This window comes from Megascapheus bottae, chromosome X, assembly GCF_031878675.1.
Source record: "Megascapheus bottae isolate mThoBot1 chromosome X, mThoBot2.hap1, whole genome shotgun sequence".
In the NCBI taxonomy this organism is placed as follows: domain Eukaryota; kingdom Metazoa; phylum Chordata; class Mammalia; order Rodentia; family Geomyidae; genus Megascapheus; species Megascapheus bottae.
The window spans coordinates 55,662,307-55,734,395 of record NC_143547.1 but is presented as its reverse complement, the minus strand read 5'-3'; the positions used below and the strand labels follow the sequence as shown (position 1 = coordinate 55,734,395).

General features: G+C 37.3%; 2 pseudogenes; one reads left to right on the top strand and one right to left on the bottom strand.

The window, feature by feature from the left end:
- The first annotated feature begins 49,540 nt into the window (after positions 1-49,540).
- On the top strand, positions 49,541-50,365 carry LOC150041125 (nucleophosmin pseudogene; annotated as a pseudogene).
- A 12,337-nt stretch (positions 50,366-62,702) lies between these two features.
- LOC150041124 (GTP-binding nuclear protein Ran-like) lies at positions 62,703-63,251 on the bottom strand (annotated as a pseudogene).
- Positions 63,252-72,089: the final 8,838 nt, after the last annotated feature.

Sequence of the window (72,089 nt, the reverse complement as noted above, 5' to 3'; positions counted from 1 at the left end):
TTTTTCCCTATTTTGATCCCCTTTATGCTATGTGCAAACAATATTAAATACACCTTGAAATCATAACAGAAAGTTTTTAATCTTAAGACATGTAAGATACCAACACAAGTGTTTTAAAAGTAAGAAAGCATTAAGGTGAAAACACTCAGGGTTTTTAACACTAATTTGCTTCTTTGTGAGTTGAAATCTAAACAACTAGAAGGAACAGCACCCATTGAGGCAATGAAGAAATTCTTCGCACTTGTTAAGTAATGTTCATGTTATTTTAACATTCAGTCATCTGCAGAAAGTTTTATCTGAACTTACTGTTTTATTCAAAGAAAGTCTGTGTACTTTTATGTCCCCAGAAATCTGCAATAAATATTACTAAAAATATAAATGAACATCTACAATGCATCCAGTTTGGCCCTGGAAAATAGCTCTGAAATAATCCTGCTAAAAGTCTATGCAATAAAAACATAGTTATTTGATACAAGAGTGTGGTCCCTTCTTTCACCGTAAGGCCTTTGCCTTAGGTGCCCATTTGAACATGTCTGGGAAATTAGTAGATACTCATGATTACAAATGGAACCTGAGTGTCAGAAACTAAGTGTTTTTGTTGGTAGACTGTTCTGGCCTTGATTCATCTCCATTGGGGCAGCTACTTAACCTGACCAGCAGGGATTGAGATTTACAAAGGGTGCCAGACACCCTTTTAAGAGACCCAAATAGGCCAACCCTGGGAGTACATGAAGAAACAACTTCAAAGTGAACTTCTGACAGATAAACATTGTTCTTATTTCTACAAATGACAAAACAGCTGAGACATATCACAACTGACTTCAGTTCCAAACCACTCCTCCTGATCACCAGATGTGTTAGTTATCTTTCCATCGCTGTAACAAAATAAGAAAACAGTTTAAAAGAAGAAAGCATTTTAGAGTTTTCTGTCTCTACTCAGCCCTATTGTTTAAGGATTGCAGTAAGACAGAATATCAGGGTGAGGATTTTGTGTTTAATGCATCTGGGAAACGAAGACTCACAGAGAAGGATCCAGTAATAAGATGTACCAATTCAGAATACATTCCAGTTACTCCTTTCCTTCAACTAGGCATCATCTTTGACTTTCCATCATCTCCTAAAATGCCATTATATTTTCAATATATCAGTGAATTGATCCAGTGAATCAGACATCTTTTTATCCAATCACTAATAAAAAGTCTATCAACCAGTAAGTAATTTTTTTAAAAAAAAATATGAGCCTTTAAAGGACATTTATTATCCAAACTGACAAGCTTAGTTATCAATACAAAAGTGAAAATCAAAACTCAATAGAATTTTGATTGCTCTCTCGAAGGGAAACATAAACTACAACATTGCAAAAAAGAAGTGCTGATTGTCATAGGTATTCAAAAACAGTCTTTCCTGCATGTCTCACTATCTCAGTGGAGACATTATTTTCATTTTTTTATAATGACGTTTTTTTTCTGTTTCAGTTGAGTCAAATATACATATATACATACATTTATACCTATCACTTGAACTTATTCATTTTCCTCTTTCTAATAGTCAAATTTTATTCTCTCTTTTCCCCTTCTGTCCTTTTTAAACTATTGCTTACACTTCAACAATCAGACTTATTAATCATGTTTTGAGTTTTCTAATATTTTTTTGTTTTTTGTTTCTTCTCTTTCTCAGATTTTATCATTGATTTAACTTTCTGGTTCATTGTATATGGGAACAGAACTCATTATTCCTGTCACTGTTATTGTAATGGTTTCTCTTCTTATTGGGTCTTTACATCATCTCTATGTATGACAATTTCTTTGTTGTTATTGTAAGTAGTAATAGTAGTAGTAGTAGTAGTAATAGTAGTAATAGTTTTCTTCCTGGTTACATTGCTATCAAATTGAATTGACTGTTAGTATATATAAAAGCCCATTAATTTTCTTTGTGGCTCCTGGGGCTTAAACTCTGGGCCTGGGCATTGTCCTTGAGCTCTTTGGCTCAAGGACACTGCCCAATCCCTTGAGCCACAGCTCCACTTCCAGTTTTCTGGTGGTTTATTGGAGATAAGAGTTTCAGGAATTTTAGTGCCCAGGCTGGCTTTGCACCACAATCCTGAAATCTTAGTCTCCTGAGTAGCTAGGTTTAGAGGCATGAGCCACCACACCCACCTATAGCTTGTTAATTTTTTTAAAAAAATTGTTGTCAGGGTGATGTGCAGAGGGGTTACAGTTATATATGTAAGGTAGTGAGTACATTTCTTCTCAAACATTGTTACCCACTTCCACATTTTTCTCAAACTTTTGCTCCACCCCTCCAGCCTATTAATTTTTAAAATTTTTAGTTTATTATTGGGATGATGTATAGAGGGGTTGCAGTTACATTCATCAGGTAATTTGTACATTACTTCTTGAAAATTGATACACCTTCTGATGCTTTTCTCCCCCTTCCACTCCCCCTAACTCCCCCTTCCATTCCCTATTTCAAATAAATACATAAGCATATATGCAATGTATAAGGTATCAAAGTCCAACAGGGTAACAACAGGGGATAAACTTTAAGGGAAAAAAAGAGAAAAGAAATAAATTCACATAGTACATTAAAAACAACAACCACAAATATAGCCCTTTTGTTTCCATTTCTTTGAGTTCATTTTGCTTAGCCTCATCCTATATGGCCATATGCACATAATTTTTCAGTCATTGCGATACTCTGCTAGGAAAATCCTAGATGTATACTAATTATTAAAAGTGATGGAAACCATAGAGCCTATGTTTCTTTGGGTCTGGCCTACTTCACTCCATATGATTTTTTTTCCATGTCTTTCCATTTCCTTACAAATGGGGCAATGTCATTCTTTCTGATGCAGCATAGAATACCACATTTTCTTGATCCATTCCTCTACTGAGGGGCATCTGGGTTGGTTACAAATCTCATATAAGTTAAATAATGATAACCACAGATTTATCAGCAGAAACTCTATGGATCAGAAAGGCATGAGATTGTGTATTTCAATCTGTGAAAGGAAATAAGAGACAGCTAATGTTAACTCACTCCTCTTTGATATGTTGAGAATGAAAACGTTACAGTTTGAGGTCATCCTAGACAGAAATATTTGTGAAACTCTAATCTCTGTGTAAAATGGTAGATGTTTGTTGTACTCCAAACTAAGTATAGGACTGAGATTGGACAGATTATAGTAGGAAGGAAACTGGTCACTGGTGGCATGTGATGACAGGAAGCTCAAGAATGTGCCTAACCTAGAAATGAGGACTGATCCTAAAAATAACTACCAAAAAGAGTCAAGAGGTGTGAATCAACAGGTTCCTGCAGCTTAGTAAGTACAAGGCCCTAGATTTAAACCTAAGTATGATGTAATTTTTTTAAGATGAAAAGGAAACAGAAAAGAAATGCTAACCTACATTACTATAGTATCCACCCACATAGAAATTTCAACTAAAAGGAGAAATAAAGACTAATAAAGAGTGGCATAAGCTGAAGGAATTCATGATCACTGCACTAACATTACAGAAAATAATTAAAGGAGTCCTATACCCATAAAGGAAAGCTTGTTAAACATTATGAGTTTACAGTAAAATTAAAAAAAAACTCTCATTGGAAGAACAGACAAGCAAGTTATTAAGGGAGAGTTAAAATGATTATTTAGATATAGTGGTATACTATGATAGATACAGTAGAAACAAATGATCATGTATTATTTAAAATAAGCAGAAACAAGACAACAAAATGAAGTACATATGTTCTAATTATAACCCTGACTTCAAATTGTTTTAATTCTTTATTTAAGGAGTCAGACAAAATAAGTGTATTTTTTTTAGTAAAAAATGTTTTACAAGAAACCCACATCACCAGGTAAGGAATATGGACATACAAAGAGAAAGTATGAGTCAGGTGCTGGTGGCTCATTCCTGGCAGTGCAGGAAAAGTCCATGAAACTCTTATCTCCAATTAACCACTGGAAAATCAGTAGGTCAAGTGGTAGAGAGCTATTCTTGAGCTGAAGAACTCAGAGACAAAGCCTAGGCCCAGAGTTCAAGTCACCCGACCAACAAAAAAAAGGTATGAACAATGGTATTCTAAGCAAATGGATTCAGAAAACAAGAATAACCGAATACCATAGTTTTATTCAACCAAATAGACAGCCCAATTAGTCAAAGGAACAAAAAAAGACATATAAGTAAATTTAAAAATTCACCAAGAAGTTATAATATTTTAAGTATACAAGAACCAAACTTTGAAATATAATTTTAAAGCACAAACAGAAAAATTTAAGAGACATTTAAAGAATGTTCCAATAGCTGCAGAATGCAGATTCTTTTACTCAGTCCATAGAACATTAGAAAAAATAGGACAGATTTTCCATAATTCATATCAAGTATAAAAATGTTTAAATATTTCCTTTCATCTTCTTAGTTCATATACAATAAAACTGTGAGAGAAATTGTTGGCATTATAAAATATGTGACATTTGTAAAGCACACATTGGAACAAAGTGAATCATTGAACTAATTTTGAGAAATTAAAATTTCTAAAATAAAATGACAACAAAACATACCAAAATGTGTATGATATAGTAAAAGTACTACTACAAAGAAGGTCATGAGTGTCCCCATTAAAAAAATGCCAAAATCTCAGTTAACTTAATGATCTCAAAGCCTTTAAAAAATATCAAATCAATAGAATAAAAGTAATAAATGATGTAGAGACTAAAAGCACAGTATGGAGAATCAACAAAGAAAGAGCTTGTTCAAGCCAGGTGCCCATTGCTCACACTTGTAATCCAAGCTACTCTGGAATCTGAGATCTGAGGATCACAGTTAGAAATATCCATGATATCTTTATGTCCAATTAATTGTCAAAAAAATGGAAGTGGGACACCGGGAGTTTGCCTAGCATGCACGAAGACCCGGGTTCGATTCCTCGGTACCACATACATAGAAAAAGCCAGAAATGGTGCTGTGGCTCAAGTGGCACAGTGCCAGCCTTGAGGAAAAAACCCAAGGACAGTGCTCAAGCCCTGAGTTCAAGCATCAGAATTGGCAAAAAAATGGAAGTGGAGCTTTGGCTCAAGTGGTCGAACAGTATCTAACTTTGAGCAGGAAAGATCAGAGACAGTGCCTACTACATAACTTCAAACCCCAGGATCATCACAGAAACAAAACAAAGAAAAAAACGAGTTGGTTCAATAAAACATATAAACAATATGGTCACCAGAGGCTCGCAACTCTAATCCTACTTATTCAAGAGGCTATGATCTGAGGAACATGGTTCAAAACCAGCCAGGGCAGAAAAGTCCCCAAGACTCTTATCTCCAATTAACCACTAGAAACCTGAAAGAGGAGCTATGATTTGGGGACAGTGCCCTGGACCAGAATCTATGACTGACAAAATATCAAAACAACAAAACAAAAATCCAACCCGACACAGAAATAGACAGACAGACCCTAGATAATATATAAAGTCAGAGGTGAAAAAGGAGAAAATACAACAGAGGATCACTAGAGATATCTTGAAACTTACCTTGTGATAAGTAGTAAAATCTAGAGAAATAGAGAAGAGTCTATATACATGTGATGTAAAATTCAGTCAAGAGGATATGAAAAAATTCTATGTAGGGTGATTAAAAAGCAATAAAATTGGATGGGGAGTTTAACCTAGTGGTATAAAGCTTGCCCACCATGCAAAGGCTCGATTCCTCAGTACCACATACACAGAAAAAAGAAGCCAGAAGTGGTGCTGTTGCTCAAATGGTAGAGCTCTAAGACTTGAGAAAGCCCAAGCACAGGGCCCTGTGTACAAGCCCCAGGACTGGCACAAAAAAAGCAAGAAAAGCAATAAAAATCAAATCACTGATATCAAATTCCATGCCAAAGACAAACCTAGAACTAGACTGATTATCTGCTAATTTTTACATAACTTATAAAAAGCAATATCTATGCCTTGCAAACTAATCCAAAAAATCAGTAGGAATGCCTCCAAATTTATTGAACAAATTTAAAGTTAATGTATAGCCAAATCTAATTCAGGGATTAACAAAAAAGAAATATAGACATAATTTATGACACAAGTTTAAGAATCCTCAATTTTAAAAAAATGGAAAATCAAGCTTAATGCTATATTTCATTTGATTGTATTTTATTATGTTTATTTATACATAGGGATTTCAATTCAACATGCCAATTTATGAGCACAATGTAGCTTGATCAATATCATCCTTTTTCAGTAAGATATTTTAAAGAAAATACTACTATGATCAAATTGGTTTAATTCTAGCAATATAGGGATGATTCAACATTTCCAAATCCATAAAAATAACCTAGCACATAAATAGAATCAAGGAGAAAATCTTTTGGCAAAATATAATATTTGTGAATGATGAAAGCTATAAAGTTACTAGAGTAGGATTATATTCAACATCATTAAGTTTATCTAGGACAAACTGCTAGTCAATATCATACTGAATAGGGAAATACTGAAGACATATAATTTCAAATCACAAAACAAATGAGTGCCTAGTCTCATTACTTCTCTTTTTGTAATTTTACACAGAGAAATAAAGGAAGAGAAATAAATAAAATGGACAAAAAGAAGGAGGAAAGAAGTCAAATTATCCCTATTTGCTGGTGAAATGATTGTATAATTAGGGTGCCCTTAAAATATTACCAAAATACTCTTAGAAATAATAAATCAGCAAACTTGTAGGTTAAAATAGAAATATATAAAAATCAGTAGTTGAATTCACTTAGAAAAAAATCAACAATGTAAGTCCTTTCACAATAGCCTCAAATAGGCAAAACCTCAGAATAAACTTAGCCAAGAAAGTGAGTATTCTCTATAATGAGAAGTATTTAGCACTGGAAAAATAAATTATAGGAGATTTCTAGGCATTCACAGAGAGTGAGACCAAAAGAGAATATTTTTAGGAGAGGAACACAAAGTTGACATGGGTATGTTCATCTGATCATATAAAATAATACTTATCAAATTTAACTTCAGGAAATGGAAACAGAAGGCTTTTTTTCACCTCCATTACTGTTTTTTTTTGTTTTCCATTTGTCTTATTTGTTCATTTACCTGTCTTTGGGAGGGTAAAGGTCAGCAAAGAAAAGAGGGATGAAGTGTGATCAAATGCAGCAGGGTTTCATTAGACACTATGCTGAAAATGAACTATACAACTTATGGATGGAGATTTGAGGGAAAAATTGGGGGAGATGGAGGGAAGAAGTTACATTTTACAAAAAGAAATGCATCCTCTAACTCATGTAACTGTAACCCCTCTATATATCACCTTTACGATAACACTGAAAAATGCATTAAAAAAATATAGTGTAGGGCCAGGATTTTGGCCTAGTGTTAGCATTCACAAAGACCCAGGTTCAATGCTTCACTACCACATAAATAGAAAAAGCCAGAAGTGGTCCTGTGAAACAAGTGATAGAGCTCTAGCCTTGAAAAAGCCCGAAGGACAGTGCTCAGGCCCTTGTTTCAAGTCCCAAGAGTGGCAAAAAATTAAAAATAAACATATAGTGTAGGAGATATTTAAAGATGAAATAACCTCCCATGGTCATAGATAAGCAGAATTAATACTGTTGACATGGTCACATTGCCAAAAACAATTTATAGATATAATGTGATCTGACCAACATTCCAATGACATTTGCAAAAATACGAAAAGTAATCCTAAAATTTGTATAAATGAAAAAAAATCTGAATAGTCAAAGGAACAATAATGAAGTCATCACAATATCTGATTTCAAAATATACTACAGAGGCGTAGTACCAAAATTACGTTATTGGCATAGACATGTTGATAAATGGACTAGAACAGAGGACCCAAACATAAACCTTCTCAGATCACACAGTTTGCTTATTGCCAAAGTGCCAAAGACATATATTTGACATGAAAAAGCCAATTGAACTAATGGTGCTAGCAAAACTGGAAAACCACATACAGAAAATTGAAGGCAAGTTTCTGTGTCTTTCCCTACTTAAAACGTAACTATAACTGCATACAAATTTAATATAAAAATGAAGATTTAAACTCCTGGAGGGAAACAGTGAAAACACTTTAAGATATTGACACAGGCAATTAATTTCCTGAGCAGGACTCAAAGTAACTCTAACTGGATACAAATTTAACAGAAAACACGAAGATTTAAACTCCTAGACGAAAACGGGGAAAACATTTTAAGATATTGACACAGGCAATTAATTTCCTGAGTAAGACTCAAATAGATCAAGAAATAAAAGTAAGAAAATATGATATGAACATCAAAATTAAGAGTCTGTACAGGAAAACACAATCAATAGAGCTCGGAGACAACACAGAATGTCAGAAAATCTTAGTCAACCCTTCTTCTGGCAAAATACTAATATACAAAATATATACTGAACTTTAAAAGGTTCACAAAATATATAGTCTCATAAAGAAATGAAAAAATAACCTCAAAACTTCCTTTATGTACCTTATCACCCCAATCAGAATGGCTATTACCAAAAGAAAGAAATTTTTAAAAAGGAAAGAAAGGAGAAAAAAATAAATTCGGTTGAGGATGTGAGAAAAAAATCTTGATGGGACTGTCAAATAGTCCACATACTTTGGATTTCAGTATAAGGATGGTTCATTGTCGGGAGCAAGAGTGGAATCAAACTGTACTTTGATTTGCATCAGATAATTGCTTGATTGTCTTATTGCTTTTTGGCCTTCTCCTGTTCAATTGATCTGAGATTTACCATATGAATGTAACCCCCAACAGTTCCCTGATTAACCATCTGGATGTAACATCTGGGAGTGCCCTGGTCTCAAGGAGGGATAAAAACTTTGAGTTAAGAATAAACGAGGCGGCAGTTTTTGCTTGGGCTGCAGACCTCCTGCACCCGATGTGTTTGTCTCTCTTCTAATTTTTCCAGTCCCTGCCCCTTATTTCAGGAACCCCAATTTGCTGCCGGGAGGCCCCGGCATCTGGCGCCCGAACAGGGACCTGAAAATCTGGGACGAAGGTGAAGGACCCCTCCCTGTGGTGAGTAACACATCGTAGGACTATTAAGAGAGTATAGTCAGGAGTAAAAATTATGGGTCAAGCTAATAGCCATGGGTTGTTTCTACCGATCTTAACAGGCCTATTTGAAGCCCACGGAACGTGGGTGGAAAAAGGGGTGCTTCAGAGCTTCCTACAGTTTGTCGAGGAGGCATGCCCGAGGTCTATAGAGGAGGAATTCCAAAAAGCCTGGCAGCGGATAGGAAAAAGAATTCTAGATTATTATGATGTATATGGCCCCGAAAAGACCCCAGTAGAGGCTGCTACTGTATGGAATTTAGTAAGTGAATACATAGATCCTCTACATGAAAATGCTGAACTTAATCTTGAATTAAGGGAACTTTATGAGTTAAAGGACCCTTCTGAAGAACCTGAGGCTGAGCCATATGCCGCAGCCCAAGAGAGTCAAAGTGAGATCTTGAAAAGGGAACATCAACCAGTAGATATTGAGTATCAGAATTCAGGTTTGAATACCAAGGAGGAAAGTTATGATGAGTCATTGGAGGGCCGGGTGGCTACGATAGAGAAGAAGTTAGAAGAAATGCTACATCTTCTATCGAAAATGGGGACAGAGCAGAGAGCCCCCCCAGAAGTAGGAAAGAAATATGACCCTCAGGCCACTATGGTGTCTGATTTTAAACCTTACCCCTCACACCCACCGCCTCCAGCTGCAGCCTTACGGCCTCAATCCCTTTCTCAACCTTTAGGCAAGCCTAAAGGCCCTAGCAACAAGTCCCTTTTAACAGGCACTACAACCAGGCACAGTGCATCGCAATTAAACCTGACTCAGGCTGCTAGAGAGAGGGAAGATATTTCAGGGCCTCGATGCTTCCCTAGTTTAGTTGATCATGATGAACAAGTATACCATCAACCTGTTCCTGTTAAACTATTACAGGACTTAAAAAATGCCTGCTCCCAATATGGGCCAACTGCCCCTTTTACTCAAGTAATATTGGAGGCTGCGTGTGCTGGTATTGCATGCCCGAATGACTGGAAGCGGCTTGCCAGAGCATGCCTTAGTGCAGGAGAGTACTTATTATGGGAGACAGAGTTCACTGCACAGTGTCGGGCTAAAATTGAAACAAATAGGTCTAAGAACCTGCCTTACACTGTTGATCAGTTGTTAGGAGAGGGAACCTATAAAAACACCGAAGATCAATTGGGTTATGCAAAGGAGGCCTATTTACAAATAAATGCTGCGGCGAGAGAGGCTTGGAAAAAGTTACGCAATTCCAATCGTACAAAAAATCTAGTAGAAGTTAAACAGGGACCGAATGAACCTTATCTAGAATTTTTGTCTCGATTAATGGAGACTGCAGACTGCCTAGTACAAGATGAGAATGCAAGGAAGAGTATAGTTAGACACATAGCCTATGAAAATGCCAACGCCGCCTGTCAGGCGGCTATCAGACCCCATAGGAATAAGGGAGGAATCACGGACTTTATTTCACTGTGTGCTGATATTGGACCCTCCCATGTACAAGGCCTTACTTTACCCGCTGCTCCTCAAGGAAAGACTGTTACTGAGTCTCTAAAATATAGAGATCAGCGGCATTCTCGGGATGCTAGACCCCCAGGGCGTTGCTTTTCTTGTGGACAAATAGGACATTGGATGACGCAATGCCCACGCCAGGCCAGGCAAAAGAGAGAAAAATCACCTGGCATATGTCCACGCTGTGGTAAAGGGAAGCACTGGGCTAAAGATTGCAGGTCAAGAACAGATCGCAATGGCCGCCCGTTTTCGGGAAACTGGAGAAGGGGCCAGCCCCTGGCCCCGCAAAACCATAGGGCAGTCCCTCCCTCTTCTCGGCCACAAGTGCATCTTCTAACAACCCCCCAAGATCAGTCTCCAGCCTCCTCCGTGCCACCCCAGGCAGTGCAGGACTGGACCTCTGTTCCTCCACCTGCTCAGTATTGACCCCAGAGATGGGGACACAAGCTCTCCCCACGGGGGTCTTCGGCCCCCTTCCCCCGGGAGTGGCTGGATTGCTGTTAGGGCGAAGTAGCTCAGCCCTTAAAGGGATACAGATTACACCTGGCAAAATTGACCAGGATTTTACTGGAGAAATCGAAGTTATGGCCTCTGCCCCGAAACACGTGGTATCGATCCCAGCCGGTCAAAAATTGGCACAACTAATACTCGTCCCTTTACCTCCCGGGGAGACTACTAATTCCCCATGTGGACAGAGAGGATCTAGATCTTCTGATATCTATTGGGTACAAGGCATAAAACAAGAGAGGCCTGAGATGACTATATTTATACAAGAAAAGCCCTTTAAGGGAATATTAGACACTGGAGCAGATGTGTCTGTGATATCTAAGAAACATTGGCCAGCCCAATGGCCCCTGACAACCTCTATGACTTCCCTACAGGGGGTTGGGCAAGCAACTGACCCACAGCAGAGCAGTGCGATCCTTGTTTGGAGAGATGAGGAAGGGCACTCTGGTCATTTTCAGCCATTTGTCCTGGATCATCTGCCAATTAATTTATGGGGTCGTGACATCATGGAAAAAATGGGAGTGTATATGTTTAGTCCTAGTGCTGCGGTCACTAAGCAGTTACTTGATCAAGGCCTCCTCCCCTTTAGGGGACTAGGCCGAGCAGCACAGGGGGAGCTAGAGCCGCTCCAACCCCAGTCTTGCCCTATGAGACAAGGATTAGGGTATTCCTTAATGGGAGCTGTCGTTTGTCCTGCCCCTCATGCTGATCCCATAAATTGGCTCTCTGAAGAACCGGTATGGGTCGAACAGTGGCCTCTTTCACTAGAAAAGATCATTGCAGTACAGCAGCTGGTACAGGAACAGCTGGACTTGGGACATGTGGCCCCTTCTAACTCTCCATGGAATTCTCCAATTTTTGTTATAAAGAAAAAGTCAGGTAAATGGAGGCTGTTACAGGATTTGAGAAAAATAAATGCCACAATGGAACTGATGGGGGCCCTACAGCCTGGCATGCCTTCACCCATGGCAATCCCAAAGGATACTTATAAGATTATTATAGATTTGAAGGATTGTTTCTATACTATACCCCTGGCGCCTCAAGACTGTAAGCGCTTTGCCTTCAGCGTCCCCTCTGTTAATTTTAAAGAACCCATGAAGCGATATCACTGGCTTGTGCTTCCACAGGGCATGGCAAATAGCCCAACTTTATGTCAAAGTTTTGTAGCTAGAGCCATTTCTTCCACTCGTGAAAAATTTTCTTCTGTTTATATTGTTCATTATATGGATGACATCTTGTTGGCTTGTTCTGACCCTATCATCGTACGACAAGCCTTTGGACAACTAAAGCAAGATCTGAGCCTCTTTGGCCTTATAATAGCAGCTGAAAAGGTTCAGGAACACCCCCCTTTTACATATCTAGGCCATATATTAGGCCCACACTATTTTAAAAGCCAAAAAATACAATTAAAAACTTCACACTTAAGAACTCTTCATGATTTTCAGCAATTCTTAGGAGATATAAATTGGCTTCGGCCTTATCTAAAGCTCTCCACAGGAGAGTTAAAACCCCTCTTTGATCTCTTAAAAGGAGATACCAACCCTACATCCTTGCGCGAATTAAATCCTGACGCCAGGAGGGCCATCCAAATTGTAGAAAAGGCAATTTCCCAGCAACAAATGACCTATTGTGACTATTCTAAACCCTGGGGAGTTTACATTTTAGCTACTTCTCACTCCCCAACTGCTGTATTGTGGCAGGATGGCCCACTTTTATGGCTTTATCTACCATCAACACCCGGCAAAGTGCTGACCCCCTACTACGAATTGGTAGCTAATCTGATACACATGTGCCGAGTGGATTCCCGTAAATATTTAGGTCAGGAACCTCATTTTATCTGTGTCCCATATAATTTACAACAACAAGATTGGCTATTCGCCCATTGCGATCCTTGGGCCATTGCTTGGGCCAATTATACGGGAAAAATTTTGCATCACTACCCGTCTAACAAACTTCTCCAATTTGCTGCGTGTCATACGTTTCTATTTCCTTCCATAGTACAGGCCTCGCCTTTATCTTCTGCCGCTTTGGTATTTACAGATGGATCCTCAAATGGAACGGCTGCTTTGACCATTAATGGGAAAACTCAATCCTGGGTTACAGGTTTTTTCCTCCGCCCAAGAGGTGGAATTAGAGGCTGTTTTACAAGCACTCGTCCTGTTACAAGACGAGCCCTTTAACTTATACTCAGACAGTCAGTATGTAATTCGTGCTCTTCAAGTCATAGAAACTGTTCCCTTTATTGGAACTACTAACTCCAATATTCAGACCCAATTTCGCCAAATACAAACTTTGCTTTGTTCTCGCAACCACCCCTGTTTTTTTGGCTTTGTTCGAGCTCACACTAATCTTCCTGGCCCTTTAAGTGAGGGCAATGCGGTCACTGACTCTGCCACCAGAGTTTACTTAACTCAGGTTGAACTTGCTAAGCAGTCACATGCCATCCACCATCAAAACAGTCGAGCCTTGCGCCGACAGTTCAAATTATCTAGAGAAGCGGCACGTCAAATAGTTAAAACTTGCTCCAACTGTGTCCCTTTTTCACCAGCCCCCCATTTAGGTATAAATCCACGAGGACTGCTTTCTAATCACATTTGGCAGATGGATGTCACGCATGTTCCATCATTTGGCCGATTAAAATATGTTCATGTTACTGTAGATACTTATTCTAATTTTATCTTGGCCACCCCCCTTGCTGGGGAAGCCACTAAGCATTGTATTTCTCACTGCATTCGATGCTTTGCTGTGATGGGGATTCCTTCGCAAATAAAAACAGATAATGGCCCTGGCTATGCAAGCCGAGCATTTCAATCCTTCTGCCGTTCCTATAATATCACTCATATTACAGGCATTCCTTACAATCCTCAAGGTCAAGGCATCGTGGAGAGAGCTAATGGATTATTAAAACATCAAATTGCTAAAATACAGAAAGGAGAGTCGTATCCCGCTACCCCTGTGAATATACTTAATCATGCTTTATTTGTTTTAAATTTTTTGAATCTGGATTCAAATAATTTATCTGCTGCTCAGCGATTCTGGGAAAAAAGAGAGCAGCGTGCTTTTGCCTTAGTAAAGTGGAAGGATCCCCTAACTGGTGCTTGGCATGGACCCGATCCTGTTCTAACCTGGGGTCGAGGGCATGTATGTGTTTTTTCACAAGGAGAAAATGACGCCCGCTGGCTGCCTGAACGCTGCGTTCGGATCGTGGAGAGTGACAGTGGCCATCCAAGCAGCGACTCACTGGACCTACACCCCCAACCCTCCAGTGGTGCATCCTGCGACGTGGAAAGGACCTGAGTTATTTGTGCATGTCAATTGGGACTGCTACTGATCCACTTGTTCCACACATTCATATGAGCTGTGTTTCTCCTCCTTTTACTATTATGTAGGGACCTTTTAACATATTCATTGACTCTACACAATTTAATATGTGACATTATTTTGTCTTTACCATCCCTCTTCTTAATAACCTTTTTTGTAAAAGATGCCCAGGTGAAAAGCAAAGGCCTCCAGAGGTAAGTAGAAGTCGGCCGACCCCCTGTATGTCGGTGTTTTGTTTTATTTTTTTTATTTTATTTTATTTTATTTAAAAAAAAAAAGGGGTGCACTGTGGGCCTAAAATAGAGGCCTGGGTGGTCAAGGGACGCCTTGACCCCCCTTCCCCTTCTGAGTTTCTTGTCAATATCAAGGCATACCTGAGAGTCCCACCAGCAAGACATGTCTAAATCTAAAAACAGCTGAGCTCATGTTTTTGTGTTAAGTGTATCTGATTGAGTCCAATTTTCTTGTTATATGTCAATGTCTGATTCTGTTTAAAAGTCTCCGCTTCTCTGTTTTGTTTGTGTTATAGTTTTCCTTGGGTATTTTCTGTTGTTGTTGTTTTGTCCAGTTTTTTCTTTAAAATTGGTACCAGTTCTAAATATGGATCCTTATGGTTTTTCTGTGCGTACTCAAGCACATCCTTGTTATCTATTTGAATATTTCTGGGAAGTAAAAAGTTTTGACTCCACTGCGGCCTAGTATGGCCCCTCCCAATCGGCTGCAGCTGAGGTGAGCAGAGGCCAGACAAAGCATCTGCAGTCTTCCTTCTAGTTTCCTTTTTCCTACTACCTGCCGAAGTGACAGTCTGGAGACAGTTGGTGGTAGGACACAAACTTCAGTCTTAAATTTTAGATAGTCGCTTTGTTAAAAAGCTTTGTTTTAAAACTTGGTTGTCACCCACAAGAATAAGATTAGCAAAAAACCCTCATGATACTAAAATTTCTGGAAAATGAACGGCCGATATTAATTTTGCGCGCTTTAAGATCTTTGAGTATGAATGTGTGTGCGAATGGGTGTGAGTGAACATGTTCAAGGTTAAATTGTCAGCATGCTGTATAAAACAATGGTTGAGCTCATTTGAAACACAAAAGCAATTGGGTAAATCTGAGTCTAAACTTCAAGAAAAATATTAGGTTTGGATGTTTTACAATGTCTCAAAGAATTATTGTGTTGTCTTAAAGAAAAACTGGTAAATATTTTTCTAGATCCTGAAATCTGCATTTTATTGCAGGGCATACAACTGTTTACATTGTAAACATTGTATCCTGTTCAGCACAGAGGTGTTAGGGAATTTGGGATTTATTACTTTAAGTTAAAGTTTGGAAACATGTATTAGAGATTTAAATGTAAAATTGTTCATTAACGTCAGAAACTTTGCCTGTCCTTTCTTGCAAACTGACACTAGAAATCTGATGGTAAAATGTGGATAATGTGATTAGTATTTTAAAGGAATGTTTAAAAAAAAAGGGGGGGAAGGAAACTAAGTCCAGACTTAGACTTTTGGTGCACTGATGTCTATAGTTCTTGCATTAGGGAAAAACTGTTATTTGAGTTTAAGCTGTTGTTGGAGTTTTAGACAGTAATCTAAACTGCATAGGAGCCCCTTTTTTCTAAAAGGCAAGAGGAGTGCCTTGGGCCCTAGGGGGCCTGAGGGCAGGAGTTCTTTGTGCCCTTAAAGGTTTTTCAATTGCAAATAAAGGCTAAGGTGTTAATTGTTTAAGCCAGTATCAGTAAAAGTTATTAAGAACATTGGAAATGGGTTTCTAAACAATATTTGAAAGTGAAGTTGTCTTAAATGTTTAAAGAAAGAGAGAAAAGGAAAATCAGGACTACCAAAGTAATTGCTTAATTGCTATTTCAGCTTGCTCTTGTAACTTCCAGCTAGCCCATTGGAGAAGAACAGCAATCCTTATTCAGATGTAACTTTGGCCTTTTCCAGGTTCTAGGTAAGCTCATGCTTAGAGACTATTTCTGTGTCGACCACCTTGTTGCTCTAATTGGAGAAACGTGGCCTTTTGTAGGACTCACTGATCTGAAAACTGCAGTTTTGAGCCAACCCCGGGCAAAGCAAAGTCCCTGTGTGATTGTGGTGTCTAATCTGGCAGCAGAGTGCTATTAAGGCAGAGTTGCTTGGGAGCTCGAAGCCGCAGAGTGCTAGCTCTGAGCTGAACAGCTGGGGGACAGCACTCAAGCACCAAGCTCAGGACTCACAGTGGCAGGGTGCTAGCCTTGAGCTGGAGAGCTGAGGGACAGTGCCCAGGCCCTGAGTTCAAGTCCAGCAACTAAGCAAGTGAATTGCCAATGGGACATTTATCCCTGTGTGGAGAAACTCTACTGGGACACGATGCAGAAAGCCTCTGCTTGGACGGCAGAGATGGTGTCAGATCTTAGTCACTTGTGCTTGGCCGATCAAATTAATCAGAGCCGGGAGGTCATAGAATAGTTTGTAAGCATGCCTTACTAATGCCCGTGCCTTTCATAACTGGGCAGGAACTTGTCAATCTTCTGTGATAGTGGGTAGTTTAAAGCCCTAATTGAGCGAAATTTTTATTTATTTATTTATTTATTTATTTATTTATTTATTTATTTATTTTTGACACCAGCCACAAATTCAGGAAAAGTTTGTGGATCTGAGACTTGTGTCTCTATTAATCTGTTTAGATCTGACAACTGAAGCATTGTTAAGGTTGCAGAAATTTAGTTCCCCAGACAATCAAGAAAAGGCCTTTGCAAATGGGTGCTATGTAACTACACTATTGTAGCCAAAGATGGTTCGTGCAGTTGTTAAATGTTAAATATGATCTCCAGTTTGGAGCAAATTATTATTCCTGATATCTAATCCTTGCAATCCCTAATAAAACAGGCTAGGCTTCTTAAGGTCCCTGGTCAAGCACAGAGACAACGCCCCTGAGTCAGCTTGAAGAAGTCACAGAAGCCGAATCTCCGCCCATCTATCCCCTTTAGATGAAGGGACCAGTCATTTTTGGAAAGCGAGACAGGATAATGAGATAATTAGAGATAGTGAAAAGAATAGAAATTGCACTTGTGCTTCTTTTAAAATAAAGATGGGGGATATGTCGGGAGCAAGAGTGGAATCAAACTGTACTTTGATTTGCATCAGATAATTGCTTGATTGTCTTATTGCTTTTTGGCCTTCTCCTGTTCAATTGATCTGAGATTTACCATATGAATGTAACCCCCAACAGTTCCCTGATTAACCATCTGGATGTAACACCTGGGAGTGCCCTGGTCTCAAGGAGGGATAAAAACTTTGAGTTAAGAATAAACGAGGCGGCAGTTTTTGCTTGGGCTGCAGACCTCCTGGACCCGATGTGTTTGTCTCTCTTCTAATTTTTCCAGTCCCTGCCCCTTATTTCAGGAACCCCAATTTGCTGCCGGGAGGCCCCGGCAGTTCATAAAGCTAAAAATAGGTCTACAACAATGTCTATATCACTCCTGGGTATAAACTCAAAGGAAATTGAGAATGTGAACAGACCAACAAAAATAATCACATTCATTACAGGACTATAGATAGTGAAACTATGAACTAAGACTAGATGCTGAGAAAAGATGAATAAATAAAAATATTGGGGCTGGGAGTTTGGCCTAGAGGTAGAGTGCTTACCTAGCATGCATGAAAACCCAGGTTTGATTCCTCAGTACCACATACATAGAAAAAGCTGGAAGTTGTGCTATGGCTCAAGTGATAGAGCTCTAGCCTTGAGAAAACCCAGGAACAGTGCTCAGGCCCTGAGTTCAAGCCACAGGACTGGCAACAAAAAAAGAATGACCAATAGACACATGAAGAAATGCTCAACTTCTCTTGCCTTAAAACAAATGCATATAAAAAACAACTTTGAGGGGCGGGGAGGGGGGAGGGAAATGGGGACCAAGACATGAGAAAGGGTATTAATGTACATGAATTAATGTACCTTCTATCTGGCAAATATAATGTAACCTTTCTATTAATTACAATAAAAAATATATGAAAAAAACAACAGCTTTGAGATTCCACCTCACTCTAGTTAGAATGGCCATCATCAAGAGATGTAATAAAAACAGATGCTGGTGGGGATGTGGCAAGAAGGGAATGCTGCTTCAACGTTGGTGGGAGTGTAAACTTGCTCAACCACTGGGGAGAGCACCATGGAGTTTCCTCAAAAGACTAAACCTAGAGCTCCACCATGACCCAGCAATCCCGCTCCTTGGCATTTACCTAAATGTCCATAAACGAGGACAAACTAAAGCTACTAGCACAATGATGTTTGTTGCAGCATTATTAACCATAGCTATGATATGGAGCCAACCCAGATGCCCCTCAATAGATGAACAGATCAAGTAGGTGTGGTGTTTATATACAATGGAATTTTATGCTGCCATCAGAAAGAATGACATTGCCTCATCTGTAAGGAAATGGCAAGACTTGGAAAATATTAAGTGAAATAAGCCAAACTCAAAAGAAAAATAGGCTCTATAGTTTCTCCCATTTATAATCACTAGTACATGTCTAAGATTCTCCTAGCAGAGGATCACAATAGCTCAAAAGCTACATACATATTGTCAGATAATATGAGGCTAAGTGAAATGAACTCCAAGATATAGAAACAAGAGGTTTAAAAAGAGGTTTAGCTTTGTGATTGTTTTTCTTAAGGCAATATCTGAAGTTATTTCCTTTCTCTTTTATTCCCCTTATGGTTTATCTCATTTGTTACTGTATCTGATTTTGGAACCTGGTGTTGTATATACATTAATTTGTTTATTTGAAATATAGAAAGGAAGGGGAAAAAACAAGATAATTGGGAGGGGGAGGGAGAGAAAGTGGGTGAAAAACATGAAAAGGAGTATCAATATTCAAGAAGTAATGTACTCACTACCTGATGAATGTAACTGTAACCCCTCTGCACATCACACTGACAATAAAATAAATAAATAAACTAATACCTACTAAGGAATGGACAAAACTGTGGTAGAGAGATGGGGCATATATCAGAGCACAATAGAGGCATGTCTTGAAGAGTCAAAGTGAAAGAAAATATTTTTATAATTAATAGGACTGAACAGTTATGAATAATATTGTGGTGATATCAAACTAGATAAAGGCTCTTGTAGAAAAAAATTAGCTATTGCTATTTTAAAGTTCATTTCCCTAGGTTTACAAATAACTTAAATTTTCCTTTAACAAATTATTTCCATTATTTTAATTGTGTGACCTTTGAGTGGAATGATGTCCCTTAGATGCTTTCTCATTTATTATTTCCTTCAACATCCTTGAAGTATATTTGATTATTGATAATTGTATTATGATGACCACTTAATGTTCTTTCCATGAAAATACACCTTTGTTTTTATAACTAATGTTTATAAAATACTGCTAAATTTGCTATATTTTTACTGGTCCTGGGGCTTGAACTCTGAACCTGGGTGATGTCTCTTAGCTTCTTTTGCTCAAGAATAGTGCTCTACTACTTGAGCCACAGCATCATTTCCTACATTTTCTGAGTAGTTTTTGGAGGAAAGAGTCATAGATTTCCTGCCAGGGATGACTTCGAACCATGATTTTCAGATCTTAGCCTCCCGAGTAGTTGAGTCACATGATCTGGATTCACCTGTTTTATCCTGGTCTACTAGAATTCATCTACTCTGTTACATCAGAGCTGTCTATATATAATATGTGAAAGCAACTACTTATTGAGTCATTTTAACCCAACTATGTTTCACCTGGCTACCACTAAGTGGCAGGATAGCAACATTCTTACCCAGTTCATATTGGTTTCCATGAAAAAAATATAAAGTGATTTATCAATTCTAGTTTTAAATGTATGAGATAGTAATATTGTTAATTATTTGTCCCTTGTTTTAACTTTTAATTTAAACTGCAAAAGAAAACCTGGCAATTTCTATAATTTGCACATCTAAAGTAATACATTTTACAATAATAGAACCTAAGTCATCAAGATTACCAATGCTTGTCAACATGAGCAAGAGAGTGTCCTGATTATTTTAAATCTGGTTTTAAACTAATTAATTGGGTTAATTAAATTAGGACTACTTTAAAATCATAATCACAGTTATTGTTCTAGTTAGTAGAATGCATCTGTGCAGTAACTAAAAGGAAGATTAGGTTCAATATTTTGTCCATTAGATGACACTACCTTCTGGAAAAGCTAGCTGGTACATTTAACTAATTGATATTTCCATGCTAACAATCAGCAAATCTTCTTTGTGACACACTCAGCATGTAGAAGTCATGGTATAGGTTGCCCAATAATCCAATACCTTCATTTTACAGATGTCATTCTCAAAACATATAAATTATTGCTCATGTTTATTAGCCAATTTATGAGAAAGCTATAAATAGGGATCAGATGCTTTTTAAAATTTTTCTTAGTTGATTTAATAGCTTTGGAATTCAGGCTATCATTATGTAGTTCCAAATAACTAACAAATATGACTAACCCTTTGAATTTGCGGAAATGTTCATATATTCGACATAAACTAAGACTTTAATATTTTGCCTATTATATTGGCAGAAGAATCTAATTTGACATCCAACTTTTACATAATTCCTTCATTGTAAAAGTGATCGTTAGGTTTCAAATGGCATGACTATAAAATGTTTAAGTCTTCTAATTAATGTAGAAGAAACTACAAATAAATTGAACACTTAAATATAGTCACTACAGTGGTGCTCTTATTACACTGAAAATAATGTCTTCTTCAATACACAGTGGTTGGATGTTCTCACTCATAGAGAGTAGTTCAGTAAGATTTTCATTCTACTCTACTGCTGCAGTGTTCAGATCCTCCTGATTTAAATTCAGAAAAAATATTAATGAATGGTGTTTTCAATTTTCAGTTCTTCAACTCAGGAAAACACAACTGAATTTTAAGTTTTAATTACAGCTTATCATGAAAATCTAGAGGATTCCTCCTGGCCTGCATTCGTAGGTGTTAAAGAAAAAGTCACCAAAAATATTTCATTATTCATTACAAGGTACAAAGTCCAACCAAGAGTGAGGAGCATGATTGCTTTCATGGATGACTACAGCGGAGCAATCGCAAATAAATATCAAGAGGCTAAAATGTTACATTGGGGGGGATATCACAGTTTAATATTTATTAACTAGCTATGCTCACGGTAATTAAGTTAACTTATCCAAATTTGTAGTATCATTTTTGTTGATGGACTTCCTTGAATCCAATTTCTTGACTCTATTAGATTCTTTTTCTCTAACTTGAACTAAAACTACCAATATGCAAAAGCACCTAAAAGACATTACAAATTATCACTAACGTAATAATCCAGTAACAATTACTATTTTTTTGCCAGTTCTGGGCTTTAGCTCAGGGTCTGATCATTGTCCTTGGACTTTCCCTAGGCTAGAGCTCTACCATTTGAGCCTCAGCACCACTTGCAGCTTTTTTCTAGGTATGTGGTACTGAGGAATTGAACCTGGGTCTTCATGCATGCTAGGCAAGCACTCTACAAGTAAGCCAAACTACTAGTAGTAGTAACAATTATTTTGAGATGATGCACAGTGTATTTTGTTGACATTGTGGTTCCGTTTTTAAAGGCCTTTAGTGCATTTTCTAAGAATTATTCTGTGATTAAGAATAGCTTCTTAACTCAGGACCTGAGCACTCTCCTTGAACTTATTCCCTCAAGACTAGTGCTCTAACCACTTGAGCCATACCACCACCACTTTGAGCTTTTGTATGTGTGTGGTATGGAGGAATCAAACCTGGGTCTCCATGAATGCTAGGCAAGCACTCTAACCACTAGGCCAAGTTCAAGACCCATGACCCACAAAAAAAGAAAGAAAAAGAAAAGTAAAGAAAAGCAAAGCAAAAGAAAAAAGAAAATGATTGGGGGAGGGGAGAAATGGGAACAAAAACATGAGAAGGGGTATCAATGTGGGAGAAGGAATGTAACTGATGAAAGTAACTATAACCCCTCTATACATTATCCCAACAATTAAAAAACAGATTCTAAAAAAGAAAGAAGTCAAGATATCTCATACTCTGAGAAGGGGAAACAGAAATGTCATGTTTTCCAGCCAGGGGGAGCCATCCACTCTGTTGTTTATAAGAATGATACCTGAGAAATTATGAAGTGAACTCCGATGACCTTTCACAGAAACCTGATTCTGAAAACAGAGTATTAAAAGAGAAGTGCAACATAGAAAAAAAAAAGAATAGCTTGTTAGCTGGGCACTGGTGCGGGGCTCACGTCTGTAATCCTAGCTACTCAAGAGGCTGAAATCTGAGGATCAAAGTTCAAAGCCAGCCGGGCTTTGAGTACATGAGACTCTTATCTCTGATTAACTTCTAGAATATGGGAAGTGGGGATTGGTTCAGTGATAGGACCATAGCCTTGAGCTTAAGAGCTCAGGGACAAAGCCCAGGACCATGGGTTGGGTCATAGCCTTCAATTAAAGAGCTCAGGGACAGCACCCAGGCCAACCCACGCACACAAAAAAAGAACAGCATCATGTACACAGAAGCATAGCAAATGAATACAATAGTGAATATTATGAAATAGTACACAGAAGAAAAAGTCACTTTATGCTGATATAGTGAAAAATACTATTCAAATTCTAATTTTATCTCTACTATCCTCCAAATTCCAAGTGGGTGATCTTTTTTCTTTGTCTCCAGGCCCTATCCAAAAAATAGCCCACTATCAGCCTACATAAATGTAATTATTTTTGCCAGTCCTGGGGCTTGAACTCAGAGCCTGAGTGCTGTCCTTGGGTTTCTCAAGACTAGTACTCTAGCAATTTAGCCACAGCAGCACTTCTGGCTTTTTCTGTATATGTGGTACCAAGGAAATGAACCCAGAGCTTGGTGCATGCTAGTCAAGCACTCTACCACTAGTCCACACTCCCCACCCTGTAAATTTAATTTTTAGTAATTATAAAGAAATAAAATCAAATGTTCAATTCAACAGTAGTCCCATTTGAAGTGCTTAGTAACCCAATTTTAATACTAACTTCTCTATGGCACCTTTTCAATTATGAGACATTTTCAACATTGCAGAGAATTAGAGAAGTACTATTAGGCAGCTCTTGAACGTATCCACTTAACATACACAATATACACAATGGCATTTACCCCCAAAGCGCCTGACCATTAATAGCTCTCAAATGTCCATCTCTATGCCAAAATTCCTCCATTTAGGAAATTAGGAATAATTAGTTAGTGATAATATCTACCACATGGAATGCTTGGCAAGATTCTTCAAACTAATAAAATAATATAAAAGTGAGAGATCTACAGTAGTCCCTTGATGATTTTAAACAAATAAGAAATAATTTTTTATCATAATTAAAGACAAAACTGTCTGAACTATGTAACTATGTATTTAACAATCTATTGAATATCTACATTTGAATTTCAAACAAGAACTTCAAATTCAGCATAATCAAAGTTAAATAATATAGAACAAAGCTATATTTTTATAATAATCATTGAAATATTTGAAAACATCCTTGGTAACCTTGGATTACTCTTGGTCAAAGTTATTCATCAAGTAAAATAAATAAAAATTTTTGCATGACATTCACTAAATTCTTATACAAAAATTTTGTAAAGTTATACCTGTTCCTCATAACCTATAAAATATCATTCAATCATTGTATTATTTATGCTATATGGAGATTTTGCTTTGTTCTTTATTTCTGTCATTAGAATGCAAGATATTTGAATATAATATGTACTTTCAATTGCATTCTGAAGTAAGAACAAAATTCCTGGTGCAAAAACTAGCCAATTTCTGTTTATTAAAAAATGTATCATGTCAGAAAAGTTTTGAATCACAGGTTAAAGAGCAAATATTTCTACAACGGTGGGAGATTAGTTAGGTTATCCACGCATAGAATAACAAGTTATTTTGTGCAGGAGTTATTGGTTATGCTAATTTTATTTTAAAACAAAATTTAATGGGATAAATTGTAAAATAAGTATGCAAATGTTTTCTGATTTTCAAATATACTCTACATCATAACATAAGCATTGAGAAATCACCGGTGAAATGTGAGAGGGGAAAATTATATCATGAAAAGGATTCTGCAAAGATAATCTGGATATAGCCCATGAGACAGAATGGATTAGCGGAGACACGACATGATGAGGTTAGATAGCTATTTGCAGTAAATGAAATGTGAGGTTACCAGTTTTATGAATGTGATAAAAAATCACATGATTGAGAAAGGTAGAATAAGGCACAGAAGAAAAACAGTCCAATAGAATAAAAATATTTCTACCATAGAGAAAACAGTTGCTAAAGGAAATTTTATACATACTTTGAATTGAAAGTATTGATGTGGCTCAACAAGGCAGAGCACTAGCCTTGAGCTGTAAATCTTCAGAGACAGTACTCAAGTGTTGAGTTCAAGCCCCACAACTAATAGAACTACTATGAATTGAGAGTTCATATGTACATTATACATATGTATCATTAAAGCCTAGAAAGCAACATAGACCTAGACATATGAATTTAGAAATAAATTAGCTATGTTGTGAATGATTATTGAAGTAGCAAACTATAGGAGAGATATTAAGGTAAATGATCACAGCCAGGTGCTGGTGCTTCATGCCTGTAATCATAGCAATTCAGGAGGCAGAGATCTGAGGATCATGGTTTGAAGCCAGGTTGGGCAGAAAAGTCTATGAGAAACTATCTGCAATTAACCACTCAACATCTACAAGTGGAACTGTGACTCAAAGTGGTAGAGCACTGGTCTTAAGCACAAAGGGCTTAGAGACAAAATCTTGCCTCTGAGTTCAATCCCCATGAACAACAAAAAGAAAAAAGAGTTCATGTAAGAAGATGAGCCACTAGAAAATGAGAATGGATAAGGGGGGGCACTTGATGCTATATATATGAGATAAATATTCTAGTCTCCTGGAGCAATATTCCTTATTCTAATGTGGTTAGTGAAACTTCTATATTATTGTCTCAAATATTTCAATTGTAAAACCATTCTTCTCAAAGAAAAGGCTGATATGTATGCATTTATCTTTCTTTTTCCCTCAACCATTATCCAACCTATTATTTTTCCTTCTGAGTAATTTTCATATGAAAGGTAACTATCATTTTCTAAAAATGAAATTCATACAGCTCTGGTTCATTTGTGCCAGTTATCAGATAAATAAAATGCCATTATTTCAAAAGCATAAGATCGATTTATCTTTCTTCTCCTCCTCCACTCCTCTCTCTCCTCTCATTTTTGTCCTAGGTCTTGAACTCTGGGCCTGGCCTGGGGAAGGACCCTGAGCTCTACTTTACTCATGGTTAACACACTACCACTTGAGCCAGTTTCCTTTCTGGCTTTTTTGGATTACTAACCATGAATAAGATTCTCATGGATTTGTTTTTTTATCCGGATGACTTTGAACTATGATCCTCAGCTCTTAGTCTCCTGAGTAACTCATATTATAGAGAGGTGAACCACTGGTGGCCAGCTAGATTTTTCATTGGTTTAAAGAACTCAGAAAGCTTTGCAGACTAAAATGAGACGCTCATTTTAGTCATTATTTACTCAATATATATTCTAGGAAACACTGGTTTATTTGGATGTTAAGCAGGATACTGTAAGAAAATATTTCCATGGGGTGATAAGATAAGCAAATTTCATTAGGTAGTCTTTGCAGCACTTCACAGAGCCTGTAATATGTTAATGTGTATTGAAAATCTAAGTAGAACATGTCCCATAAAGCAAAAATGCATAAATTGACCCAGTGGATCAGTAATCGATGGACACATTTTGGAAAATATTTAAAGTAAATCATCTTTCCTCATTTTCTAAATATGTTTATGATATGGGCATATGAGTAATACTTTACCTACATTCTTTACTAATTTCAATCATATTTATCTCTCTACAGATCTACTTTGTATACAATTTGTATAGATTTTGATCATTACACATTGTATATACTTACTGAATTACCAAACTGCACTCCATAAAGACAACTGTTATGTCAATTTAAAATAGGTTAAATTGATACATTGAATATGTCTTTTTATTTTATTTCATTTTATTTTTTTGTCAGCTGTGGGGCTTAAATTTGTGGTCTAAGAGCTGTCACTGAGGTTGTACTCAGGGATAGTGCTCTACCACTTGGAGCAATAGTGCCATTTATGTTTTTTTCAGTGGTTAATAAGCCTCAAGGGAACTTTTCTGCCTGGGAAATCTTTGAACATGATCCTCAGTCCTCAGCCTACATTATAGCTAGAATTATAGGCATGAACTACCAACACTCAACTGAATTAATACTTCTTTGTAAAACTGCTTAAAGATATAAAACTAGTTTTGTATTCTTATTTCCAAGTATGCCTAAAATATTTTACAAATAAAAGCTTTGAACAAAATGAAGCTCCATGCTTTATTTTCCTTCTGCAATTCTTCTAGAATTGTGAATGCCTGGAGAAAATTCAACTTATTCATTTAAAAATTTTTGAACAGGAAAAAATCTATAGCTATCTCTAGATAAATTCTTTACTATTCAATAACTACATATATCCCAGTGGGAAATACACTACAACACTGTTGTGTATGGATTTTTAACTGCTTTGATTAGGGACTGGCTGCTTTACTCCCTAAAGAACTACAGATCTTAGAAAGTATGATGAAACTCATCATTTGAAAGAGTAGCAACAATGCCACAAAGTGTTAACTTTGATGGTTGTATCAGTTTATTTTCTACACATTCTTTTTTGTAACCCTCCTAGAACTACCTTTATGAAAAGTAAATTGCATGTGTTAAAAGTATATTTGTTTTGATATTGTAAGAAAATGATATTAATTTTCCTTTGGAAATGTATAGTATCCTCAGAACATAATGAATGGTTCCTTGACAATATGGAAATTGGAACAGTATCACCAAGAGAATTACTGTTATTGCTGTTTTTCCCTCTGGTTCTTTTCTTTAAAATGATTAGGTCAACAAAATAAATAAATAATCGTAGTTAATCCTGTATTAATATTTATGGTGAGTTGTCATGGGGACAGATGAATCACTTTGTACCCCATGACCCAAAGTAATAAAAAAAAATACAATTAATGAAAGATACAGGAAGGAGGAGTTCAGTTAGTTCAGTATAGAGAAGAGTTTTTTAAGAATCTGGGCTGTTCATGGACTGGCAATTTACCAATCATTTCAAGTGGTCATTTTAAGGCTGAGTGCCACTCACCAAAGATATTGTAGAGAGATTTAAGCACCAAATAACCTCTGAAACTATACTATTTCTCAAACATTAGAGTTCAAACTTCTTTGATTTCTCAATTGATATTGTAACTTACTGTATTGGCTATATTCATTTAAGTATATTTTTCATATTTCAACAAAGAAAGCAATACATACAAAATAGAAATATTAATATTACAAAGGGCTGGGATGTAGATGAATGGTAGTTTGCTTACTATGTAAAATGCCCTAGTTTTCCTTTTTCAGCAAAGAAACTATATTTTTGCAGAATATACCACTGCACATTCAAATTTCCCTAATCTTTAAGTTTTTTTTTTTTGCCAGTCATGGGCTTGAGCTCAGGGCCTGAGCACTGTCCTTGGACTTTCTCAAGGCTAGAGCTCTACCACTTGAGCCACAGCACCACTTCCGGCTTTTTTCTATGTATGTGGTACCGAGGAATCGAACCCGGGTCTTCATGCATGCTAGGCAAGCACTTTAACCACTAGGCCAAACTCCTGGCCCAATCTTTCAGTTTTTAATGGCAACATATGTAACTTCCGGTGACCAATAATACTCTATGAATGTATGTTGTATATTGTTTTCCTAACTTCTCAAAAATTAGAACGTATTGAAATTACCTTGAATTAATATATTTTCTTATGATATTAATTAGTTTATCATACCAATATGCACATATAAATATTTTCTATATGTAAATAATGACACTTCCTCAGAACAACCAGTCATATTCAACTTTAATCAATTATTTTCTGAGACCTAGTGGAAACTTTGAGGTGAACTTAGCATGAAGTTTTCCATTCATTAGTAGTACAAACTTTAATAACATAATGGGATATCAGTGTTTGTCTCTCTTTTTCCCTTCTACCTCAAAAATAAACAGATTTGCCTCACCCTGTGCTTATTCTGTTATGTGCTGCCTCACCACAGTCTCAAAGCAATGAAAAAAAAAAGAAAAAAAAAAAACGAAACACAGTATGGGGGTCGGGAGCAATAGCCTAGTGGTAGAGTGCCTGCCTAGCATGCACCTGGGTTCGATTCCTCGGTACCACGGGCACACACACACACACACACACACACACACACACACACACACACACACACACACTGGAAAAAACATAGTATAGATAGTAATGTCCTAATTGTAAGTCAACATCAACCAACTTTTTTTGTGTGGGGGGGTCATGTGGCTTGAACTCGGCCTGGGCTCTGTTCCTGAGCTCTTCAGCTCAAGGATACCACCATACCTTTTAGCTAAGCCCCACTTCCTCTTTTCTCGAGGTTAATTGGATATGAGAGTCTCAGGTCTTTTTGTGCCATGGCTGACTTTGAACCTTGGTCCTCAGATCTCAGCGTCCTGAGTAGCTACAATTACAGGCATGAGCCATGCCAAGCTACATCAGCCACATTTTAAGTTGAATATTCTAAGTGTTTTGTTACAGCAACAGAAAACCTACTAATGATGTCTCATCCAAAAATATTTGTCTCTATTATCACCATTTCCAGTTAGGATAACATTTTAGATATTATTCAAAAACTAGTTACCAGATTTGCTTTTAGTTAGACATGCTGTAGAAAAGTTAGCCTTTTCATTTTTGCTTTTCATTGTTTATTTTTCAATTAATTAAAAAATAGGCCCAATATTGTGGAATAACTAGCGATAATACTATGCTAGCTAGCAGACAAGGTATGGTATTCAAATCATGGTAAGTATATTTTCAAGCATTTATCATTTCTCTGTGGTGAAGTATTCAGATGCTATCTGTAAAGGGTCTGGTAAAGATGCTATGGAGCAAAGAAAAACTTGTCTACTGATGATGATCATATAAATTAACCCTCATGGAAAAAATATAGCTTTTTTTTTTCAAAAAGAAAAATGGGGCTGGGAATGTGGCTTGGTGGTAGAGTGTTTGCCTATCATGCATGAATCCATGGGTTCCATTCCTCAATACCACATAAACAGAAATCCAGAAGTGGTGCTGTGGCTCAAGTGCTAGAGTGCTATGCTTGAGCAAAAGAAGCCCAGAGACAGTGCCTAGTCCCTGAGTTTAAGACCCAGGACTGGCAAAAAAATTGTAATCAGAACAGCACCATGATCAAATAATGCCACTACTGAGTATATATGCAATGAAAATGAAATCATTACTTAACTTCCACATTTATTGTAGCATTAGAAACAGTAGCCAAGGAATGGAAACAATCAAGTATTCAGGACTAATGCATAAAGAAAATAAAGTATATACAAAATGGAATGATGTTTCAAATTCAAAGGAAAGACTCCTGTCATTTGTAGCAACATGTATAGAAATGGAGTTCATTAGGTCAAATGAGACAGAAATAGACAAAATCATATTTCATTCTAATGAAGTTTAAAATTAAATTCTTCATAGCATAAACCAGTCTAGGTGTGCTTACTCTGTATTTAATTTATTAATCATTATCTAGTTCTGATACCATAGTAAAATAAAAAAATATTTTTCTTCGATTATATTGGTATTTGAACTCAGATAATCTTCCTTACTATCATATGCTCCTGGTTTCCAGCAACTTTTTGCTTCAAATAACTTAAAGACTATTCTTTTGTCCTGAACTTGACTCAGATCACAATGTTCTTCCTAGACTATTCTATAAATTGGATGACAAGTATGAACTATCAAACCCAGGTTATTGATTGAGATGGAGTCTCATTAACATTTTGCCTCAGCTGGCTTTGAACTGTAACTCTTTTTTCCAAGCAGCTGGAACTACAGACATAGTGTACCATGTTTGGCCTATAAAGAAGTATCTTGATGAACTGAGTCAGGTAGAAGAATTTGAATTCATTCATATACTTTTCAATACGGTTGATCATTTATATCCCATTTCATCATCATCATCATCATCATCATCATCATCATCATCACCGTCATTGTTATCTACAGCAGCAGCAGCACCAGCATGATCATCATGTTAAAGCTATACTACATCAATGGGCAAGAACCTGTGACATATGGCGTTCTGAAATGAGCTTATCTTGTTCAATATTATTATCTCTAGTACTATCCAATTCAGGGAACTTGCCTTGGAGGGATTAGTGGGAGGGAGGAGTAGGAGAAGAGAGGATATTACATATATATATATATAAAACTTATATATACATAGGTATACATATATATACATATATTTGAAAAGTTAGGAGGAGAAATAGGAATATGCTTGAGAACATGGATTTGTTTCAAGTTCATTGTGTGCATGTGTGGAAAAATCACAATAAAATCCCTCAATATTCAAAAGTAAATAAAACTAATTTTTTGAAGTTTGAGTCATTTCAGGTATTGCAAAACTGTTTTAATGATGTTTTTCTTCTGTTGTCAGCATTGAGATTAAGAAAAATAAACACCAAGAATAAATCTCAGTGAATCACTAAAATCAATGATTGGGAGAAAATATTTAATAATTCTCTGACCTATTACATTAATTGCACCCTACCTACTAAGATAACTCTCTCTTCATTAATCATCTGGGGACGTGTCCAACTCCTAATAACACTGATATTTCTTTAATCATTTAATAATTTGAACAGATTTTATATCTAGAATTCTTGGCTGGTATAATTAGTTTGCTTACAACAATATAGACCCAACCTAGTGCTTTAAAATTTGTGATAGCTAGATTAGGAAATATTCACCGTTCGATTAAATGATGTTATTTTATTTCCTATTCTTTCATTATTTTTGGAAAAACAAAATTCATGTGGGTTTAACCAATATCCTCTTCTTAATGTTGTGGGTTTTCCAATTATACAATGGATATTTTTCTTTCAGAACACCATGAAACATGTAATTTATTAATTCTTTTTCTATTCTGCAAAATACAATTTCAAATATTAATATAGTATAAATTTGATTGCTATATGGTACTTGCAGGAATTCATATATCTTGTGATTGATTTTGATCAATGAACAATAACCCACATATAAATAAGATTCATAGATTTTAATATTTTGTAGTTTTTAATATTATGTAGTTATACAAAGGGATATGAATTCAGTAAGTCAGAATATGAATAGATCAATATCACCCCTCTTCCTCATTTTCTCCACTTTCCCAGTCTTATTTGTAGTCTCAAAATACATAGTACCATTCTTTTTTTCATATATGTTCATTGTAATTAATAGAATTGTTACATTATATTCACCAGATAAAAGGTAAATTACTTCACATGTATTGATACACTTTCTCATGTATTGGTCCCCATTCCCTCCCCCCACCCCCAACCCTCATTTTGTTTTTCTCCCTTCCATATTCAACTTCAAATAACCAAATGTGCATATATACAACATATCAGATAACAAGGTGAAATACTGAAAAAATATGAGATAACCAAGAGACAGCAAAAGAGATGAGAAATAACATAGCACATTAAGGACAACCATCACTCATTATATGGTTTTTGTTTCAATATCCAGGATGTCCTTTCAGTTAGTGTCATACTATATGGCCTTATATAACTAGGTTTTGTTCTATTGTAAATCTCTGCTAGGTGAGCTCAAGATTTCTACTGATTATGACAAATGAGTCTGGCTTACTTCACCTAATATGATTTTTTCTAAGTCTTTCCATTTCCTTACAAATGGGGCAATGTCATTCTTTCAAACAGCAGCAGAGAATTTCATTGTGTATAAATACCACATCTTGTTGATCCACTCATCAATTGAGGGACATCTGGGTTGGTTCCATATCTTTGCTATGGTAAATAGTGTTACAATGAACATCGTTGTGCTAGTGGATTTAGTGTGTCCTTGTTTCTGGACAATTGGGTAAATGCCAAGTAGTGGAATTGCTGGGTCATAGGGGAGCTCTATGTTTAGTCTATTGAGGAAGCCCCATACTGCTTTCCATAGTGGTTGAATGAGTTTGCAATCCCACCAACAGTGTAGTATGATCCCTCCTGGCCACATCCCCTCCAGCATCTGTTGTTATTAGATTTCTTCATCATGGCCATGCTAACTGGTGTGAGGTGGAATCTTAGAGTTGTTTCGACTTGCATTTCTTTTATAGACAGAGATGTCGAGCATGTATTCATGTGTCTATAGGCCAATCTTATTTCTTCTTCAGAGAAGACTCTCTTTAAGTCTTTGGCCCATCTTTTAATCAAAAGATATGAGGATGGCAACTCCAACCTTTTTATGGGGGCCATTAGCTTGATAAACTTTATTCCAACCTCTCACTTTCAAAAAATATTTGTTTTGGGGGGCAAGATGTGTCTCTTAAGACAGCAGAACGATGGATCTTGCTTTTAGTTCCAACTTCATAGGTTATGTCCTTTAATTGGAGAGTTAATTTCATTGATATTGAGTGTTAGGATCAAAAAATATTTACTAGTTGCTGCCATTTTTAAAAGCTTTCATTAGGGCCTGTGTCTTGGCAGTTCTTGTGGTACTTAGCTGGTATGATTTTTAGGTGCCATTTCTGTGTCAGTATTATGTTTGTATTGGTTTTCAATGTGTAGAATATCTTTGAAATTTTTCTGTAATGCTGGTTTGGTTGGTAGGTAATGTTGCAACTTTTCCTTGGAATGGAAGATTTTTATTGCTCCTTCAGTTATGAATGAGAGCTTAGCTGGGTACTCTATTTTTGCCATTGACTGTTCCATTGCCCCTTTATATTGGTTGGAAGATGCTATTCCTTTATTTGCCATCTTTCTTGAGTTTCTTGTTCTGCCCATTTGAAAATGGGCAAGATTAATACTGCACAAGATGACAATTCTTAAGATATAACCAACCTATACTCTTTAGCTAGCCAGACAGTAGATTTTCACAATTTTAGATTAGTATTATCACTCTCTCTGTCTTTTTGTGAACTTACAGACAAATCTAATACCAGTACCAGTTACTGTTTTATCACCAAAAAAAATAAACCCCTCAATCCAATCTCTATTGTATTTAAGTCCCTCTGGACCTACAGTATAATTGAACACTGAGATATACAGTATTGCTCAATAACCATCAACTGTATATCCATACATTATAAAACTTGAAGGATGAACAGAAGACCAGAGATAGAAAAACAGTATGAAAGACAAGAGGGGAGGTAAGAAAAGAGTAATGTAGGAGTATAAGATTAATATAGCAATGAAAGAAAGGGATAGCATAAGGAAAACTGACCTAAGGTGATAGAAAGGTGAAATAATTAAGTAAAAAATTTAAAAAAATGAGATAAAATTTATGAAAATAAGAAGAGTAATAAGAATATATAGATAAAAGAGGAAAGTATATATATGTATATAAATAAATATATATAGGAGAGTTCAATGATAAAAATTTAAAAAAGTAAAAATAAACAAAACAAGAAGAAGAAAAAGAAGAAAAAAGTGGGGGGGAGATCCCACACAATTGTGGGTTCTTAGACAAGAAATACTAGGGTTAAGAAACAACAAATTAAAAAGCAGGTGACTGTATCAATATAAATATTTGTATTCAGTCTGTACCCAGTGCTGTCACTGTGTTTCTAGGAACAACCAGAATGACAGATGGAAGACGGAAAAAAATAGGAAAGAATCATAACATTAAAAAAAGAAGGTGAAGGTAAAATGGTAAAAAAATGAGAACACATAAAAATGCAAATAAAAAAGGGTGGAAAAAAGGAAATAAAAAAGAAAGACAAAAAGGGTATTCACTTTGTTTTTTTTTTCGGGGGGGTACAGGATAGGAAACTTGTGTCTCCACTAAATTCGAGATACAAACCCTTCAAAAAGTCTTTTTCTTTTCTGATTTGGCATTGTGGGTTTTTTAAATATATTTTTTATTGTAATTAATAGAAAGGTTACATGATATTTGCTAGATGATATTTGCTAGATAAATGGTGCCTTAATTCCCATACATTGATACCCTTTCACATGTCATAGTCCCCATTTCCCTCCTGCCTTCCCCCACCCCTCATCTTGTTTTCCCCCATTCCCTATCCAATTTCAGATAACCAAATACAATTCTATCCGATATATCAGGTAACAAAGTGAGATACTGTAACAATATGAGATAACCAAGGGACAGTAGAAGTGATGAGAGATAACATAGTACCTTAAAAACAGCAATCATTAATTATATGGCTTATGCTTACATCATATTTTAAAGGACAAGTTTAACAAACAATTGTTCAAGGAGGAAATCTCTAACTACAGTCTCTGGGACTTAGTCTTTAGAACTTAATCAAAATTAGGCTAACAGTTTGTATGTCATAGAAATATATCAGTTTATGAAATAAAACATTATGATTATAGATTCATAGGTTTTTTGTCTATATAGTTATGTTTGTATTTCCATTACCATGTCCATAGCTTTGGGTATGCAGTTATTGAGTCCTCGCTCTTCTACACTTTGGATTTAATAACCGCATATTAAGTATACCATGCGCCTTTTGCTCCTTAGGTCTTGACTTGTCTCACTCAGCATGATTCGCTCTGGATTCATCCACTTCCCTGCGAATGCCATTATTTTATCTTGTCTGTTGGCTATGCAGAATTCCATTGTGTATCTATACCACATTTTCTGTATCCATTCATCTGCAGTAGGGCATCTGGGTTGTTTCCATTGCCTGGATATTGTGAATAGTGCAGAGATGAACATAGCTGAGCAGGTGTCTTTATAATATCCTGGGTCATGCTGTTCAGGATAGATGCCCAGAAGTGGTATGGCGGGATCATAGGGAAGGTCTATTTTCAGTTCTTTAAGGAACCTCCACACTGCTTTCCAGAGTGGATGAACTAGTCTACATTCCCACCAGCAGTGCAGTAGGGTTCCTTTTTCTCCACAACTCTGCCAGCAACTGTCATTGTCTGAGTTCAAAATCTTGGCCATTCTTGTTGGGGTAAGGTGGTATCTTAGGGTTGTTTTTATTTGCATTTCCTTTATGACCATAGATGATGAACATTTTCTCATATGTTTTTCTGCCATTTTAATCTCTTCTTCTGATAGGTCTCTCTTTAGTTCCCTTGCCCATTTAGTGAATGGTTTATTGGGTTTTCAGGGGATTAGTTTCTTGAGTTCCCTGTAGATACTGGATATTAAGCATTTGTCAGATGTATTGTTGGTGAATATCTTTTCCCAGTTGGTTGGCTGTCTCTCTACTTTTGCAACTATGTTTTTATCTGTACAGAAACTTTTTATTTTTAGGTAGTCCCATTTATCGAGTCTCTCTCCAATCTGTTGTGACCCTGGGATTCTGTACAGGAATCTGTTGCCTGTGCCTATGAGTTCCAGTGTCTCTCCTACATTATCATGTAGCAATTTCACGGTTTCCGGTCTGACGTTGAGGTCTTTGATCCACTTTGAGTTAATGCTTGTGCATGGTGAAAGGCTAGGGTCAATTTTTAGTTTTCTACATGTGGCTGCCCAGTTTTGCCAGCACCAATAAGTGAATAGACTGTGTTTGTTCTACAGTATATCTTTGGCTCCTTTGTCAAATACAAGTTGCCTATAGGTATGAGGTTCTATTTCTGGGTCTTCTATTCTGTTCCACTGATCTTCTGGTCTGTTTTTGTGCCAGTACCAAGCAGTTTTTGTTACTATGGCTCTATAGTAGAGTTTGAAATCTGGTATTGTAATACCACCAGCATTGCTCTTTTTGCCTAGAATTGTTTTGGCTATTCTAGGTCTTTTCTTGTTCCATATGAATCTTTGGATTATATCTTCAATTTCCATAAAGAATGTCTTCGGGATTTTGATGGGGATTTCATTGAAATTGTATATCAGTTTTGGCATTATAGCCATTTTCACTATGTTGATTCTCCCTAGCCATGAGCATGGGATGTCTTTCCATTTCCTAGTGTCCACTTTAATTTCTTTCATTAGGCTTTTATAATTTTCATTGAATAATTCCTTTACTTCTTTGGTTAAGTATATTCCTAAGTATTTTATTCTTTTGGGGGTATTGCGAATGGGATCATTTTCTTGATTTGGCCTTCTGTTTGTGTATTGTTGGTGTACAAGAAGGCTACTGACTTCTGAAGGTTGATTTTGTATCTTGCCACTTTGCTAATTCTAGTAGTTATTAATTCTAGTAGTTTGGGAGTGGATATTTGTTGGGTCACTCAAGTAGAGGATCATGTCGTCTGAGAATAAGGATAGTTTAATTTCTTCTTTCCCTATGTGGATCCCTTTGATGTCCTTTTCTTGCCTTATTGCTCTGGCTAAGGGTTCCAGCACTATATTGAACAGAAGTGGACAGAGTGGGCATCCCTGTCTAGTTCCTGATTTTAAGGTGAATGGTTCTAGTCTTTCACCATTTAGTATAATACTGGCTATAGGTTTTTCATATATGGCTTTCACTATTTTGAGGAATGTACCTCTTTTTTTTTTGCGAGTCCTGGGCTTGAGCTCAGGGCCTGAGCGCTGTCCTTGGACTTTCTCAAGGCTAGCACTCTACCACTTGAGCCTCAGCACCATTTCCGGCTTTTGTCTATGTATGTGGTACCAAGGAATCGAACTCAGGTCTTCGTGCATGCTAGGCCAGCACTTTAACCACTAGGCCAAACTCCCGGCCCCAGGAATGTACCTCTTATTCCTATTTTTTCTAGTGCTTTCAACATGAATGGATGTTGTATTTTGTCAAATGCCTTCTCCGCGTCCAGAGAAATTAGCATATGATTCTTATCTTTAGCTCTATTGATATGATGTATTACATTGATTGATTTGCGAATGTTAAACCAGCCTTGCATTTGTGGGATGAAGCCCACTTGATCATAGTGTATGATTTTTTAAATTTGTTTCTGGATTCTGTTGGCTAATATTTTATTGAGGAGTTTTGCATCTGTGCTCATTAGAGAGATAGGTCTGTAGTTTTCTTTTTTTGTTGGGTCTTTCCCTGGTTTGGGGATGAGAGTAATATTAGCTTCATAAAATGAGTTTGGTATTGCTCCTTCTATTTCTATTTCTTGGAAGAGTTTCAAGAGTATAGGTGTTATTTCATCTTTAAATGTCGTGTAGAATTCCCCAGTGAAACCATCTGGACCTGGGCTTTTTTTGGTTGGCATTTCCCTGATTGCTTCCACAATTTCGTTGTAAGAAATTGGTCTGTTCAATTTGTTTACCTCATCGTTGTTCAGTGTGGGTAGCCTATATTTATTTAAGAAATCATCCATTTCTACTAGATTTTTTTGTTTCTTTGAATATAGGCCCTGGTAGTACCCATTCATTATGGACTGGATTTTTTGGGAATCAGTTGTGACTGTTCCCGTGGGGTCTTGTTTATTTGAGTCTCCCCTTTCCTTTTTTTGATTAATCTTTCCAAGGGTCTGTCAATTTTGTTGACTCTTTCAAAGAACTAACTTTTTGATTTATCAATTTTGTGTATAGTAGATCTTATTTCAATCTCTGAAATTTCTGATTTTATTTTTGTTATTTCTGTCCTTCTAGCTGTTTTAGAATTAACTTTTTCTTGCTCCTCTAGGTGTTTCAGGTTTTTTTAAGGTTATTTACGTGCTCTTCTTCTGTCTTTTTAATATGCGCTCGTAGTGCGATAAATTTGCCTCTTAGAACTGCCTTTGCTGTGTCCCATAAGTTTCTTTGTGATGTTTCTTGGTTGTCATTACATTCAAGGAAGTTTTTAATTTCATTTCTGATCTGATCTGTTACCCAGGGGTTATTCAGAAGTGTGTTGTTCAGTTTTCATGTGATTGAATGTTTTTTGACTTTGACTGCATTGTTCAGAATTAGTCTGACTCCACTGTGGTCTGATAGGATGCATGGGATTATATCAGACTTCTTGTATCTGCTAAAGTTTTCTGTATGAACTATTATATGATCTATTTTGAAGTGTGTTCCATGTGCTGCTGAGAAAAATGTAAAAAGTTTCACCGTTGGGAGGAAGACTCTGTGTATATCTGTTAAGCCCAGCTGGGCTATGGTGTCATTTAAGTCAATGGTGTCTTTGCTTAACTTTTGTTGAGTTGACCTATCATTTGTTGAGAGTGGAGTATTGAGGTTACTGACAATGATTGTGTTTGAGTCTATCTTGTTTTGTAGTTCTAAAAGAGTTTGTTTGACGAATTTGGGTGCTCCCGTGTTGGGGGAGTAGATGTTTATAACTGTAATATTATGGTCATGGATTGTACACTTTACTAATATATAATGGCCATCTCTATCTTTGTGTACTGATTTTACTGAGAAGTTAATTTTATCGGAGATTAAGATTGCTACTCCTGCTTTTTTGCATGGTGCATTGGAGTGGAAAATTCGTTTCCATCCTTTCACTTGGAATTTGTTTCTGTCTTTGGCAGTGAGGTGTGTCTCTTGGAGGCAACATATGGATCGGTGGTGTTTCTTAATCCAATCTGCTGCTCTGTGTCTTTTGATTGGCTTGTTCAGCCCGTTCACGTTTAGGGAGATTATGGAGAAGTGGTCAGTGTCTATTGTTGTTATTTATTTTTACTTCTAAGTTTCTTTCTCTTTTTTCTCCTTTTATGTTTAGTGAATTATAGATGTTTGGTTCTTGATGGGGGTTCTTGATGTTCTACAATTTGTTAATTAGTATTCCTTGTAACGCTGGTTTAGTGTGCACGTATTCATAAAGCTTCTCTTTGGAGTGAAATATTCTTGTTTCTCCCTCAAATGTAAATGCTAGTTTTGCTGGCTATATCAGTCTGGGTTGGCAGTTGTTGGTCTTCAGGACATCAATGATGTTTTTCCAAGCTTTTCTTGCATTTAGGTTTTGCGTGGAGAGATCTTCTGTAATTCGAATGTTCTTCCCATTATAATATAGCTCCTTCTTTGTTTTTGCAGCATTTAAGATCAGTTCCTTGGTATTCAGGTCTAATGTCTTTACTATGCTATGTCTAGTTGAGTTCCTTCTAGGATCTTGCCTGCTTGGGGTCCTGAAACCTTCAATAATGTGAGTATTTTCCCTTTTGAAGTTGGGGAAGTTCTCTGCTATGATTTTGGTGAATAAAGGTTGCATACCTTTGTCCTGGAATTCGGCCCCCTCCTCAATCCCTATTATACGAAGATTAGACTTCTTTGCTGCATCTGCCAGTTCCTGGAGCTCTCTCTGGTAGTTTCTGACTGATTTTTCCAAGGTGGCGATTCTCTGTTCCAGCTCTTGTGTTTTGTCTTCTGTTTCTGATGTTCTATTCTCCATCTCCATCAATCTGCTGCTTAATGCCTCCATTTATGCTTGAAGTGTGGACGCTGAGCTGAGCATGTCTGCTCTGAGGGTATTACATCTTTTCTTCCATTTCTCTTTTGAATTCAAGGAGCTCTTTGGAGATTTCCTGCTTATGTTCCTGGAATTGTTTTTGGAATTCTGTTTTAGTCTCTTTAGTCATGTTCACAATCATCTCCTTGAATAGGGTCATGTTTCGTGTCTCTTCAGGTGTCATTTCTTGGGATGGTGACATCTCTCTCGTCCCTTCGCTCTTGTTGCCTTTTGGGCTTTGCGTGGGACTTTGGTTATTTATGTATGTCGTGATTCTTCTTTGAGCTCTTCTCGGTATCGAGAACAGTTGTTGTAGTTTGCTCTGTGGTCAGTAGGTAGCGGTCTTTGCTTGGATTGGGACCGTGGTTCTGGGAGTATGTGAATATCTGTGGTTCTCAGCCAAATTGATTCCTCTGCTGACTATGTCAGAGCTTGCCATTTTTGTAGGTGTTTGGTCAATTCCCAGAGGCTGTGTGCTGCTGTACAACTAGCTCTCAGCCCAGCTAGTGGCCTCACAGTGGGCCGTGGGATGGATCTTCGATCTTCGGTCTCAGGGTGCTGGGCAGACGGTTGGTTTTCCTGTGCTGCTTCTTGGGGCGGACCCCCAGCCAAGGGTCTGGGGTTTGGGAGTTTCCAGGGGTTCTCAGCAGGACCTGCAGCTGTCAGCTCTGTTCCCAGGGGCGGGGCCCAGCTGAGGAAGTGTGCTCCAAGGTCATAGCCGAGCCTTTCTGATTCTCAGAAGGCTAGCTTGGCTGCTGGTTGGCCCTTCAGTTCCCTGCTGCTTTGTCAGAGAGTCTGTGACTGTGGGGGGCCCCTCGGTGCTGTCTTGCTCAGGATTCCCAGCTGGAGAATGCCCGGCTCAAGATTTGAGGGGGACAGATGCTGGCTCCTATTGTCCCGTACACCCCACCCACTGTTGTAAGGCAGGGACACAGTGCTCCCCACTCCCCAGACCCAGTGGCCTGGGAGAGGAACCAGGTGGGCGGGTGGGAGCTGGGACACCTCTGCCTCCCTTGGTTGGGTGTTGGGTCTTAGCGCCTCCCACCTGTCAATCTCCAGTCATTGGCCTGGGGGAGGGGGCTGTTGAGGGAAGGGACAGGATTCTAAATTCCTTGCCCCCCTGCTCCTGCTCCTCTCAGGCGGGGTGGAGGGGTCTGAGTTAAGTTCTATGGCTTGGCACTCGCTCTGTGTTTGGGGGCCCGCTGCAGTACTCTCGCCTCTACATTAATCTGTGGGTGCTGCAGGGTGTTGGAGAATCCTTCACTCCCCTTGGATCTCGGCCGCCGCTTGTGGTCCGCATCTGGGTTCCGGTTCCGTTGCTTGCTGTTCTGGTTCTGCATCTGGGTTCCGCTGCTTCTATGGCTCACTGACCCGGTTGCCCGGCCCGGCGCTGCCCTGCCCGGCTCCCTCCACCGCCCCCTCCGCCACTGCTTTTCTTGGCTCAGAGCTGGTGCGGTGAGGGAGGGGTCCTCGCATTCCGAATTCTTTGAGAAAGTTGGATGTGAGCTTTATCTGGATTTCTTTTCCAGTTTGGGTCCTTTTCCATTGCTCCTTGAGTTTGTTGTTGTGGATTTCTTAAGGTAATTGATTCGTGGGACTCCCTGGTTCTTTTTGTGAGAGAGAGCTAGGCAGCGTCCCTATTGTCTTGGTGCCATCTTCCTCCTCTGCTTTGTGTTTTTTTTTGCTCTGTTTGCTTAATTGGGAAGAAAAAAAATGATGGAGTCATAGGAGCGGCTTTGTTTACCAGGACTGCGGCCACACCCTGGGGGAGGAACTTCCGCTAGTGCCAGGTGCGCATGTCTGGCCAAGCTGCCACTGGGAAATTCTTTGACCTTTTGAATGATGGCGCTGGCAGCACCACTTCTCAGGCTCCAGTTGGTTTGGCTGGGTGTTAGCCAGCAGTCAAGATGGTGCTGCTCTTGGCTGGTGTGGGAGGTGTTGCCTTCCCAATGCTGCTCTGTGAGCAGAAGTGGAAACTTCTCCAGGGAGGTAGTCAAGAATTGCTGGATTTTCTGGTTCCTTGAAGCTGGCAGGTCTGCGCCATGACCGGGTGACTGCTCTGGGCTTGCACAGGCTCTGTGTGGCTCTGTCTGGAGCTGGCAGGTGTGCACTGCTGAGAAGCACTGTCTGCTCAGGCTTAGGAGGGAGGGTTTGTCTCTGCAGCGGCTCGCCGCTCCACGCTGTCTCCTTGTGCTGGTTTTCTGCCTTTTTCCTATCTGACTGAGATCTCTGTGGTGCTAAAGCTTACTTAGGATGGATCTTTAGGTATGAGCTTTCCTCTACCATGCTAGAACTGGTATCTTGACGAGAGCTCAGAAAGACACTGCCGCCATCTTCCACCGATCTCCTGTACATTGTACCATTCTTGCATGTGTATGTTGAATATGCATATTAACTCCATTTGCCTGTCATCCCCTCTGTATTCTTTTGCCTCGGTTCCAAACAACAAATTTTTCAAATGTTAATATCTATTTGTTATACTGTTCAATAGTTTTTCAGAGTAGTTGGAATCTTCCATAAAGATCACCACCCTTTAATCTATTTATGAAGATATGCCTGTAACCCTATATGTGCTGGCAAGTAAGTTTATAATTTAGTTTAAACTTCCATATATGAGAGAAAACATGAACCAATTATCTGCGTCTGAGTTACTTTAATTAACATAGCCATATGTGTTACTTGTGATTATTCTTTTATAACATTCACATGTTTTTATTTTTCAACAAATATTGTTATATAATAAGCTCTTGTCAAACTAAGCTAGCAGGCTGTGCATATGGCTTACTTTATTAATTTTGTACTCAGCTTACTTAACATAATTTAAAATCTGGGATAAAATGTAAAAATAGTATAATGGAAAGCAGTATGGCAGTGCCTCAACGGACTAAACATAGAACTCTCCTATTACCCAGCAATTCCACTACTTGATATTTACCCAATGCTCCAGAAACAGGGACATACTAAATTCACAAGCACAACGATGTTCATTGCAGCACTATTTACCATAGCAAAGATATGGAACCAACCCACATGTCCCTCAGTTGATGAGTGAATCAACAAGATGTGGTATTTATACACAATGGAATTCTATGCTGCTGTCAGAAAGAACGACATCACCCCATTTGTAAAGAAATGGCAAGACATATACATAGAAAAAGCCAGAAATGGTGCTATGACTCAAGTGGTAATGCTGTAGCCTTGAGAAACCCAATGACAGTGCTTAGGCCCTGAGTTCAAGGCCCAGGACTGGCAAAAAAAAAGCTGAAAAAATTATCATCTTCACTTATACAAAGGAGTTTCCATTTAATGTGCTCATTTATGTGTAAAATGCACCTTGTTTTGTGCTGGTCCTAGGGCTTGAACTAAGGGCATGCGTGCCCTTATTCAAGGGAATCACAGCTCCATTTCTACCTTTTAATTGTTTATTTGGGGGCAAGAGTCTCATGAACTTTCTGGCACAGGCCATTTTACAAACTGTGATCTTTAGATGTCAGCATCCCGAGTAGCTGGGATTACAGGCCTCAGCCACTCCTGACCAGCCCATTCACAAGAATCTAACACTTCCTTGTTTCATTGTTACATATGTAAATTCAATGTTATTACTGTATTCATTCCATCCAACAGTCCACCTCTCCTTTACCCTAATCCCTCTCAGAAACGTGTTTCTGCCTTCCTTTTATTTTTGTTAACTCTCAAAAGGATTTTCACTCCTGCATATAACATACTTAAGGTAGTTTTAGTTGTATAGGAATATAAATATAACTTTGTATGTGTTTGCATATATGTTTATATTTTAGGCCAACTTCGATATATGAGGAAAACATGAACCCTTTTTTGTCCCTCTAACTGATGTACTTCTCTCATTATGATTTTTTCAAGAATATCCCTTTTCCTGGAAATAACACCCTTAAGAACAAATGAAGTTCTCTTATAAATATACACAAACCATAATTTTTTATCCATTTGCTAGTTAGAGGCCATATAAACCTTTTCTATATATAACTTGTCAGTTTTGAATGGTATTACAAAAAACATTAGTATGTTGTCTTTTTAGTGTATTCTGACATGTAAAATTCTAGATAGATACCCAAGAATAGTATCAATGGATCATAGGATTGATTTCATTTTAGTTTTTTGAGTCGTTTACTAATTTACATATTCATCAAACATTTCCATGTATTTGCCAGCATTTGTTATTGTTCAAATTCTTGATGATGCTCATTTTGACTAGAATTGGAGGAAGCTTCAATATTGTTTCAATTTTCACTTTGTTCATAATCAGGCATGCTGAGAATTCCTTCATGTATTTATTGAACATTTAATTATTTTTCTTATCATTATCAATTTAGTTCATTTGTCCATGTGCTGATTATATTATTGATTCTTTTTTTTTTGCCTGTCCTGGGGCTTGAACTTAGGGCCTGAGCACTGTCCTTGGATTTTTCCTCAAGGCTAGTGGTCTACCACTTAAACCACAGCACCACTTCTGGCTTTTTTTCTATGTATGTGGTACCAAGGAATTGAACCCGGGTCTTTGTGCATGCTAGGCAAGCATTCTACCACTAGGCCACACTCCCAGCCCATATTATTGATTCTTTAGTGTCTTAGTTTTTAAATTTCCTTATCTATTCTGGTTAGACACTTGTCATACCTACAACTCGCAAACATCTCCTTTTCTGCAGGTTTCAACTTAGAAACTACATCCTTCAATGAACAGAAACTATTTGTCTTAATGTAATCCCATTTGTCAATCTTCATTTTTATTTGTCGAGTCCCCGGAAGTCTACTCAAGAAGTTCCTATTTCTTGTAGTAGTTTCACAATTTCCGGTCTTACATTGATATTTCTGATCCTCCTTCAATTGATGGTAGTGAAAAGTGATGGATAGGAATTCATTTTTAATTTTTGACATAAAGATGTCCACTTATCCCAGAATCATTTGTTGTAGATGTGGTCTTTGTTTAAGGTATGAGTTCCTTTCTGGTATTTCTAGTGTGTTCTATAATTCTCGGGTCTGATTTGTTGAGGTTCTTGTTTTGTTTTTGTTTTGCTGGTACTGGGGCACGAATTCAGTGTTTAGGAACTGTCTATCAGCATTTTTTACCCATGTTTGGCACTGTACCATGTGGGCCCTCCTCTACTTCTGTTTTTTTTTTTGATGATTAATTGAAGATAAGAGTCTCACAGACTTTCCTGTGTGGGCTTGCTTCAAACCATAATCTTCAAAACTCAGTCCCTTGAGTAAATAAGATAACAGGCATGAGTTACCAGTACCTGGCCTGAAATGCTTTCTTTTTAACACACAAAAATCACTGAGAAATGGCTTTGTTGCTCAAGTGGTAGGGTGATAACCTTGAGCTGAAGAGTTTAGTGAGGTCAGCCCTCAGTCCCCAGTCCCACCACTGACAAAAAATAAAAATCACTGAAGTAAATATAAAGAAATAGCAAATCACGTATTTTTAAAATCACATAATCAATTCTGTTAATACAGAAAAATCCATGATCTAGATTAAATATACTTTGATAATAAACACTCTAATGACCCTAGGAATAGAAGGCCTAACACTGGACATATTAGGGCTATATATTGCAAAGCCATAGCCCAGATTGCAGTAAATGGAGATAAACAAAATCATTTTCTCTAAAGTCAGAAATGAATCAGAAACAAACATTCTTAGCCCAATCATTAAGAAAAAATAATTCAAATAGGAAATGAAAGAGTTACATTATTCTTTTTTTGTAGATGTTCTGATTTTATACTTAAAGATGAAAATTCCACAAATATTAAAGTCTGATCAGTACTTTTAGCAACATAACAAAATATAAAATAAATGTGCAAATACAAATAGTTTTTCTTTATACCAACAAGTAACAGTTTGAGAAAGCAATCAGGAAAACAATTATTCATAATAGTCCCAAAGTCTATTTGATCTGTTCTATTGTTGATCATTTCTATTGTGCTTCTTATTTGGTTGCATATTTTATTTTCCAATTAGGATTTAAGATCTTAATTACATTGCTAATATTTTTTGTGTGTAATGGAGCTTGAACTCGGCCTGGGAACTGTCCCTGAGCTTTTCAGTACAACGCTACCCTGAGCTCTTCAGCTCAAATCTACAGTTCTAACCTTGAGCTGAGACCCACTTTCCATTTCCTGTACTGGCTTTGAAACTTGATGCTCAGATCTGAGCCTCCTGAGTAGCTAGGATTACAGGTGTGAGCCACCATGCCCAGCTATTTTGCTAAATTTGTCATAAATATTGCTACCTTCCTCTTTAAGAGCTTTAATTAATATCCTTACTTCACTCAGTTGTTTATTCAGATCCTTTTTAGGTCATTGATCATTTTCTTTTTTTCATATATTTTTATTGTAATTGTAATTAATAGAAGGGTTACATTATATTCGCCAGATAGAATGTGCATTACTTCACAAACATTGATACTCTTTCTCATGGCTTAGTCCACATTTCCCTCCCAAACCCCCACCCCTCATCTTGTTTTCCCCTGCTCATTGATTATTTTCAAAACTGGACTTTCAAATTATTTGTCTAGAATCAGAATAATCGTTATGTCTTTAATACTGAAGAGATAGTGAAGCAATAGTGCCTTTTTTCTTATTTTTTGCTTCTTTGTTAAAATGTGTGCACCTATGGGGTATAACATGTCAATTTTTTGGTTTTCAATTTCATTATTGTCATCTCATTGGGTAAGCTTCTCTTGAAGTCAAAATTTCCATTATAAATAACAGTAGTGACAGCAGAGAGCATTAATGAAACACACAGTTGAGAAATAAACCATATATTTAAGTATAGAAGAAAACAATTGGAAGGTCAACTATATTTTCAATGAAGTTAGAATAAAAGGAGCCAGAATACTTAAATGATCAAATAGGAATTGAACAATTATTCAAGATAAGAGTACTAAGAATTAAATACTAAAAATGGGAGTTGGGATTGGGGAAAGATAAATAACAAGATAGCAAAGAAAAAGTATATGGTATGGGGACATAAAACAAAGCACTGTGAAGGAAAACAAAACAAAATAAACTGAAAGACAAAACAGTAAAAAAAAAAAAAAGAAAGAAAGAAAGAATAACAATTCCAGGTGGTACATGCCTATAATCTTGGGACCCAGAGACAAGAATGATCACAGACAGCCAACAAAAGTTAGCAAGACTCATTTCCACAAAATAACACAGATGTAGTGAATGCTTTGCATATGTAATAACATTTATGCAGAAGTCACAAACAGGAAGATCACAGTTCAAATCCAACCCCAATCAAGACATAAAATTTTAACTGAAATTATTACCAGGAGCACAGCTCTCTCACCTGTTTGCAGGTGAGAGAGACCCATTGTGGCTTTCCTGCTGGAATAAATTCGAATTTGTGATTTGTATATGCAGTTCTAGTAGAGAGTAAAGAGATAATCCTTATTTGGTTCCTGCCAGCTGAACACAAGTATCTCTGGATGAATGTCTCCCAGATAGGAGAGGTATGTTGCCTGTTTGATCTTACCATGAACTTTCTGCATATGTGCTGTTTTCTATCAAATCTCTGCTTCTCTAAAACTGTAGAAATTAGTCAGACAGACTATAATACTCAGGTCTGCCCTGTCAAGGCATATGGCTGATTTGGCTCCATTTTCTAATGTTGCATCTCCTCCAATATGTTCACCCATAGTTTTCCTGTAAAACCAGGCTTGTAATTACTACAAGCCTGGTAGATACATGTCTGTGATTTTGAGTCCAAGTTAATTTCCTTAGTTCTACAAATTATAAGGAAGAATTCTTGTTTAGATAATGAAGAGTGGTAGGCACTTGGGATTTAAGGATATAAACATGTTGGGTCTTCGGTTCCCTCCACACAAAATGTTTGATGGTAGGATCTCTAATAATATTCTTTTTCTCTGCAATAGTGAAATAGCTAGGTAGTACAAAGAATCTTTGTTTATTTGGTTGCTATGGGTGTTGCAGAACTTCCGTGCAAAACTATTTTTACAGAACATCAACTTCTGTGATAGATTATCTTAGGCATTTTCTCTTTTGCTCACAGCCCCACTCAGGAGACTAATGTTCCTATCACTTTCCTTAACACTCTTTGTTCATATCTACTATTTCTTTTAAATATGTAGATTTCAGTGTTTCTGGATTTCACTTGTCCATTGTTTACCTGGAGACCATTTCTACACTACCCACCCCTCCCTATGTCCATACACCTGATGGCTTTTTTTGTGGTTGTTTTTTCATATATTTTTATTGTAATTAATAAAAGAGTTACATTATATTCACCAGATAGAAGGTGTGTTACTTCACAAATACGGATACCATTTCTCATGTCTTGGTCCTCAATCCCTCCCCCGACTCTGCCCCTCATCTTGTTTTCCCCCTTCCCTATCTGACTTCCAATAACCAAATACGCATATATACAATATATCAGATAACAAAGTGAAATACTGTAAAAATATGAGATAACCAAGGGACAGCAAAAGAGATGAGAGATACATAGCAGATTAAGGACAACAATTACTCATTATATGGCTTTTGTTTCTATATTCTGAAAGTCTTTCATTTAGCGACATACTATATAGCCTCATATAGCTAGGTTTTGTTCTATTGTAAATGTCTGCTAGGAGAGCCCAAGGTTTCTATTGATTATGACAAATGAGGGAAACCATTGAGCCTAAGTTCCTTTGAGTCTGGCTTACTTCACTTAATATGATTTTTCTAAGTCTTTGCATTTCTTTACAAATGGGGCGATGTCATTCTTTCTGACAGCAGCATAGAATTCCATTATGTATAAATACCACATCTTGTTGATCCACTCATCAATTGAGGGACATCTGGGTTGGTTCCATATCTTTGCTATGGTAAATAGTACTGCAAGGAACATCGTTGTGCTAGTGAATTTAGTATGTCCTTGTTTCTGGCCGATTGGGTAAATGCCAAGTAGTGGAATTGCTGGCTCATAGGGGAGCTCTATGTTTAGTCTTTTGAGTAATTGCTGATGGCCTTTTTAAAAAGTTTTTATGATGACGCAAGTAAGTTCTGGTTGTCTGTAAACAACCATCTTTCCTTTCCAAGATTTGTGTTCATGTTATGAACTTTGGAATATCATATATGTGTGTGCTAGTAAATATAAATAATAAGCAACCATCTTGGTTATTGGATTGAAGTCTGAATGTCATATTAATGTATTGTATATCTTATGGTCATCATTCGAAGGAAAGTTTGTATAATGTGATTAATAATTTAATGCATAAAACAAATTATTTTCATCAGATAATCAGAAAGCAAGCATATCATTTCTTCAGCCACCCACATAGACAAATTGTGAATGTTAGTCATCACTATCATTCCTGATTCTGAACTTATATGCCACCAAAATTATAATTTTCCTGCACTCACACCTGACTACTTAGCAGTGTATAAATTTCATAATATCAATGGGTAAAACATAATATATTCATAGTAACTGAACAGTAGAGTAACACCTCTGGAATGTCAAAATCATTTATTAAACAACATAAATGTGAATCAATAATTACGAACAAACTTTCTGTCTCTACCCTCAATTGAAGGAGGAAGTGGGAGAAAAATGTGGGAAGGGGTAACAACGTTCCAGAAAAACATACTCACCACCCTATGTATGTAACTGTAACTCACCCTAACTGTATACATCACACTGACAGTAAAAATAAGTTATTAAACAAAAGAAGAGCCTTGGTGTGATTCTGTCCTGCTTCTCTGCTTCACATCAGAGCCCTACTCCTGCTTCCTCCCTCACTGTGCGCCACCCATGGAGGACTTGATGAACATGGACATGAGCCCACTGGGGCCCCAGAACTACCTTTTCAGTTGTGAACTGAAGGGTGACAAAGATTATAACGTTAAGGTGGATAATGATGAAAACGAGCACCAGTTATCACTAAGAACGGTTATTCTTAGGAGATGGTGTAAAAGATGAGTTACAAGGAGAAGCAATGAATTATGAGGAAAGTCCAATTGAAGTTACACTGGCAACGTTGAAAATGTCTGTACAGCCAACGGTTTCCCTGGGGGGCTTTGAAATAACACCACCTGTGGTGCTGAGGCTGAAGTGTGGCTCAGTGGACAGCACTTGGTAGCTGTAGAGGAGGAAGCAGAATCAGAAGAGGAAGAGGAAGAGGCTGTGAAACTCCTGAGTGTGTCTGGAAAGTGGTCGGCCCCTGGAGGTGGCAGCAAGGTTCCACATAAAAAGGTAAATCTTGCCAAGGAAAAGGAGGAGGAGGAGGAGGAGGAGGAGGATTATTTTGATGAGGAGGAAGCAGAAGAAAAAGTTCCAGTGTATGCGATACTCCAGCCAAAAATGCACAAAAATCAAACCAGAATGGAAAAGGTTCAAAACTAGCAACACCAAGATGAAAAGGTCAAGGATCCTTCAAAAAACAGGAAAAAACTCCTAAAACACCAAAAGACCGTGGTTCAGTAGAAGACATTAAAGCAAAAATGCAAGCAAGTATAGAAAAAGGTAGTTCTTCCCCCCAAAGTGGAAGCGAAATTCATCAACTACGTGAAGAATTGTTTCCGGATGACTGAGTACGAGGCTATTCAAGATCTCTGGCAATGGAGAAAGTCTCTTTAAGAAACTAATTTGAACAGTTTGTTGAAATATAACGTCTTATTTCCTTTCTGTAAGAGTTGATATCTGGCTGTCCTTTTTATAATGCGAAGTGAGATTTTTCAATACACTGTGTTTGATAAATGTTGTTCAGGCTTTGCTGCCAAGAATGTGTTGTCAAAAATGCCTGTTTAGTTTTTAAAGACGGAATTCCACCATGAGCTTCGATTTAAGTATGTATGGAATGTTATGATGAGCCGTAGTAGAAGTGATGGTCAGATGTAGAAATGGTGGGAATACAAAATGTACATGTGAAATAAACTCAGTATTTTTAAAAAAGGAAGAGATTATGTAATTATTACCTTTTAGATGAGGGAAAACTTCAGAAGTAGTGAAAGAATAGGAAGTGGATTTTCTTAATGATTCATAGGCTTTATGCTGGATGAATTTCTGTTTCATCTAGTATCATTTTCAATTAGCAATAGATTTTAATCTTAGAATCTCTGTTTTGGGTTTTATATTTTTGGTTGGTTGTGGGGCTTGAACTCTCGGCCTGGACACTGACCCTGCACTCTTCAGCTCAGGCTAATGCCCTTCCCCTTGAGCCACAGCGCCACTTCCGGTTTTCTAGTGATTAATTGGAGATAAGAGTCACATGGTCTTTAGTTCCCTGGCTGGCTTTGAAACGCGACACTCAGATCTCAGACTCCTGAGTAGCTAGGATCACAGGTGTGAGCCAGAAGTCTCTTTTACAAACTCACGTGGTATCCATGCTAGTATAAATATACACTATCACATCTATTTAAAAACCCCAGCCCACATATGCGTTGTGTGATTCATGGAAAGACATTCTTTCTGTGGTATTAATAATTTTTCATCATTTCTATCATCACAATCACCTGGACACATGACCATTTTAGCTATTTCAGTACCAGTCAACGAATGAGGAACTAGCATTTTATTATACATATTAAAATTTCTTCCATACCTATTTCAATGAATTTTTGGTTACTTCATGAGCTACTGATGCTTTATCTTACACATTTATAAGAAATAAATGCTGTTAATTTTTAAAATGTCTGTTGAATATTAATAGTTTCCTTCAATTTTCAGTATATGGTGATGAATCTTTGCTTGTTTATTTTTTCTTTTTTATTGTAATTAATAGAAGTGTTACAGTTATTTTTTAAATATTTTTTATTGTATTTAATAAAAGGGTTACATGATATTTGCCAGATAGAAGGTGCATTAATTCACATACATTGATACCCTTCCACATGTCTTGGTCCCCATTACCCTCCCCCCACCCCCCCTCTTGGTTTTTCCCCCCTTTCCTGTCCAATTTCAAGTAACCAAATACAAATGTATCCAATATATCAGATAACAAAGTAAGCTATTGTGACAACATGAGGTAACAAAGAAACAGCAAAAGAGATGAGAGATAACACAGCACATTAAGGATAGCAATCATTCGTTATGTGGCTTTTGTTTCAATATCCTAGAGGTCCTTTCAACTAGCTTCATACTATATGACCTTATGTATCAAGTTTTTGCTCTATTGCAAATATTTGCTATTGGATCCCAAGGTTTCTACTGGTTATGATGAATGAGGGAAACCATTGAGCCTAAGTTCCTTTGAGTCTGGCTTACTTCACTTAATATGATTTTTTCTAAGTCTTTCCATTTCCTAACAAATGGGGCGATGTCGTTTTTCTGACAGCAGCATAGAATTCCATTGTGTACAAATACCATATTTTCAGTATACGGTGATGAATCTTTGCTTTTTTGATGACTGCTATACCATTAAGTATCATGTGTTTACTTCCATGCTGATAGCTTGACTCTTTCAATATAGGATCAATGTTTGAATTTTTAGCATTATGCAGGAATTTTTCTATTTGCATTAACTTTGAAACTTCACTTTCAGCATAGAACTTCAATAGTTATTATTCCATTTCTTTCTTTGGATGCAGTAGAGTGGTTATTCCAAAACCCATTCTTCTGTAAGTCATTCAATACTATGCTGTCTCATATGGCCAACAATTGAACATTGTGCGCTGAATCTAAGCACACATACTTTGTTTTGCTCATAACTGTTACCTATAGAGCTATGTGAAAGCTCTTTTGATGTTTCATATAGTATTTTTACAAGACTAAGAAGATAGAAAGACACTGCACATAGGGCAGATGAGTCTTGGCAACTTGTTAGGGCTTTTTGGAAGAACTTACTTTTAGAATATCTAGCCTGCTTGTATCTCATTTCCTTTTAAAGTGGGGAGATTTGACCATGAGCAAAATTCATATGTGAATATCAAGTTGGGCTAGAAAGGATCTTTATTATTGGGGCCAGGAGTTTGGCCTAGTGGTAGAGTGCTTGCCTAGCATGCACAAAGACCTGGGTTCAATTCCTTGGTACCACATACTTAGAAAAAGCCAGAAGTGGTGCTGAGGCTCAAGTGGTAGAGTTCTAGCCTTGAGAAAAATCCAAGGACAGTCCTCAGGCCCTGAGCTTACCCGCAGGACTGACTGGCAAAAAAAAAAAAAAAGAAAGGATCTTTATTTCGCTTAAGAATAATGAATAAATGGTTGGTTCCATATCTTTGCTATGGTAAATAGTGTTATAATGAACATTGTTGTGCTGGTGGATTTAGTATGTCTTTGTTTCTGGATGACTGGGTAAATGCCAAATAGTGGAATTTCTGGGTCATAGGGGAGCTCTATGTTTAGTCTTTTGAGGAACTGCAATACTGCTTTCCATAGTGGTTGAACGAGTTTGCACTCCCACCAACAGTGTAGTAGTGATCCCTCCTGACCACATCCCCTCCAGCATCTGTTGTTATTACTTTTCTTGATCCTGGCCATTCTAACTGGAGTGAGGTGGAATCTTAGAGTTGTTTTGATTTCCATTTCTTTTATGACCAGAGATGTTGACCATTTCTTCATGTGTCTATAGGCCTTTTTTTTTTTCAGAGAAGATGCTCTTTAAGTCTTTGGCCCATCTTTTAATGGGATGGTTGTTACTTTGGAGATTACTTTTGGAGTGATTCAATTTTTTGAGCTGTTGATATATTTTAGATATGAGGACTTTGTCTGTTGTATGGTTGGTGAAGATCTTTTCCCACTCTGTAGACTTCCTAATTAGTTTACTAGCTATGTCCTTTGCCATACAAAAGCTCTGCAGTTTAATGCAGTCCCACTTATCCAGCCTTTCTCTGATTTGTTGTGATTCTTGGTCCTTATTAAGAAAGTTTTGACCTGTGCCAAGGAGACCTAGTGTATCTCCTATTCCTTCTTGTAAAGTTTTCAGTGTGTCAGCTTTTACCTCGAGGTCTTTGATCCATTTGAAGTTAATTCTAGTACAGGGTGACAAAGAGGATCCAACTTTAGTTTTCTGCATGTGCTTAACCAGTTTTGCCAGCACCAATTGTTGAAGAGGCTATCTTTCTTCCATTCTACTTTTTTGGCTCCCTTGTGAAAGATTAGGTGGCCATAGGTCTGTGGTTTAATACCTGGGTTGATGAGTGGATCAACAAGATGTGGTATTTATACACAATGGAATTCTATGCTGCTGTCAGAAAGAATGACATTGCCCCATTTGTTAGGAAATGGAAAAACTTAGAAAAGATCATATTAAGTGAAGTAAGCCAGACTCAAAGGAACTTAGGCTCAATGGTTTCCCTCATTTGTCATAATCAGTAGAAACCTTGGACTCTCCTAGCAGAGATTTCCAATAGAGCAAAACCTTGATACAAAAGGCTATATAGTAGGATGTTGAATGAAAGGATCTCTACGATATAGAAACATAAGCCATATAATGTATGATTGTTGTTCTTAAGGTACTATGTTATCTCTCATCTCTTTTGCTGTCCCTTGGTTATATCATATTGTTGCAGTATCTGACTTTGTTACCTGATATATTGGATATATTTGTATTTGATTATTTGAAATTGGATAGGGAAGGGGGGAAAACAAGATGAGGGGTGGGGGGGAGGGAAACGGGGACCAAGACATGTGGAAGGGTATCAATGTATGGGAATGAATGCACCATCTATCTGGCAAATATCATGTAACCCTTCTATTAATGACAATAAAAACAGAAAAGAAAAGAAAGAATAATGAATAAATGGTGTGCTGCTCACCTGATTTTGACTTTGAAGCCTTAGGTGATATCAGATGTTACATCTTCTACGTGTGGAAAGCAAACCCTCAGCTCAAAACAGTTTGGAGTTGAAATGTTTCATATGTCAGATTTTCCAACTAAGGATATTCAAATATCGCAGGGCAATTGTGCATTGATCAAGCATGATATATTCTTTTTTTTTACTTATGTAATTGTAACTCTCCTGTTCATCACTTTTTTATTAAAAGAATTTATTAACATGGATTTTTTTACATTATATTTCAAAGGTCATGTTTAACAAACAAATAAGAAGGGAATCCCTATATGCAATTACTGGCACATGAATTTAAGAACATAATCTGACAGGCATGGTATTTACATAACAAGTTATTACATCATCAAAAATTTCCTTCCTTTCAGCCATTAAATGAAAGGTATGTCATGAGAAGTGGGTGTGTAAATATGCAATATTTTCCAAGTTGTATAAAATTTTACCAAAGGAGGAGGTATACATTCTGAGATATATCATAAATCATGTGTATTATGGCTAGTAATAATTCATACTGCATTTTAAAATTACTGAGAGTAGCTTTTCAATGTTTTTATTACAAAATTATACAAGCATGTGAGGTGGTAGGATTGTAACAAGTTTGAATTACTTACTTAACAGCACATACCTAAAATGAGACATACAATTTTATACCACAAACATACAATTTTAAGTTGCTGATTACAAATTAAAATTAAAATACTGAATAAACCAGTAAGTTAACTTCTCATTAAATGAGTAATAAAATTGATGATTTAGGAAATGGAGAAGAAAGATAAGACAAAACATTTTAATATAAAGGGTTAAAAATAAAGAACAAAGGAGGGAAATCATTATAGGAAATAATCTAATTCCCAAATTAATCAGTTGTAGGAGATAAAGCCTAGGGTTCTAGATACACATTAAAGACCATTGCAGGGTCACTGAAAAATAACTGGATGTTCAGAGAAGTCAACAAGACCTGAGCTGGGGAAATACTTTGGATCTAACAGAGATACTGACTACTAGAGCTCTGAATGCAAGGAGTGATATATTTGTTAAGCCTTCTAAGAGATACAAGATTACTGAACTCTTACGTTGTGTATCCTAGTGGCTGGGTTTGATTTTTTCTTCTTTCTGCTTCACAATTTTTGATTCCAGATGCTCAGCCTTTACAGGCATATAGAAGATGGTTTGTTCACTGTGTAGTGCAGCTAGAGATGGACTGTGAATAGTAGAGCTGAACAGGCAGTGAAACTGCCCCAGAATAAACATTTTCAAGGAGGATCCATGTTCACTAACAATATGAAAATGTAATTTGATTATAAAAATAAAAGTCAGTGCTTTTCACTCTTAAAAAAAGGAAACTTTGACATGCCACAACACACATGAACCTTGAAGACAATACTCTCTCTCTCTCTCTCTCTCTCTCTCTCTCTCTCTCTCTCTCTCTCTCTCTCTCTCTCTCTCTCTCCCCCTCCCCACCCTTCCTCCTCCTCCCTCCCCTCCAACCTCCAAGCAAGGGACTTGAACTCAGGAACTGGGCACTCTCCCTGAACTTCTATTGCTCAAGGCTGCCATACTACTACTTGAGACCACAGCTCCACCTCTTCTTTTTTTGGTGGTTAACTGTAAATAAGAATCTCATGATGCCAGGCACGGTGGCTCACACCTATTATCCTAGCTACTCAGACTGCTGAGATCTGAGGATCAAGGTTCAAAGCCAGCCTGGGCACAAAAAAGGCCGTGAAACTCTTATCTCCAATTAATCACTAGAAAACTGGAAGTGGGGCTTGGCTCAAGGGTAGAATGGTAGCCTTGAGCTGAAGAGCTCAGGGACACGGCCCCAGCCCAGGGGTAAGGTAGTAGCCTTGAGCTGAATAGCTGAGGAACAGCGCCCAGGCCGAGTTCAAGCCCCATGATCCATTAAAAAAAAAAGAAAGAAGGAAAGAAAAAAGAAAAGAACCTCATTGACTTTTTTTTTGCCTTAGATGGCTTGTGAACTTTGATCTTCAGATCTCAGTCAGCTGAGACACATGTTAGGATTACATGTGTCTGGTGTGGTGAGCTTTTGGCATATTTCTTTTAAATAGAACTTTATCTGGTGCTTATTTTTTGCCATTTACTTAATCATCCACTCAGATAGTCTATAGTTGTGTTGGAGAAATGTTATAAAAGCATTTGTAAAAGAAAAGAACTATAATAGGGTTCATAGGGCAGAATAATGAATGTATTCTTTTTTTCTCTTCTTTTTTGCTTTTTGACCATTCAAGGCACTTGAACTCAGGGCCTGGGCTCTGTCCCTGAGCCTCTCTGTGCTCAAGACTAGAGCTCTATCACTTGAGCCACAGCACCATTTCTAGCTTTTTCTGAGTAGTTTAAATGGAGATAAAACTCTCATGGACTTTCATGCCCTGGGTGGCTTTGAATTGTGTTCCTCAGATCACAGTCTCCTGAATATCTAGGCTTACAGGCAAAAGCCACCGGAGCCAGCTTGTATTCTTAAACAATTAGGCACATTTTTCTTGAAAAATCTCTTCAAATATGTTTGCATATTTTCATTCTTTCTTATCTTTTTTAACATTAGACACTTCCTGCATAAGATTCATTGTCTCTAGTGGATGCAGTCACTTTTGTCTCTTTGATTAGTATAATCCAGGCAAATAAATGAGCAAGTACTAAGTGCCATAAGAGTTCTCACAATCTTCCATTTGATGTGCACAATTAAGAGATATTAAAATTATTTTTGCTACCAAATGTCCTATAATTAATATTTGTGTAAAATGTTTGTGTATGTCTATATTATGTGTAAATCGTCTGAAAAGACAAAGAACTAATGAATGTTATCTTTACAAATATGCCTAGACGAGCATCTAAAATAATGATTATGGAATTGAACTTTTGCAATCAATTTTCTTCCCTCTTTTAGAATCAAAGGATTAAATAAATCCTAAAAAATGCTTCCTTAAACCTTGCATACTGAACAACATATTTTTTGTCATTTTACAATTAAACCAAAAGTGTTCAATCATTGTAATTCAATTAACTACAGAATAAGACCAAGTATTTTGCTTACTAAAGCAATATGATTTCCTAAGGTCAAAAAAAAATTGTTTCCTATCAAGAGAGAAAAAAAAAAGCTGAAATACATTTGGAGAATGTATCAACCATCTATCATATAAAAACTGTCATTTTTATAAAATGTATTTTAAGGCAATTTAAAAATTATGTGTTGTGGGCTGGGAGCATGGCCTAGTATTAGAGTACTCACCTCGCATACATGAAACTCTAGGTTTGATTTCTTGGTACCACATACACAGAGAAAGTTGGAATGGTGCTGTGGCTCAAGTGCTAGAGGGCTAGCCTTGAAAAAGTCCTGGGACAGTGCCCACACCCTGAGTTCAAGCCCCAGGACTGGCAAAAAGGTTTATGAATTGTATTTTAAATCAGCTAGAATTAAATCCACTAAATTAGAATGATGGAGGATGGTTAGACAAGTGAATAGTTTAGTGAAGTTTTTAATGATTAAATGAGATAAGACCAATTAGAAAATTCTGGCTGTTTATTTAAATTTTTTACAGGTCCTGGGGCCTGACCTTAGGCCCTATGCACCAAACTTAAGATTTTATTGCTCATGTCGAGATCTGAGCTGCAGCTCCTTTTCCTCTCTCTCTCTCTCTCTCTCTGTGTGTGTGTGTGTGTGTGTGTGTGTGTGTGTGTGTGTGTGTGTGTACCTATTTGGAGATAAAAGTCTCATGGACTTCTACCTGGGTTGACTTGGAAGTATGACCCTTAGATTTCAACCTAGCTAGGGTTACAGGAGTGAGCCACAAGTGCCCAGCTTATTTAGTTTTGTTGGAGACTGGCACTTTAACTGAATATCTGACACTTTTTCTTATTGGATGTCACATTACCATCTAAACCACACCTCTAAATGTTCCTTTTATTATCAAGAAATAATTGAATATATTATATGTTCTATGGTATTTCCAACATATTCATATGTATATATTTATATTGCAGGATGATTATGTAAAACAATTAAAAATCCTTTATATGATTATCATATTTTGTGGTATAAAATTTAAATTTACCCTTTCAGAAAATTTGGAATATATAATGCATTATTATTTAATATACTAACTATTCTGTACAATGGATTACTAAAACCATTAGTTGAAAATTTATTCCATTATAATCTCATCTTTGTACTGGCACCATTTACCCAGCCTATGGAAGAAAATCACCTTTTTATTTTCTACTTCTTTAAAAGGTTGGATCCCGTTACATTAACATATACGTGAGGTTATGTAGTATATATCATAGTATGATGTTCTTGTGTTCTTCCATTGTTGTCTGTTTTATTACTAGACTGCTAATTGTACTGAAGTTGTGAAGAAACTGTGTGTGAATGTGTGTGTGTGTGTGTGTGTGTGTGTGTGTGTGTGTGTGTGTAAGTTGGAATCAAGCAGAGGGATAAAGTTGCTGTCAGGGACAGAAAATTCTGACATGGAAAGTTCTCCTGATGAAAAATGACAGAGAAATCTGGAAAGGAGAGAGGATATGTAGGTTATTGATGAGTAACTAACAAGCAGGGAAGCAGAGACGATAATCAAATAATTTGTTTTGTATTGTGTTTTGTCATTATTTCTCTTAATTTTAAAACTGATCATTCCTATGTTAGTATAAAAGAAGAAACAACAGCAAACATAAGGAAGAGCAAATAATGCCAAATTATGTATTTCTGACTAACATGAACATAGGTCAGAACAATTATGATCCACACATTATATGGAAAAAATAGGGATTTTTTCTTTTTTTTCTTTTTTTTTTGCCAGTCCTGGGCTTAGGCTCAGGGCCTGAGCACTGTCCTTGGACTTTCTCAAGGCTAGCACTCTACCACTTGAGCCTAAGCACCACTTTCGGCTTTTTGCTATGTATGTGGTACCGAGGAATTGAACCCGGGTCTTCGTGCATGCTAGGCAAGCACTCTACCACTAGGCCAAACTCCCGGACCACAAAATAGGTTTTAACTATCTTTATAAAGAAACATCTCGTGAGATACATAGGAAATATTAATAACAGAGAAGAGCAAATATGACACATTGAATTTTAAATCTTTTTGTCAAATGAACTCTTTGGCTTTCCCTGTCTGCCACTTAGCTTTTAAAGTAATTACAGTCCTGGAAAGAACTCTGTGCAAATTGTTATCATTTTTAGAAATTCTTAATGATGTAAATTTCATCTCCTCCCTCTTTATTTATCGTATGTGCAGCACTACAATTTGTTCAATTTTTAACTTTTGAATACCTCACAAGGTACATAAGCAATTCTTTAAAATGAAACAAGGTATTAAAATTTGCCAATCTCAGTAGTTCTATTTTAAAGAGTTTTAAAATTGTCTATGATTTGTCCAAGCTCTAACATCATATTTCATGCTTTTACTCAAAGCAAACTTCACTGAAAGAACTGAAAGCAAAGTGATTTTAACCTTTCTTTTATGTGTCATTTATTAAATAAATCTAGAAGAAAAAAAAGACTGTTTAACGTGGCCTCAAGGGTAAAACTAAAAAGAATAGATGTGACATGTAACTCTATATTCTACAAGTAATGTACAATATGCAATAATCTAATACTAAAGGGATTTTAAGTTAGGATTTCTTTTAAAGCATTAATCAGACTATTAAAATAAATGTTCATACCAGGTCACAACCTGTATTTGAAATGGTTGGCTTAATATGCAAGCATATTATTCATAAAAGATCAGCTGCAATAGCCAACCAAAATTCATTTTAATGTGTGAGAATCTGGTGAAATGTTGTATATATTGTATTCTTCATCCACATACCAATATCTATATGATGGTTATTGAAACAGTAAACTACTACAATTGTTTTTCCTTTCTGTGCTTTCTAAGCAACTATGAGTACATTTGTATCATAAACTTCAATGTGACTACCAACTTTTAAAATGCATATACACAAAATTCAAGATAATGGATATGAGATGAAAAGAAAAGCTCAGAAATGTTGACTGTGGCTTTAAAAAAGATTTTTCTAAATAAACTTTTTTCATTCTGAGAGTAAAAAAGAGCTTAACTATCTCCTGCTGTCTTGTCGTTCGACATCCACTATTGCCCATCTGCTTATTGATTGGTAGGAAAGTCCAAATGGGAATTTTAACTCATTAATCATATAATATCACAAGGATTAAGAAAAAGAATCCCTTTACTCTTCACAGCAGACACCTACTGCCCAGTAAGACAAGTGAACAAATATAATATGGATAGAATATCTCAACACTAATTAAATGTCATCCAAGATAAAAATCAAGCACAAGAATTGTTTAATCTTTGCTCCACTCATTACTCACTTACTGTATATTAAACAATAGAGGGAAACTTTAGCTTTTATAATTCCTATTAGTCCCTCTTAGGCCAGAACTATAATTATTTAACCTTAAATGGAAAGTATAACTAATGGGTGTTTTATTTATCATAACATCCAGTAAATATTACATGAAATACAATGAATAAAATACGATTTTGCAATGACATGCTTTTATTTTGCATTTATTGCTGCCCAAAATTTCATTACAAAACATTTATTCATGAAATTTGAAGATGAATCTCAATCACAAATATACAAAAATAAAGATATATTTGTATATTTATTAGTGGCACTTACTATTTTTATTTTTAATATTTTGTATTGCTATAATACAGGTGATATTCAGAGGGCACTATGCATTTTTATGTACAATTTCATTCATCCATAGACTGTAGCACAAATTTGAATAATTAGAAAAACAGTTTTCATCTAGCTTGGTTACTACTGGAGGCAACAAGAAGAGCAGAAAAATTCATGATTCTTTGGGGTTTCAAACATTTTGCACCTAGAAGATACAGATGGTTTCATAGCTGTCTCACAAATGTCTTTATTGCACAACTTTAATAGCATATTCAATGACATGCATTGAATGCTTCCCTAGATATATTTTTGTCATCTCATTTGAAAGATGAGAAATATAAGTAGAAAGACTGTGGACAAATATTTTTTAAAGCCAGAACATTGTTTAAAGCCTTTTCACTAATAAATTATGACCTCAAATTTTTAAGAAAGCCTGAGACAACAAAATTGTTACCTGATGTATTAAGGTGTGTACAATCCAATTCAAAATGTACAATATATGGAATATTGACAGGTGGAGTGAAAATTAAATTTGTCTTAAAGAAGTTTAAAATTGACAATCTCTGGAAAATAATATAAATACATTGTACTGTTTGACCATTTCCCAAAGTCAAATGCCAGTCTATAAGCATATTTAAGCATTCACACAGACACAAAAAAGCATTCATGTTACACACACACACACACACACACACACACACACACACACATACACACACAAAATATACGCTGCAGTATGCAGAATTCTAGGTTAAATGTTGATAAGAGTCTTTAGAGCTGGCTTTGAACCTCGATCCTCAGATCTCAGCCTCTTGAGTAGCTAGGATTATAAGTGTGAGCCACTGTGCCCAGCTTCTCATACTTTTATGTAGACTTTATCAGAAATTATTTTGAAAAAGTTTTGATATCTAATAATAAACTTGGTTCAAATAATAAACTAAATCACTATTCCATACTGATGAGTTTGTTTCACTCTAACTTCAACTGATGCATCTAAACATTTTGAATATTTTATTCTGAATTGTCTCAGAACTGCACGGTATATGAAATCAAATATAAAAAAATAAATTGTGATTCTCCTATTCTTTTATATAACATATAGTTTATCTACTCATTCAATTATGTTACATTGTTTTTTCTTCATATTCATTGGTATTATTATTTCTTTAGGTACTTGAAATACAACTTTATTCTGATTCTAAAGGAACGGAAAGGGAATGACAGTAACAAACAAGATTTCACCACTAGATATTGTGATATGACTGTAGCAATCTTATCTTTGAAAGTCAAGAAGGAAACAACTGTGGTGCAAAACAGCTAAATATGCAAGTCCAAACAATAAAGGTATTTTTAACTGTTACATTCATTCTGAAGCCCATTCAGTTCCTTCAGCATCCCAAAGATGAAGCACATGTTCTGCTTAGGTACATAATAAAGTGGCACACAAGTGCACATGGCACCGCTGACATCACAGGACAGTTGCCTATAAAACTAGACTTCTGATGCCGTCTCCAGCTGCACTTCTCACAAGTTGTCATCTTCGTCCGGGAGAACAGTTGTCTGAGCGACCTCTAAATCATGCTCATACTGTGCAGTCAAAGCTGGTTCCATGACCACCTTCGGTGGGGCGAGAGTAGGCATGGCCACAAACTTCAAGTTAGGGTCCCCGATGAGCTTTCTAGCCAGCCAGAGGAAGGGCTTTTCAAAGCTGTAGTTACTTTTAGTAGAAATGTCATAGTACTGAAGATTCTTCAGGTCTCTATGTCAGTTGGGCACGTTCTTGTAACTCTTGAGGTTACACCAAATATTATGATGGCACACTGGGTTTGGATGTATGTAGTAGCCATCTCGGAGGCTGCCTAACTTCTCCTGGCCGGCCGTGTCCCACGCGTTGAACTTGATGGGCCCTCGGCTGGTGTGGAAGACCAGGGGGTGGACCTCAACGCCCAGGGTGGCTACATATTTCTTCTCGAACTCTCTCTCCCATCAGGTGACGCTTCATGAACGTCGCCTGCAGCCGTCGCCCAACGGAACGGGCTTGAACTGGACCTGAGGCTCTCCCTGCACGGCCATCGCGGCAATCCTTCCAGAAGCATCTCCGTGCCTGTCTGACTGAGGCTAGGAAGATCTCATTGGTATTATTTTTCAAACTAACAAAGTTAGCATGTATTTTTATTTTAGCTGGTTCTAGGGCTTGAACTCAGGGTCTAGGCACTGTCCTTGAGTTTTCTCAAGACTGGTGTTCTACCACTTGAGCCTCAGCACCACTTCCGGCTTTTTTCTATGTATGTGGTACATAGAAAATTGAACCCGGGTCTTCATGCATGCTAGGCAAGCATTCTACCACTAGGCCAAACTCCTGGCTCCACATATCTTCTTTATATAGTACACTTGAATCATATTTCCTTACACATGTAAGCGGCAATGTAAGTAATACCCTGAGGTTGTAATTTTGATATTTCTGAACTTTAATTAATAGGAAAACGTGAAATCAGTAATTTTATGCATATGCCAGTTTGCATAGGTGCGACTAAAACGTGCAAAATTTTTCTAAAATAGAAAAATTATAAAGACTACTTATACTTTCAGTTTTGATAATTATTTCAATGTGTGTAAAACAAACTCCTATTAGCAACATATGAATTTCAATTTCTACACAATCTAAGAAGCAGAACATGTTTCAACTTTTAGAATTATTTTAATATCTTCTAAAGGAAAATGTCATCTTGATAATTATTTTTTTAATTTCTCCTACTATTACTTCTTATGACTATTTTAAAGTTTCTGAATTATTTTCTTTTTTAGAAAACATATTCATTTTCTTCTTCAATTTTCCATTTTATAACTGCTTGTATTATATTTGAAATTTGAGGATCTACATTTGGAATTTGACAATTTATATTTAGCAATTACTCCTTTTAAATATATACTTTAATTATCAATCTTTTTATTTATTTTTCAAAGTTTGGTGTCAGAATTAGAAAGGCTTTTTGCATTACAGGTCTTAAATAAATTCTTCTAAGACTGTTTTCCAGTATGATCATGATTTTCAGACCTAGACACAAAAGTTAATTCTAAAATTACTCTAAAATAACTGAAAGGGAAGAAATACTTCTATAATTACACTGATATCAAGACTAGACAGGGAAAGAACAAAAATAGAAAAGTATAAACCAATGTCATGAAAAACACAGATGCAAAAATTCTTAACAGAAGTGCACTGTGGCACAAGGCAATAGCCTTGCACTGAAGAGTTCAGACACTCTGCCCAAGCCCAGAGTTCAAGCCCCATGACAAACAAAAAGGAAATTCTCAACAGAGGCAACAAATAAAATCTAACATATTATGAAGATCATTCATCAGTATCAACTTGGATTCATCGAATGAATACAATTATAATTTTGACATATATAAATCAATAATATACATCATATCCAGAAATTGGAGAAGATAATTCATGTAATTATTTGTACAGTAGCAGAAAAAGCATGTTTTAAAATTTAATATTTTATGATTAAAACATTTGAACACATTAGGTGTACAATGAGAATACAACAGTATGACGAATAATTTATATTAAAAAAAACACACAGCCAGGGTCGGTAGTTTGGCGTAGTGGTAGAGTACTTGCCTAGCATGCACAAAGTCCTCGGTATTACATACACAGAAAAAGCCCAAAGTGGTGCTCTGGCTCAAGTGGTAGAGTAATATACTTGAGAAAACCCAAGGCCAGTGCTCAGTCCCTGACTTCAAGGCCCAGGACTGGCAAACAATAAAAATAAACACAGAGTCAACATCAGATTGACTGGGAAAAAAGTGTAAATTATTTCCTCTAAGTTATGGATGAAAACAATTGCATTTTCTGTGGGAATGGTATTGCTGGACATGTGGCTCAAGTGATAAGAGAACTTGCTGAGCAAACATGTAGACCTGAATTCAAACCCTAGTACCACCAAAAAAACCAGACAGTAATTATTACAATTTTGAATAGTGTCATATATCAAGTGGTAGGTTTCCTAGCTAGCTAAGGAGATGTTTATGAATTCAAATCTTAGTATCACCAAAAAAGAAGATTGGAGTATCTCTTCTAACTACTATTGGAGTATCTCTTCTAACTACTATACTTCCATACAAAACTGGCATTTTTAGAGCTATTAGTCAAAAGAAATAAAGAGTGGGCATCTAAGTTAAAAGTTAAATTATCCCTAAAATTTAAATAATCCTTATTTATAGATGTTTCCTACTATCATAAGAGCATCAAGTTACTGGTCAGATACTTAGGCTGTAGACCATTTGATATATGATATACCAAATGATAGGTATTCTATAAATAACCATGTCTAAATATCCTTGAGTTACTTTGGGGTAGGACTAGAATTGATATCCAGTTTTCTAATAGAGAACACAAGATTGAGGGGAAAAAATCCCCAATGACCAACAGTTTGTTCAAAGGAAATATGGAATAAACACTGCTAAAACATATTTCTCTAAATCACAAATATCATTGGTCAGTTTTGCAGAGTTATTCAAATCAATGCTGCCACTGATTCTTTTTGAAAAGTCAATTTTTAAAGAAGAGAAAAATGATAACAAATTTTTAAAAAATGTTTAATATTTTCTGGAAATAATGTCAAAGTAAGTCGTTTCCCATATCTCTGTTTGTGAGTAGCACTCCTGTATTTAAAGTTCTTATTTTTAACTAAACCAGTATCATTCTAATGAGCAAAGAAAAAATTAATTAAAACTTTGTACTATGATTGAACAGGTTAGGTGAAGTTTTCTAACAGTGAGGACACCGTGGCAGATGTGAGAGACACACATATTCTTGGAAAAAGGCCAGCCTATTAATAGAATTTGACCATGCAAGATTTGCTGAAATCCCAATGGAATAGCAAATGACATATTAAAGTATCTTACTGAAAGCTCCCTGATCTCATTTCTAAATAATATGTGTTTCCTTCCTTCCTTCCTTCCTTCTTTCCTTCCTTCCTTCCTTCCTTCCTTCCTTCCTTCCTTCCTTCCTTCCTTCCTTCCTCCCTCCCTCCCTCCCTTCCCCCGTCCCGCGGGTTCAGCTATTCATCAGGCTCGAGGAGGCACCTCCTAAAAGAAGAAAACCAATGGGGGAAAGAGAGGAAGGAGACCAGGCGCATAAAGAAAGACAGAGACAATCTGAGTCGCGTCAAGGTCTCATTTATTAAAAGTAAAGCAGGGTTTATATACCCTGAGTGTAAGGAAGGGAGTATAGAGGGGGGGGATGGAGAGTTTTTGCGATAACAAGAACAGGAAATCTCAAGGTTAGGGGTGGGTCAGGCTGTTCTTTTGGCCATTGTGCTAACCCAAGCAACAACCTGCGGTTATTCCGAGAAGTATTTTGTGCAGATGACTCAACCAGATGCGATTTGCTCAAGGCTAGAGGGTCTTTGCTTTGTTCCGTTTAACTCCTTGGTCTCTGACAATTCCCCCTTTCCTTTAAAGAACAAGGTCTCTATAGGTGGAGAGAACACCCTGTCTTAGGCTATATGGAGGGACCCTTACTCCTGGCAACATGCCTTGTTGAGCCGGCCTCGACGGCCTCTGTATGTTGTACCACCCAGGGTAAGCTCCATAATAATCCTGTCATTGGATGCTCTCTAGCCGCTTGGGGTTTATCGGTCAAGAAGTGTATGAAACTGGAGCCCTCTTTCAGGAGTGCTTGTTTCGGACCCTACAGGGTCATCCTGAGCCTCTAAGCGATGATAATGCACCGAGATTAAGTTTTTGGAAAAGGCAGAATCAATTTGATTTTTTATAAATCGCGTAAGGCGCTGAAAAGCCCAAGGGCCAAAAGAAATTAGAAGGAGAAGTCCCACAAGGGGGCCCAAGAGGTAGGGTAAAAGAGTTGATAGCCAGGGAGATGTGGAGAACCAATTTTGATACCAAGATTCTTGTTTTTCCCTTTCTCTTTTTCGCTTTTCTAGGCTAGCTGTAATTTTTTCTAAGCTATCCTTAACAAGTCCTGTTCTATCTACATATACGCAGCATTTTTCCTTTAAAACCGCGCATAAGCCTCCTTGCTATAGAAAAAGTAAGTCTAATCCTCGTCGATTTTGGAGGACAACTTCTGCCAGAGAGCATCACCGTCAATAGCATCATGCCGAGTGATGACGGGGAAGGCCTCATCATCATGGTTGTTGACCTGTAAAAGAAAAATATTTTTGTTCTCAGGCGCCACCCTGGAATTAATTATATGGCTTTATTGTTTATTATATGGTTTTATTAATCTGTCAGGCAACCATCTAGCTCCCCCTTCTTTAGAATTATAAATGCAAGCTGATCCTTTTCCCCAGATAATGACTGGGTCAGGGCCATTCCATATTCCCGTCAGTGGGTCTTTCCATAGGGCCTGGGCGTAGTCTGCTTGTGTGGTGGGATGCCAAAGGCGTTCTGCGGCAGATTTGCCATTATCGTCAAGGGTTAAAAAGTTTAAAACAAAGAGAGCATGTAATAGCAAAGTCTTATAATTTCCTTTAAGGGAATATAATGTTTCTTGTGAGGCAAGTTTAATGAGGGTGTTTTTTAAAGTCTGATGAGCCCTTTCCACTATTCCTTGTCCTTGGGGGTTGTAGGGGATTCCAGTAATATGTTTTATGCTCATTTGGGAGCAAAATTGTTTGAACTTTTGACTGGTATATCCGGGCCCATTGTCCGTCTTTATAGCTTGGGGTTGTCCCATGACAGAAAAAACATATAGGAGATGGTTTATAACATCTTTTGTGGCCTCCCCTAAATGAGCAGAGGCACAAATAAATCCACTAAAGGTATCAATGGTAACATGTACATATTTTAACCTTCCAAAGGAGGGGACATGAGTAACATCCATTTGCCAAAGTTGTCCAGGTATGAGCCCTCTAGGGTTTACACCTACATGGGGTTCAGGGAGCAGGGTTCGGCAATTTTTGCAGTTTTTAACAATTTGTCTTGCCTGTTCTCTAGTAATTTTAAATTTTAAGCGCAGGGTATGAGCATTAAGGTGGTGAACAGCATGGGCCTCTTGTGCAAGGGTCACCGGATTAACTGTTTGAGATAAGGTAACTATTTGGGTTGCCAAATCAGCTAATTCATTGCCCCGGGTTAGTGGCCCAGGTAGGCCAGAATGAGCACGAATATGTCCTACACAGAAAGGGTACGAACGTTGTCTAATAAGTTTTTGCAATTCAAAAAATAATTGAAAAGTAGGTGTAGTAGGCTGAATAACCGGAACAATTTCTAAAACTTGTAAAGCTCTAACAACATAATGGCTATCCGAAAACAGATTAAAAGGGTGGGTCTTTAATAACCAAAAAACACAAAGCACAGCAAATAATTCTACTAACTGAGCAGATTTAAAGGAAGTATTTACAAAGTGGGAAACATTATTAATAACATATGAAGCTTTTCCATTTTTCGAACCATCAATAAAGATGCTCAAAGTATTGGGGATGGGCTTTATCAAGGTATTTTTTTAGAAAAACGAAAGGAGTGATATTAAGGAATTGAATAAGTCTGTCACTGGGCATGTGAGTATCAAAGCTACCCTGGAACCCAGTGCATAAAACAGCCCAATCATCTTGTCTTTGTTGTAACCAATTAATTTGTTCCTTAGAGTAAGGGGTGATTATGATATCAGGATCCTTGCCAAAATATCTGACAGAAGTCTTGAGCCCCAGAAAAATAAGTTGGGAGACCAAAAAGGGGTAGGAGGGGAGTACCTTGGACTGAGAGGCGGAGGCATGAATCCATAACAGGGGCACGGTTTTTTGCCACAATAAACCGGTGGGTGTAAATTCTGTGGCAAAAATGATTAAATAAAGGGTCAAGGAGGGGTTGAAGTAACCTATATTTTGTTGTGTAATGGCCTCCTCTAACTTTATTAGGGCTTTTTCAGCTTCGGGCGTAAGTTTTCTGGGGGAGGAAGGGTCAGAATCTCCCTGTAGAATATTAAACAGGGGTTTGAGATCTCCTGTTGTTAATTTAAGGTGAGGACGTAGCCAATTAATGTCTCCAAGGAGTTTTTGAAAATCATTTAGACAATTTAGCTTATTCCTTTTTATTTGAATTTTTTGAGCATATATTAAAGAGGGTTCTAATTGAAAACCCAGGAACAAGAAGGGATAGCAAGTTTGAATTTTTTCTGGGGAGATAAAAAGTCCTCTGTCTTGTAAAGCAATAACTATTTTTTGAGTCACTTGATGTGCCTCCAGTTCTAGTTTGGCAGCAATTAATAGGTCATCCATATAATGTATAATATATATATATATGAGGGTATTGAACACGAATTGGGTCTATGGATTGAGCCACAAATTTTTGACAAAGAGTGGGAGAATTAGCCATACCCTGTGGCAACACTCGCCATTGAAAGCGGGGATTAGGGCCCTTATGGTTTATCATGGGTATGGAAAAGGCAAATCTTTTACAATCTCCAGGATCGAGGGGAATGGAGAAAAAACAGTATTTTATATCTATTACAATTTTAAAAAATTCTTTAGGGATAGCTGTGGGAGAGGGCAGTCCAGGTTGTAGGGCTCCCATGGGTGCCATGGTTTTATTAATTTCCCTTAGATCCTGCAGTAACCTCCAACTCCCATTTTTCTTTTTTATAACAAATATGGGAGTATTCCAGGGAGAGGTAGAAGGTTCAAGATGTCCCTGCTCTAATTGTTCCTGCACCAACTGAAGAGCAGCCTGAACCTTTTCTTGAGGCATGGACCACTGGTCTATCCAAACCGGATTGTCAGATTTCCAAGTTATTTTATCGGCTTGGAGTGCAGGGGGAGCAGTGGTCTTTAGGAAAAAAGGTCGGTCCCAAGACCTTTTCTATCCCATTTAGGGGTGGGTATAATTGGGTGACTAATTCCTTGCTCATGCTTTCCCAGTCCTTTTCCTGGCAAATATCCAGACTTGAGCATCATGTTAGTCACAGTCTCATTAGGACTGAACATGATAACTCCCATTTGGGTCATTATATCTCTCCCCCATAGATTTACAGGGAGTCCGTCCACCACAAAAGGTTTAACTGTCCCAGTGTTTCCCTCTGGGTCTGTCCATGTTAATATTTTAGAACTCTGGAGTGTATTTTGAGTCTGCCCAATACCCTTTAAATGGGTAGCGGTGGGTTCCAGAGGCCAAGAGATAGGCCAATGTTGTTTTGCAATGACAGTAGCATCGGCCCCTGTATCTAAAAGACCCAGGAATTGTTTTCCTTCCAAAAAAAGTTTTAAAGTTGGTCGAGATTCTGTCAATTGATGTACCCAAAATATATCTGTTGATCCTGGGGTAGAATTGCCACGCTGGGGATGCTTATATGGGAACTGTCCTGTTACTGGCAGAGGGAGGGCTTGTGCAATGCGTTGGCCTGCCGATATGGCAAGAGGGCCTTGAGAGGCATGAACTAAAATTTTTAATTCGCCTGAATAATAGGTGTCAACCACCGAGGGAATGACAGAGAGTCCTTGCAGTGAGCTTGAAGCTCGGCCTATAATAAGAAAAAACATTCCTGGCGGGGGAGGCCCGAACCTTCCAGAGTTTATAACAACTGTTCCTTCCTCTGGAGTTATAATTCTGGTGGTGGAGGAACAGAGGTCCAGTCCTGCGCTGCCTGCTGTGGCTCGGAACAAGTCTGAGTCAGCGATGTTTGCATCAGAGGCAGATTTTGGGCGGGAAGGGTCATTGGTTGTCGTGGTGGGTAGGTAGGGCCCCCTACTGGGGCCCATAGCCCGTTTCCCGAGACCGCAGATAAAGGCTGGCTGTTTATATTGGTCGTGGACCGGCACTCTCTAGCCCAGTGACGGCCTCTTTTGCATTTAGGACAAAGGCCAGGGGGAAGGGGGAGGGGAATCGTCCCAGGAACGTTGGGTTGTTTAATAGTTCCAGGGCATTCTCTAGCAAAATGTCCAATTTGTCCACATTTAAAACAGTTTTTAGGGCTAGATATTTGTCCTAGTTTTCCTGAAGGTGGAGTCTGGTTTTGGAGTATGGCTCCAATGGCCAAATTAATAGAAAATTTTATGTTCAAAGGAATCCACATCACTGCAAATTTTAATCATACCATTTAAATCTAGGGTCTTTGTTTTGCCTCTTAAAGCAGCTTTACAGGCTGTATTAGCATTTTCTATGGCCAACTGTCTAACTATAATATCATCTGTATCTACCTCACCTAATATTCTTTCGGCTGCTTCCAACAGTCTGGCAACAAATTGAGAATATGGTTCATTATTGCCTTGTACTACCCTGGAAAGAGAGGTAGTAACCGCTCCTGCAGCAGGCACGGCTCTCCGGGAGGCCAGGGCAGCCTGAGCAGTCTGGGTTAATATTCCCGCAGGGAGTTTTTGTTGTTTTTCCTCCGAGGCAAATTTGCCCCTCCCTGAAATTTTATCAGAAGACCATGAAGCCATTTGTGTATGTTTTTTATTGGTAATAGCTTGATTTTCTGCCTTATCTATAAATTCAGCTTTCCAGGTTAGATATCGACTCCTGGTTAAAACAGATTGTACAATCTTGTGCCACTCAAGAGGTAATAAATATCCCTCACCCCCGAGGCCCTCCAGTACTGTTAAAGTAAAAGGGGCATTAATTCCATAATTCTTAACAGCCGAATGTAGTTCTTTAATTTGTTTAAACGTTAATTTCCTATATGTAATTTGAGAATGTCTCCTTGCCTCCTCCTGATCACCCCCTTCCTCCTCCGAGGCAGAGGAATCTAGGTTTTGCCCCTCCTCCTGCCTTCTGGTGGTGTCTGCCTCCTCCTCTCCCGCTTCTCCTCCCTCCCCCTCTTGTTCCCGAGGTTGAGTGTTAGAGCAAGTAATTACGGGGAAGGAGAGGGAAACAGTTTGCGCCCCGGATCTGAGTCTACTATTGCGGCTCTTTGAGGCCGAGGGTGTTTTAGCGGGCTTGTTA